We start from the raw sequence: 72,089 nt of genomic DNA, 5'->3' as shown, positions 1-72,089 counted from the left end.
CGACATTGTGCGCCACAGGCAACGAATTGTCCGTGATGCACAAATGACGGAGGCGGGTGGGATCACTCGTGCGATCGCACAATATATGGTAGCGTGTAACGCCGCCTTTACTCTACAGTTAGGGTTAGGGGTAAATAATTGCTTGAGCTCCCACTGCATTTTCTATTGCTAGCTAAAGGTAACCCAAGCAGCTACTGGCTGCTAACCTCCACTGCTTGGTGGAAAATGCAGGAAAGCTTTTTTACGTTTTGTGCCAAAAAACTAAAAACAAAATGACATGGGCTCCATATTTTTGTATGCTAGCCAGGTACAGCAGGCAGGTACGGGCTGCCCCAAACCCCCAGCTGCCTATTTGTACCCGACTGGGAACCAAGAATATAGGGAAGCCTTTTTTTTTAATTATTTCATGAATTTTATGAAATAATTAAAAAAAAACCCGACGTGGACTTCGCCCAAATTTTGTGTCAAGCCAGGTACAACTAGGCAGCTGGGGACTGGAATCCGCAGTACAGGGTGGCCCAAGATTTTTGGGCCCCAGAAAATGGCGCGTTCATAGGAGCGCCATCTTCTGGCGCTATATCCAAGTCTTCCAGCGGCTCTGGTGCCAGGTGTCTCGCTCTGTAATAATAAAGTTAGGGCCAGCTGTGTATTATAAGCTGGCCCTAAGTCCGAATTTCATGGTGTCATGCCAATATTAGACATGGCCACCATGAATTTCTAGTAAAGATAAAAAAAAAACACAACAGAGAGAAAAATATTTTTATTAGAAATAAAACACAGCACAATTAGTGACTCCATCTTTATTGAACTAAAGACCCCCCCCCCCCTTTGCCGTAGTCCTGAGTCAAGGGTCCCTCGATGTCCAATCCAGATCAATATCATACGATCAGGTTCAAGGACCTGAACAAGATGTCACATCAGCTGATTGTTCAAAAGCCGGGTGGTAAAAAGCCAGCTTTTCACCGCTGGACCTAAAAAGCTGATGCATCAGTAGGAAAAAAAACTATACTCACCTCTGTGCAAACTCCCGGGACACACTCAATCAGCTCCAGGACACGCCGGTGAGCAGCTGATGCTGTCACCTGACAGCATCACCTGATCGTTTAAACCAGCTGGGCGGTAAAAAGCTGGCTGGCTTTTATGAATGACTGGTCCCTGTGCTGTCTAATCACTCAATGGGGGAGCAGAGACTGTGGGTTGGTGAGCGGTGATGACACCGCTGCCACCGTTGCCATAGTAACCTAACGAACGGGTTACTATAGCAACAGTGATCTCTGATCACCTGATTCCCGACTCCGTTATTCACCGGCTCCTGCAAGAGCTAGTAATTAGCGGCGCCGGTAAACAGAGAATTAACTCCTGCAGCTCCTGCAGGAGTTGGTGAATAGCAGCTCCGGTAATCAGGGGATCAGAGATCACCGTTGCTATAGTAAACTGCTCATTAGGTTACTATGGCAACAGTGGCAGCGGTGATGTCATCACTTACCAACCTGCAGTCTCTGCACACTCATTAAGTGATTAGACAGCACGGGGATCAGAAGCTTTCTTCCTCCCCCCGTGCTTTCTGACACACTAAATCTGTCCGTAGCTCAGCAGCACCTCTCCCTTCACCAGCTGACTGTGGATCAGAGTGACAAGCACAGCACCATCAGGTCTTATAAAGACCTGATGATGCAATGCGGCCAGCCAATCCCTGAAATGCCACAACCAACATGGCTGTGGCATTACAGGTTGTGGCAGCCAATCCCTGCATGTGGGCTGTCTCTGTAAAAACCACCCACATGCAGGGAGGGGGAGCCGAGCATGTGTCTGAGCATCTCGCCGGTACTCGGCACTCATCGAGTATCTCAAGTACTGAGATGCTTAGGCAAGCACCGAGTACTGGCGAGCATGCTCGCCCATCCCTAATGAGAAAACATTTGGATAGAATCCCAAGAATACGTGCTTCTTCTATTGGTCAAACAGCAAAAAGAGCTTCTTCTGAGCTATATATGTATATCTATTTAATTTTATATTAAGCTAACTTAACACAAAATCACAAAAAGTCCCATGTCTGAGCGCAGATATGAGTGTGGTACACTGTCCAAGTGTTATTTTGAGGCCTGCTATTTTTGGATATCTTCCACCAGGTCAAGTTGCTCTGGTGGTGTAGAAGCTGATGTACTTCTTAATAGACTCCACTGCCTTCAATGTCTCAGAATGCCATCATGAGGGAGGAGATGGATGCATAGAACAGTGTGCCCCTGTGTTGGTCCTCTAAATGCTGCTGTCACAGGAGTACTACTCCATGGGTGACTGATAAAGGGATATCATGGTTGTGACATGCAGCCATTATCTACAGGGTATGGGGCAGGCTCAGCCTCTGAGCCTTCTGCATACACCCACTCCCAACTTGCATGATGCATGTACAGGTAGATGTCAGGAAGCTTACCGCCAGTTACCATCCACTTACTCATTTTGAGGTCTCTTTGACATTACAAAGGTTATGTTTAGGTTAGGATGTTTGAATGGAGTTGGATAAAGTGTAGAAGACCTCAGAGTGTCATACTAGTGCTTTCAGGTTTTGGAATACTTTTGATTTGCAGCAAATCACTCTATTGTGAATTGAGTTTCCTGGCAAAATTGAACTTCTATAGATTTGCTGTAGTAATTCCTCTTCACCTTACTGTGTTGTACATTCAGTGGGTGCTGACAAATAGCAGCCTGGCATTTGTATATAATGAGATGTCAGATAATGCTATTAACTTACATATATATGGTTAATCTGCAGGTTGATAGCATTAGGAAGGTGCCTGGAAGCCTTTGTTAAAATTAAACACCCAGAAGAAAATAAACTTTGTTCTTCTTGGGACTTTCATTCATACTGCACTGAGAACAGTGGCTGCTACAACACAGTGGCAATTTAACTGACAGACGACTCTGCATTGATGCACTTCAGGGACAACTTTCAGTCAAAATGCCGAGGTTTGCTTACAGCTTCTACTCACAGTGCTGTGTGCAGTATCTGTAGCTGCAGTGGCACACTGAAATCCGGCATCTGCTGAGAGAAATAAACTAAATTTTCTCCCAGGGGCCCCACTTTCACTGCAGCAGCTCAGCACCTTTCTATCTCTTATCAGCCTTCAGATTAACCCTATATCTGCAGATTAATAGCATTATCTGTTGTGACAGATTCTCTTTAAACCAAATTTGTAAAGAATAAAAAAAGTGTAATGTAAAAAAAGAAAGCTTCTAAGTGTGAAAAGGACAAAATATTTGGTGGGTCAGCCAAGTGTCAATGTTGAAGGGAAGTATGTAAGATCAAACAGAGATTAAGGTGGAAATATATTTAAATCGTCCAAATGTTACACTAATAGGATTATGAACTAATAGGATTATAAATATTAAATCTTTAGTTTATTAATAGTGCTTGGTAAATCTAACAAGAGTTACAATGACAAAAAGGCAAAGAAAATTAGCTTCTAAACATCTTGAAAAGATTTTATATTTGAGAATATAATGAGCTCCAGCTTTCTGGCTTCTGTAAAACCAATTTATACACTGGACATGCCTAAAATACATATACAAATGACAAAAAATCCATCATCTAGTATCGTGCATATTGGACACATGAACATACAGTATATTATTATTTATTTTATTATTTTTCGACAACTTAATTTGGGTATCTTTCTCTACACAGTCTTAAAAATTATTCCCACGCAAGGAAATAATAAAAAAAAGTACATTTTACTATCCTTCCTACCAGCTGGGACTTGTACAAGCAGTAAGCAGCAAAGAATGTATTTTCAAGGTCAATACTCCAGAAATGTTGATGTTAAAATAAGTGATAATATTAAACAGGATAATTTACATCAGATATTAATTTACAGAATTTTTAGGAATTCTATAAGTAGAATAAAAGTAGAAAAAGTTGTCTATCAAGAATTCTGCATTTAAAAATAGTCACAGTCCCTAATGGCAAAAGCTTTCCAATATTTGACTAAATACATTAAAGTAACATAAGTAAAAGTCACAAATGCTGTGTATGATGCAGCATAAATGTTATTTAGAAATGGGCATTATGACAGGAAAATCAACATTTTGTGTTATGAAAATGTTAAAGAAGCACTGCCATGATTATTTATTTTCATTAAATGTGTGTATATGTGTGTGGTTTGTAATGTGAGTGTATTAATCTACTCACCTACTTCCAGTTTCTCCATGATCCCATACCATTGTGCTCATCTTCTCAATGACGTCACAGCAACTCTGACTATTCGGCTCCCACCACGCTCTATGCATGAGCCGGAAGTCTCTTATACAATGTAAGCCTAAGGAGCCTTATTCTGAAGATCCATACTTAGATTGTAAATACTTCTTCTGGGTCATGCAGAGCGCAGTGGGACCAGGAGAGCCTGTAGAGCAGTAATGTCAATGAAAAGTGAAGCTAAATAGGTAGGGGATAGTGGAGAGCACACCATACACATTTGTACTGTAACACCTGTGCGAATTCATGTCTCATCTGTTTAACCTTTGGCTACTATATAGCAGTGCAGCTTTATTTCTTTTGACGTGCCAGTCCTATTTTCTGCCGTAGGCCAGAATCACACTTGCTAGTGCCTCTCGTGTAACTCGCGCGAGTCTCTCATGGTATAACCCGGCATGGCTGCACACTATGCATACAGGAGCGTCTGAGCTGCATAGAGATATATGCAACCGACCCGCTCCTGTCAGGGGAGTGTGCGGCCAAGCCGGGTTCTACCATGAGAGACTCGCAGGAGTTACACGCGAGGCAGTAGCAAGTGTGATTCTGGCCTTAGACTTTTCATTGCGCCTTTTAAGAGAGTGATGCGGTTAATTGTAATCTAGGTTTTGATCACTCCATTCCAGAGCCTTGGACAAAGCAGTCAGCTATTTAAACCCCTGGGACTCTGACATCTACTGCCAGTCATTAGCATTGCTGTCCTAGTATATAATCTTTGCTCCTGTTTGTTTGTAATGATTATTCCTGTTCTTTAACCTTGGATAGACTTTTGACTACCTCCTAGCTTTATGACTTTGTTACTGATGGGACCCATTGGCTTTGACAATGCTTGGAGACCCTTTGTGCCTTTGGTTCCCTCCTCTATAAGGCAGCCCTTCCATGGAACCAATATAGTGGACCCAGTTGTAAGATCAGTTCCCTGTACAGGGATTAAAGGGTTAAGTCCAGGATTAATCTGAAATTTGTGAGACGGAGTAGCTTGTGCCAAATCTGTCCGATGCAGTCTTCGTGAACCTATGGTCTCAGAAAGTCATAACATACACACATTTAATGAAAAAAAAAAAATATTCTTTGGAGTACTTCTTATAATATGTAATCTACGCATTTCTATTTTTTAAGCCATCAAATCTTACCTGAGCTGAACATTTTCATGAAAAAAATTATTCTTGCTAGTAGATGGAAATTACTCACCTCTAAGCAGAGAACATGATTATTGTCTAGTGACAATTTTCTAGTGTAAAAAACAGAAATGAGTTATCAAAATGTAAATGGTACTATGAACGGTGTTTACATTTACCAACTGTCCCACCAATAAAAATCAATTGATCAATTCAGCATGATTGATGAAGATCAATGTTAAATAATAGTTTTACCGTCGATTGTTAATCAACAGCATTCAAACTAATTCTTTATCAATATGTTTAATTCAAAATTAGCAAGCCATGATATTAATTGGTCTTCTTTAAATATTCATCTGGATTTTACCTATAAAATTACAGGAACTTATAATTTTAAACTAGTTATAGGTATAAAAGAATTTAAGCTTAAGGTAAGTTATCAGAAAATAATCTATTGCTTAAATCTAGTTTGTTCCTTCATATATTAAAAAAAAAAAAGTGGTAATGTTTCATTTTTTCAATCCATGGCTTTTAATTAAGCACAAAATGAGTAATCTTCCAATTTTTACACTGTCCACAAGTAGAGATGACCTGTAAAATCACAGTAAAAAAGGGAAGCAAAAGGGTTAAAGCAGGACATACTTACCGAGTCTCCTTGCGGCTGCAGTGCTATTTGCGGGGCCAATAATTCTATGTACATATTCACTGCTCTCCCACCCACCAGTGTCTCTGATTGGCTGCAGTCAGACCACACCCCTATCCACTCTAACAGCATTATACTGGTGTAAAATAAATTTAAAAAATGCAGCGTAATCCCCCAATATATTGATAGCACAGATAAAGCCCATAGCTACAGGCTGCAGCCCCCAGCCATGCGCTTATCCTGGCTGTGTATCAAAATAAGAGCACCTGCATGTGGCTTTTTTTAAATTATGTAAATAAATAAATAATTTTTAAAAAATGGTGTACGGTCCTCCCCAATTTTGATACTCAGCCAATATAAAGCACAACAGCTGGAGGCTGGTAAGCTCAGGCTTCAGAGGCCGATGGTTATTGCCCACTAGCCAAAAAATAGCAGCCTTCAGCCACCCAGGATTGCCGCATCCATTAGATGCGACAATCCTAGAACTTTACCTGGCTCTTCCCGATTGCCCTGGTGCAGTGGCAATCAGGGAAATCTGTGGTTAATGACAGCTAACAAAGATCACAGCTGCCACTAAGCCCTAGATTAGTAATGGGATGTGTCTTTGAGACCCCTCCATTACTAATCTGTAAGTAAAAAGAAATAAACACAAACACCCAAAAAATCCTTTATTTGAAATAAAATACAAAAAAACACCCTCTTTCACCCATTTGTTAACCCCCAAAACACCCAGGTCTGATGCAATCCACACAAGGTTCCACGATGATTTCAGCTCTGCTACATCTGAACTAACAGCGTGAGGCTATAGAACATGACCACCCGCTATGAGCTTCAGGCAGAGAATGAGTGGTAGCAATGAGCTGTAAAGCTGTGAGATACAGGCAGAGAATGAGCCATAGCGAAGAGTGATGAGGTCATTTGGGTTAGTTTCCGTCACATCTGGAGGTTCCCAAGGCCCTGCATCTGTAACCACAGGTAACCGGACCTCAGGGGACCTTCTGAGGTGAGGCCACTGAGTTCATTTAGGTCCCCTGAGGTCAGGTTGCCTGTGGCCACAGGTGGAGGGCAGTGGGAACCTCCAGATGTGACCGCAACTAACCCAAGTGACGTCACCGCTGATCGCTATGGCTCATTCTCTGCCTGAAGCTCAAAGCTGTCAGTTCAGATGTAGCAGCACTGGAATAGTCATGGGACCTCATGTGGATTATGTCAGATCTGGGTGTTTTGTGGGTTAATAAAGGGATGAAAAAGGGTGTTTTTTTGTTTAATTTCATTTCAAATAAAGGATTTTACGGTGTTTGTGTTTATTTCTTTTCACTTACAGATTAGTAATGTGGGAATCGCATAGATGCCTCTGATTACTAATCTAGGGCTTAGTGGCAGCTGGGAGTGGTCATTAAACCCTTATTACCCAGATTGCCACAGCACCAGGGCAATCGGGAGAAGCTGGGGAAAGTTCCAAGACTGTCACATGTAATGGATGTGGCAATCCTGGGTGCCTGCAGGCTTCTATTTTTAGGCTGGAGAGCCAAAAATCATGGACCTCCCCAACCTGAGAATATCATCCTGAGCTGTTGGGCTTTATCTTGGCTGGATATCAAAATTGGGGGGGCCCAAAACCGTATTTTTTATTATTTATTTAAATAATTTAAAGAAAAATCTGCATGCAATTCCTTTTATGTTGATCCACAGCCAAGATAAACACATGGCTGGTGGCTGCAGACTGTAGTCATGGGCTTTATTTGTGCTGGTATTAATATATAGGGGAAACAAACTGCATTTTTTTAATTATTTATTTATTTTACAGTATAACGCTGTCAGAGAGGGTGGGGACATGTTCTGATTGTAGCCAATCAGAGATGCTGGTGAGTGGGGAAAGCAGTGACTATGTATGAGCAAAATTAGCAGCCTCGGAAGTAGCGCTACAGCCGCAGGGAGACTCATTACTAATCCTGCAGGTGAAAAGAATTAGAGCACAAACACCGAAAAAATCCTATATTTGAAATAACATACACATACTCTCTTTCACCCTTTAATAACCCCCAAAATACTCTTGCAGATCTGATGTAATCCTTTCAAAGTCCTATCACACTACTAGCTCTGCTATATGGTGGCACATTAGAGAACATGACCATAGCTGTGAGCTGTGACTGAGCCGCAGCTGGGATAAGTGACGTTACTGAGTTTGCCTGCGGTTATAGTTGGAGGTTACCATGGTCCCCCACCTGTGACTGTGGGTAAACTCACCTCAGGTGAACTTATTCAGTTCAATGAGACATGCATCTCCTTGTAGAAAATCGTGTTTTTGTTAGCTGGGTAGCGGGGTGCAATGGTAGTCGTGACAAATACTGTCGGTTTGCTGCAGCAAAGCCCTGGGACAGTTCTCTGCACAGATTCCACCCCTCTAGTACAGAGGAAGGGTTGCTGGGACTTGTGGTGTGAGGCACTTACTTACAGGTAGAGATGAGCGATGTTCAAGGCTCGAGGTTCACCAATTTCATGTTCGAGTGATTTTGGGGGGTGTTCGAGATGTTCGACGAACTCGAGCTTTTTGCTAAAAGTTCGGCAGTTCGAGAATAGTTCGATCACCAAAAACATGGCTTTTCACAGTAAGGCTATGTGCACACATTGCTACCTGCATGCGTCCTGCGTCCCCAGCACAATCTTTTTCCCTTCCCTACTCACCGATCACGGGCGCCTCGCTACACAGCTTTAAAAAATCTGCGGCGTCTTTTCCTCTTTTGAAAATGGCTGCCGCTTCATTATTCAATCAGTTATTCGGTGCTTTCCCCGCCCACCGGCGCCCCCACGAGGAGTGACAGCTGTCTCACTGCAACCAATCACAGCCACCGGCGGGGGGCTCTATATCGTGCAGTAAAATAAATAAATAAATAATAAGAAAAAAAAATGCGGTTCCCTCCATATTTGATACCAGCCAGGATAAAGCCACAAGGCTGGAGGCTGTTATTGTCAGGATGGGGAGCGCCAAATTATGGGGAGCCCACAACCCTAACAATATCACCCAGCAGCCGCCCGGAATTTCCGCATCCATTAGATGTGACAGTCCCGGGACTCCACCCAGCTCATCCCGAATTGCCCTAGTGCGGTGGCAATCGGGGTAATAATGAGTTAATCATGGCAGGCGTCTCCTCGAGATACCTTCCATGATTAAACTGTAAGTGAAAGTAAAGAAACACATACAGCGAAAAATCCTTTATTTGGAATAAAAGACAAAAAAAATCCTCTTTCACCATTTTATTAAAATCCCCAAATACCCCTCCAGGTCCGAAGTAATCCACACGACACTATCAGCTCTGCTACAGACCACAAGTGCGCTGTATATGCTCCACATAGCACATGAAGAGAATCGCGTTATCACCTCAGACTTCAGTCTGCTTTGCAGACGTCAAGACTTCGAAATCTGCCTATGTTCCTCATTGGAGCCAGTGGCTGAATGGATAGAGCCCTCGCCTACGAAGCATCACTTCACGAGTTCAAGTTGTGGCTGTGTCGGTAAAGAATTTGTTATTTTCAATTTTAAATTAATTAATTATTATTCTTTTTTATAATTATATTTTAATTATGCACAGAGGGGAGTAGCCGGACATCAGCTGTGAGCCGCTTCACGGAATGAGGCTGCATTCATTCATTCATTCTCTCTCTCTCTCTTTCTTTCTGTCTTTCTTTCTTTCTCTTTCGTTCTTTCTTTCTTTTTCTTTCTTTCTTTCTCTTTCGTTCTTTCTTTCTTTTTCTTTCTTTCTTTCTTTCTTTCTTTCTTTCTTTCTGTCTTTCTTTCTATCTTTCTTTCTGTCTTTCTTTCTTTCTGTTTTACTTTCTTTCTGTCTTTCTTTCTTTGTTTCTTTCTATCTGTCTTTCTTTCTGTCTGTCTTTCTTTCTGTCGTTCTTTCTTTCTTTCTGTCTTTCTGTCTCCTTTCTTACTTTCTTTCTTTTTTTAATTGCACTGATGCATCAGCTGATTGTATAAAAGCCATTTATACAATCAGCTGCTGTGTAGTGTGATTCAGGCCCTTGAACCTGACACATCATCTGATCGCATTTCCTTCCAGCAAACCGATCAGATATTGGATCTGGATTGGACGGCGCGGGACCCTTGACCCAGGATTACTGCGGAGGGGGTTCTCTATTTCAATAAAGATAGAGTCACTAATTGTGTTGTGTTTTATTTCTAATAAAAATATTTTTCTGTGTGTTGTGTTTTTTTTTATCTGTACTAGAAATTCATGGTGGCCATGTCTAATATTGGCGTGACACCATGAATTTCGGGCTTAGGGCCAGTTGATAATATACAGCTAACCCTAACCCCATTATTACCCAGTGAGCCACCCGTCCATCCAGGACTGTATGCAGGACTTTTTTGCCCCCCCAAAAAGTTATGTGGTCTTCACCATATTTTTGTATGCTAGCCAGGTACAGCATGCAGGTACGGCTGCCCCCAACCCCCAGCTGCCTATTTGTACCCGGCTGGGAACAAAAAAAATAGGGAAGCCCTTTTTTAATTATTTCATGAATTTCATGAAATAATTAAAAAAAAAATCGACATGACCTTCGCCACATTTTTGTGTACAGCCAGGTACAACTTGGCAGCTGGGGATTGGAATCCGCAGCACAGGTTGGCCTGAGCTTTTTGGGCTCCTCTGCTGCGAATTGCAGTCCGCAGCCGCCCCAGATAATACCCCTTACATAGAAGCGCCATCATTTGGCGCTGTATCCAACTGATATCCAGCATCCAGCATCCAGTATCCAGCAGCCTTAGGTAATCATGAGTTAATACTAGCTTTGTTTTACTAGCTAGTATTAAGCCAGAGATTCTTAATGTCAGGCAAGTTTGACCCAGCCATTAAGAATCTCCAATAAAGGGTTAAAAAAAAGACACCACACAGAGAAAAAATACTTTAATAGAAATAAATACACAGACACACTTACAGACTCCATGTTTAGTACTCCCTGTCAGCCCTCCATGATCCATGGTCTTCTGTCTTCTTTCTCCTTCAACCCATGCAGCTCTGCTACATCACACAGTGCTGCATGGGAGGAAGACGCTGCTGCTTCCCATGCAGTCTATTCACTCAGTGAGTGAGCGAGCAGAGGCTGCAGGCTGTAAGTTGTGATGTCACCGCTGACAGTCAGGTTGCTATAGCAACGGTGATCTCCATTATTGACCGACTATGGCAGCCGGTGAATAACGGAACGGGGAAGCAGAACGGGGAAGCTGACCATGTGCCAGAACATTTCGCCGGTATACGGAGATGCTGGAACGATCACCGCGTCCCGGAGAGATACAATGACAGGATCTAGCAAGACGTCATAGCCATGTGACCAGTCTGTAGCCAATGAGATAATAGACACGTGACTGGTCACATGCTTTTTTTGACGTCACGGAAGGTCTTATCATCAGTGCTGGTTACCAGGAGGACCCAGTGATTATCGGAAAGAAAAACGGCAGGAGACAGAGTGCAGGACGCGTCGCGGAGACCTGTAAGTGTAATGGCAATGTTTATTAACTGTATGTGCACATTTATAATGTGTTTTGATGTGTTTGTGTTTGCTTGTCATTGGTTTCAATGGGGTTCGAGAGGTTCATAGAACGGTTTGTCGAACGTTCGTCGAACGGTTTGTCGAACCGAACCAAACTCGAGCCTTCAGAGGGTTGCTCATCTCTACTTACAGGCTGGAGGCCAGGGTTTGTTCCATCTTCAGGACCGCTTTCCAGCTGCTGGTACAGCAATTCCCAGTGCCCTCAAACACCACACACTGACACAGACTTTTCTGAACAAAAACATCTGTTTACTTGTAATATCTCGCCAGCGGCAGTCACATCGCTTTCTAGTTACAGGGGACATCATCCTTAATAAATACCATCTTTTAGACATATGTTGCGGGCGGGGACAGATCACAACCGGGGGGCTGCTCGAGGCACTCGGATCCGGGCGGTGGCTGTGGCTCGAGTGGCAGCCAGATCCGGGGCTCGCACAGCCGTCCGTCGCCCACGAGTGAAAAGGGGTTTATTTACAAGGGAAATTGTGACGCCACCCGTGGGTTGCGGTGATGAGATGGTGGCACCGCCGCTTCCTCTGAAGACAGTGCCCGGGACCGATGGTGTGGGGAAGCAAGATGGTATCCCCTCCACGGGTAGGGGAGGTGTAGTCCCGGGGCCCAGTTGGGAGTTGTGGTGGTGGCAGGGATAGCACAGTGGAATTGGACCGGAGGGGACTGGTGTACTCACTCAGAGGATGACGCAGTAACTTCACACAAGTCCATGAAGTAAACCAGAAATTGCCTTTGTCCGTGGGCCCTTGGGCGGGTGGTGCTCGGATCCCACACATGGTACAATGGAGCAGAGCCCTCTCTCCTGCACACAGTTGAAAGTCACTTTAACTCCTCTGCTTGGAACGGGGGAATTCTATTTCCCTGCACTAGTCCGGATTCCCGCTCACAATACCGGTGGGCCACTACCCTGCCCCGGTCCACTGCGGGTTCCTTCCTACAGCAACTTGTTCCAGCGGTCCCGGAGCTCACTTTCACTTCAGTTCCCTGAGCTTACTCCTCACTTCAGCTCTCAGAACTTGGCTCACACTGCACGCTTCCACAGCAGCCCAGGAGCTCCAATTCCTGTCTGTTCTGCTCTGCTCTCCCCTTCCTACTGCTTGTTTTCTCACCAGACACTTCATATCCCCTAAGTGTGCGTCTCTACTGTTCTAGGGAGGAAGGGGGGGTGCCTGTTGGATTGTACCAGTGTTGGATCAGGTGATAACAAGGAAGATTAACTCTTTTGTGACTGCCTGGTTTTGCCAGGACATCACACATACACTCTGGCTTTCCTCTTCGGTCGTTGCCATTAACAACTGGACCCACTCTTAATTTGTACATTTTTCCGGTCAACCGCTTCCCTGGTACTTGGGCACCCGTTGGGGTCCCTAAACTCCTTTTCCTCCCCTTCAGCTTCACTATCCATTGGCAGTGTTTTATTTTTCTTCAATTTTTCAGTGAACAAAATATCTTAGAACCCAGAATGTAAGTCAAATTTGAGCCGATCACACACTTCCTGCAGCACACACAATGCTGTGCATCACTCACGAACAAAGTGCGATACTCACCATGGGGATTTTCACGTCATTTTCCAAGCCCAAACCCTGTGCCTGGAGAATGAAGGTTTGCTCACCTCTAGTTATGATGTGTCGTTATTATGATCATCATGGAGTGGGGACGCCATATCACATTTTTAGGGTGCCAACGCCCGCTGTTAGGCAGTGCACAGATAGGAGCAGCTATTGAGGGCTAGCAATCTAACCTGTGCACTTTTAGTAATCACGGTGTGGTTTTAAGTGATTTAATAAAGTATTTAAGTTTTATAGGGACAGTCTATGTGCATGTATTTTGGTATTCCCTAGGTGTTATCACATATATGAGTCTTGTAGACTGAGAGATACCAAACTATTTACTCAGGAATTTGCTATGTGTGGGTGCTCTGAAAAAACTTCTCAGCCTTCCCCCTCTGAGCACACTGCCTTTTTCTGCCTGAATGGCCCCTTCCCAGGTTACCTCAGTGATTTCATCGTCCACCACCTCATCTACAACTTCCGCATTCTAGTCCCTTTACTGACTTGTTGACTTAATGTTTAATTCCTCCCTGTGACTATTACACTGTAACAAATATGCAATTACAGAGGTTCTCCAGTGAAAACAGGTAATCGCCTACTCTAAAGCCACGTGCCCATGTTGAGTATTTGGTCAGTATTTTACTTCAGTATTTGTAGCCAAAACCAGGAGTGGTAAAATCAGAGGAAAAGTATAATAGAAACACATGTATTTTTCACCCATTCCTAGTTTTGGCTCACAAATACTGATGTAACAAACTGACCAAATACTGAACATATGAACGTGGCCTAAGGATAAGTGATAACTTAAACATCATTTGGAGTCCGATTGCTTGGACCCGCACTGATTGGCAAAATGAGTAACTTTAGCCCCATAAGTGCTCAGTTCCACTTGTGTCAGTGCAATCTGATAAAACATTGGATTGCTCTCACTCTAGTACCAAATTATGGGCCAGTGTCCATCTGCGATTGATTTCTCATACCATATCGGCATGAGTAATGAATCGCAGCATGCTGTGTTTGGCAGAGAGTCTCCGCTCACATGCACCCATACAAGTTTATGGATGCATGTGTAACATTGCACTGCACTCGCATGTCATCTGAGTGCAGTGTGCTATTTTGGCCCCCAGGGTTATGGAGTACTCGGTCCCAGGCGGTGCATAACTAGGGAATGTCACTTGGTGGCAATTGCCCGGTTCCGTGCCCTGTATGCTTTTTAAAAGGGGTATATTTACAGGGAAATTAAATGAAAGTTTATCACGTGACACCACCTGTGGTGTGCAGCCAGGTAGGGGGCCGCTGGTGCAGGGTTCTTCTCACCAGGGGGGGTCGATGTTAATTGCAGCCAAGATGGAGTCACTCCCCACAGGTGGAGTGGTTGCCCCGGGAGGGTAGCCAGCTGGCTGATGGGTATGGGCGCCAGAGCGCAGGACGGTGTCGCCGTTAAATAATGGAAATGAGGCAAGAGCTCGGGTTCAGGTATTTTTACTCACTGGTTAGGAGATTGCCTGAGAGTGTCTTGGTTCCCTGCTAGTAAGTCTCTGGTTATCCGGTGCAAGTTCCAAGTGGTTACCAGTGTTATTGTATATGTCCTGTTTGTCCAGCGACTGGCAGAAGGAACCTCCTCCGAGCTCCAGCTCACAAGCACCAGGCTCCACAGCAGAAAGGTGAGCCTTGCCTCGTCCCCCCAGCACTGGTGCTCTCCTGCACCCAGTCTGGTCTCATGGGACGTCCCTCTAGAAAGCTCACTATGCGTCATGGCTACCTCCTCTTATAACCCATGTGGCACCCGCCCCCCCCCGTGGTTGTCCTGGTGACCGGGAAGTCCCATACTACTGGATGGCTGACTCTCTCTGCACACCCCAGTCCACTTGCCCCTGTGTGGGAAGGCACATAACTGCATGTGAAATGTGTATCTGGTGTGAGAAACGTCAAACCACCTGTCACTTACCCCAGATAGATACTGCTCTTTAACTCAGTTGCAGTACCCTGTAGCGACCAGAGCTTCAGGTGCACTACATTTTATTCAGAGACAGTCCAGTGAGGAGAAGGAGAAAGTGCTGCCCCCCTCTTCTCCGCAGCTGTGATCCGATCACAAGATTGGACCCCAGTCACATAACTCTCGGCTGACGCTCAAAGCAGAGGGTCATTACATTATTGCTTCCGATGCTCTTGCATTGGAAGCTATGCGCAAGTGGAACCGAGGCCTAAATGTGGAGCTCACGTCTGCTTCGACCACTGATCCATTTATTACCTCAGTGGTTGCCGAGTGCTACACTTGTTTTTATCTTCCCACCCTAGAGGGGATGAAAGGAGCTACAGTCAGACATCCAACCTGTCGCTGCATTTTCTAATGGGGATAAACGTGTCCTGTCAGGTATAAAAGTTCCACATTCTTCTGATCTGTGCGGCTTCCACTGGTCGGATTCCACTGATCAATAAGTTATCACTTACCTAACCTGTGGATAGACAATAATATTTTTTTTCACCAAAGAACCCCTTTACTGCAAACTACTGTAATTGTACATCCCAGTTATGGTGTGTGAATAGGAGAGGTGCAGGAGCCGCCTGTATTTTATAGTCGATGCTCCACTATAACAGGCATAACAGCTAATGGGCATTTGCATACAGCTGAGGGGCCCCTGGTGTCAAGTCCCCTGTGGGCCCCAGACACCCCAATCGGACACTGCTCGTTACTCAAATCTAGCCTGTCCAAGCGTCTGACCAGCTTGATTTGCATACCTAGCAGTTAAGCATTTTAATGCTCACTCATCACTAATAGTGACCTTTGCACATGCTTAGTATATGCGTCATTAAAATAAAAAAGGTCTGAGTCAGTTTACTGTCTAAAATACATTTGTTGTTTCCTGAAACAAAAAGAAGAAAGTAAAAAACCCAAGTAGTCAGTGACTACTGTACAGATTGTGACACAGAAAAGAACCAATTTCCTCTTTCCTCCAAGTATATATATATATGTATATATAATCTACAGTGTATATATATGTAGATACATATATATTATATACTAGAAGGTGGCCTGATTCTACGCATTGGGTATTCTAGAATTTACGTATTGTGTAGTTCATGTATGATTTTTGTTATATATATATATATATATATATATATATGTTGTTGTGTGTAGTTACCAAGTGTTTGTGTAGGGCGCTGTATATGTTCTGTGTGTTGTCTGGGTGTGATGGGGGGTGAGAGCGGTGTTGTATGTGTGTTGCGTGTGTTGCGTTGTTTGTGGAGCGCTGTGCGTCTGTAGCGTTGTGTGTGTGTGTGTTGCGCGGTTTGTGTGTGTGTGGTGTGTTTTGGGGGGAGGTATGTTTTGTGCAATGTGTGTGTTGTGCGGTATGTGCGTATATTTGTGTGTGCCGCGGTGTTTGTGTGTTGGGTGTTGTGTGTGTGCAGCGTTGTCTGTGTGTGTGGGTGTCTGTGTAGGGCAGTTGTTTGTGGTTCCCAGTGTGTGTGTGTGGTGTGTTGTGCAGTGCGCGCGCGTGTGTGTGTTGGGGGGAGGTGTGCACTTCCCATCGTGCTCCATCCCCCATGCAGCGCACTCCCCATCGTGCTCCATCCCCCATGCAGCGCACTCCCCATCGTGCTCCATCCCCTATGCTGCGCACCCCCTATCGTGCTCCATCTCCCATGCTGCGCACTCCCAAACATGCTCCATCCGCCATGCTGCGCACTGCCAAACGTGCTCCATCCACCATGCTGTGCACTCCCAAACGTGCTCCATCCGCCATGCTGCGCACTCCCAAACGTGCTCCATACGCCATACTCCGCACTCCCCATCGTGCTCCATCCCCTATGCTGCGCACCCCCCATCGTGCTCCATCTCCCATGCTGCGCACTCCCAAACGTGCTCCATCCGCCATGCTGCGCACTCCCAAACGTGGTCCATCCACAATGCTGCGCACTCCCAAACGTGCTCCATCCGCCATACTCCGCACTCCCCATCGTGCTGCATCCCCCATCGTGCTGCATCCCCCATGCTGCGCACTCCCAAACGTGCTCCATCCACCATGCTGCGCACTCCCAAACGTGCTCCATCCGCCATGCTGCGCACTCCCAAACGTGCTCTATCCGCCATACTGCGCACTCCCAAACGTGCTCCATCTGCCATGCTGCGCACTCCCAAGCGTGCTCCATCCGCCATGCTGCGCACTCCCAAACGTGGTCCATCCGCCATGCTGCGCACTCCCAAACGTGCTCTATCCGCCATACTGCGCACTCCCAAACGTGCTCCATCTGCCATGCTGCGCACTCCCAAGCGTACTCCATCCGCCATGCTGCGCACTCCCAAATGTGGTCCATCTGCCATGCTGCGCACTCCCAAACGTGCTCCATCCGCCATGCTGCGCACTCCCAAACGTGGTCCATCCGCCATGCTGCGCACTCCCAAACGTGCTCCATCCGCCATGCTGCGCACTCCCAAACGTGCTCCATCCCCCATGCTGCGCACCCCCCATCGTGCTCCATCCCCCATGCTGCACCAGCATCAGCCTCTCTACCCGCAGCATCAGCCTCTCTGCCCGCAGCATCAGCCTCTCTCCTCCCAGCATCAGCCTCTCTACCCGCAGCATCAGCCTCTCTCCTCCCAGCATCAGCCTCTCTGTCCCCAGCATCAGCCTCTCTGTCCCCAGCATCAGCCTCTCTCATCCCAGCATCAGCCTCTCTCCTACCAGCATCAGCCTTTTCTGTCCCCAGCATCAGCCTCTCTCCTCCCAGCATCAGCCTCTCTCCTCCCAGCATCAGCCTCTCTCCTCCCAGCCTACCCCAGCCTCAGCCTCCCCCAGCATCTGCCTCTCTCCTCCCAGCATCAGCCTCTCTCCTCCCAGCATCAGCCTCTCTTCTCCCAGCATCAGCCTTTTCTGTCCCCAGCATCAACCTCTCTCCTCCCAGCCTACCCCAGCCTCAGCCTCCCCCAGCCTCAGCCTCCCCCAGCATCAGCCTCTCTCCTCCCAGCATCAGCCTCTCTCCTCCCAGCATCATCCTCTCTCCTCCCAGCCTACCCCAGCCTCAGCCTCCCCAAGCATCAGCCTCTCTCCTCCCAGCATCAGCCTCTCTCCTCCCAGCATCAGTCTTTTCTGTCCCCAGCATCAGCCTCTCTCCTCCCAGCCTACCCCAGCCTTAGCCTCCCCCCGCATCAGCCTCCCCCAGCATCAGCCTCTCTCCTCCCAGCATCAGCCTTTTTGGTCCCCAACATCAGCCTCTCTCCTCCCAGCCTACCCCAGCCTCAGCCTCCCCCAGCATCAGCCTCTCTTCTCTCAGCCTCCGCCTCCCAGCCTTCCCCAGGATCAGCCTCTCTCCTCCCAGCCTCCTCCAGCACGCCGTGCTCCTCTGCCGACACTCACAGATCCGATCGCATACACTCACACACACACCCACACACGATCGCATACACTCACACACACCCGATCGCATACACTCACACACACACGATCGCATACACTCACGCACACACACATTGACGATATTGCACATACGCGCTCACACTCACAACATCCGGAGATACCACATGCTTCTGGCCATGTGATCCTCCGGCAGGTCCTGGAAGCTCACAGCACAGTATCGCCGCCGAGAAGCAAGCGATATCCCAGGATGTTGTGAGTGTGTGGATGCGATGTGATGTGTGAGAGTGAGTGTGATCTGATGTGTGTGTGTGTATGTGTGTGTGCGTGCTGTTATGTGTGTGCGTGTGTGTATGTTCCGCCGCTGCAGGACCTTGATGCGCTGGTAACTATGCTACCATGGTTACCAGCGTATCTCGTCCCCCGCTCGTACGGGAGCCCACACCAGCATACGCCGGCCAGCCCCAACAATGCGAGGGTATGTGTCGGCTGGTTTGGCGGCGTACGCTGATGTGGGCTCCCGGGGGTACAGTACTCACCTGGGAGTCGTGGTTCCGTGACCGTGTCGATTGGGGAATGCGTGGGGGGCGGGGCCAGAGCTAGCGTGCATTGCGTGAGGGGGGCGGGGCGTGGCCGAGTTGCCAATGCCTGCAGGGTGCCGGGGCGAGAGGCCAATCTGTGGGGGGCGGAGCCTGGGCGAGCGGCCGGCCAATCCGTGTGGGGCGCAGCCTGGGCGAGCGGCCAATCCGTGCGGGGGGCGGGGCCATGGCGAGCCCAGCGGCCAATCAGCTTTGTGTCACCGTAAGGACACAATTTTGGAGCAAGACAGACAGACAGACAGACAGATAGACAGACAGACAGACAGACAGACAGAATAAGGCAATTATATATATAGATATACATATATATATATATTCAGTATGGACCAAAAGTTTGGACACACCTTCTCATTCAAAGAGTTTTCTTTATTTTCATGCCGCTAAAAATTGTAGATTCGCAATGAAGGTATCAAAACTATGAATTAAAACATATGGAATGAAGTACTTAAAAAAGTGTGAAACAACTGAAAATATGTCTTATATTCTAGGATCTTCAAAGTAGCCACCTTTTGCTTTCATTACTACTTTGCACACTCTTGGCATTCTCTTATTCTCTTGATGAGCTTCAAGAGGTAGTAACCGGAAATGGTCTTCCAACAGTCTTGAAGGAGTTCCCAGAGATGCTTAGCACTTGTTGGCCCTTTTGCCTTCACTCTGCGGTCCAGCTCACCCCAAACCATCTCGATTGGGTTCAGGTCTGGTGACTGTGGAGACCAGGTCATCTGGCGTAGCACCCCATCACTCTCATTCTTAGTCAAATAGCCCTTACACAGCCTGGAGATGTGTTTGGGGTCATTGTCCTGTTAAAAAATAAATGATGGTCCAACTAAACGCAAACTGGATGGAATAGCACGCTGCTGCAAGATACTGTGGTAGGCATGCTGGTTCTGTATGCCTTCAATTTTGAATAAATCCCCAACAGTGTCACCAGCAAAGCACCCCCACACCATCATACCTCCTCCTCCATGCTTCATGGTGGGAATCAGGCATATAGAGTCGATCCGTTCACCTTTTCTACAAAGACACGGTGGTTGGATCCAAAGACCTTAAATTTGGACTCATCAGACCAAAGCACAGATTTCCACTGGTCTGATGTCCATTCCTTGTGATCTTTAGCCCAAACAAGTCTCTTCTGCTTGTTGCCTGTCCTTAGCAGTGGTTTCCTAGCAGCTATTTTACCATGAAGGCCTGCTGCACAAAGTCTCCTCTTTATAGTTGTTCTAGAGATGAGAAGGTGTGTCCAAACTTTTGGTCTGTTCTGTGTGTGTGTATATATATATATATATATATATATATCATCCCAAGATACTCGTGTACTCGGCCCGAGCACCGAGCCCAATGTTATCCTATGGGAGACCCGAGTATTTTTGTGAAATGACCCCCGGCAGCATGTAGAAACCCTAAAAATGTCACAAAAGTCTCAGAAGAGTGCTCAAATGACATGGCAACAGCATGGGGAAGACCCCTTGAAGCATTTATCACTCAAAAGTCACAGCTGTGAACAATTTTGTCCGCGTTTTATGCCATTTTTACGGACTCACCAGAAAACCTTCCAAAATGACACCAAAATGAATTTTCATGGCGGAAATGTTAAGGGCACATACCCAATAGTGAGATAGAGCTAATGTATGTTACTTTTTGAGATCAATACATGAAAGATTTTACGTAAAACCTTGTGTGGCACTCCGATGTCCCTGAGAAGAGACGTACATAAAGGCCTCTGAGTCTAATGTGGCCATTTTGAGGAAGTGAGTCTTTGTAGTATTTTCCTTTGCCAGGGCAGTCCAAAATTTTGAGGTTCACCAATGCCCCTGCATACAGACGTGCATGATGGCCTGTAAACCTGAAGTGCCCATTGTAAGGAAGTGGGTCTATTGTAGTATAGCCCTTTGGCAGGGCAGCCAAAAATTGGGAGGCTCCACGTTGTCCCTGGATAGAGACGTGCATGATGGCCTGTAAACCTGAAGTGCCCATTGTCAGGAAGTGGGTCTATTGTAGTATAGCCCTTAGGCAGGGCAGCCAAAAATTGGGAGGCTCCACGTTGTCCCTGGATAGAGAAGTGCATGAGGGCCTCAAAACATTAAGTGTCCATTGTCAGGAAGTGGGTGTATTATAGTATAGCCCTTTGGCAGGGCAGCCAAAAATTGGGAGGCTCCACGTTGTCCCTGGATAGAGACGTGCATGAGGGCCTCAAAACATTAAGTGTCCATTGTCAGGAAGTGGGTGTATTATAGTATAGCCCTTTGGCAGGGCAGCCAAAAATTGGGAGGCTCCACGTTGTCCCTGGATAGAGACGTGCATGAGGGCCTCAAAACATTAAGTGTCCATTGTCAGGAAGTGGGTGTATTATAGTATAGCCCTTTGGCAGGGCAGCCAAAAATTGGGAGGCTCCACGTTGTCCCTGGATAGAGACGTGCATGAGGGCCTCAAAACATTGTTCCCATTGCAAAGGAGCGGGTCTCCTGTCGTTGTAATGTCCATTCTGCAAAGAATGGGCGAAAAAATGTACCACTGGGGGTATACCTGAAACAAAGGCCTAACTATTGTAACGGTCATCATGGTGGCGCTTGAGGAGAAGGAGGAGCAGTCCAGCGATTATCCAAAGTCCAGAAGTGTGTACCCATGGGTGACTGGAGGTACATGGCAAATTCCCGTTACAAACTTTAAATTCCGCTCTCATTTGCTGGTGGTGTGGTGAAGTCTGGCCCAATCCAACCCTTGTTCATCTTGATCAGAGTCAGCCTGTCAGCATTTTCAGTTGACAGGCGGGTGCGTTTATCTGTAATGATTCCACCTGCGGCACTAAAAACACGCTCTGACAAAACGCTAGCGGCAGGGCAGGCCAGGACTTCCAAGGCGTAGAGAGCCAATTCATGCCACGTGTCCACCTTGGATACCCAATAATTGTAAGGCACAGAGGAATGTCGGAGTACAGTTGTTCGATCTGCAAGGTACTCCTTGAGCATCTGGGCAAACTTAGGATTTCTTGTGGCACTACCCCGCACCTCAGGGGCTGTGGTACGTGAGGGGCTGAGAAAACTGTCCCACATCTTAAAGACTGTTCCCCTACCTCTGGCAGATTGGACTTGTGCCTCTCTCGGCTGTACGCCTTGGTTGTCCACTGATTCCTGACCTATGCCGCTAGCGTTTTGTGAGAGGAATGCTTTGCCTACTTCCGTGACTATGGCCTTCCGGAACTGCTGCATTTTGGTTGACCTCTCCGCCTCGGGAATAAGAGACATAAAGTTCTCCTTGTAGCGTGGGTCTAACAGTGTTACCAACCAGTAATGATTGTCGGCCAAGATGTTCTTAACGCGAGGGTCACGAGACAGGCAGCTTACCATGAAGTCAGCCATGTGCGCCAGACTCTTAACAGCCAGGACTTCAGTAGCCTGACCAACACGATTACTGAACATGCTGTCCTCCTCCTCCTCCTCCTCCTCATCTACCCTGTCCTCTGGCCAGCCACGCTGAACCAAGGATATGACTGGTGTGCATGTCATATCCTCAATTTGGCCGGAGAGTTGCTCCATGTCTTCATCCTCCTCCTCGTCATAGTCCTCCACTGCACGTAGTGATGAGACGAGGCTGGGCTGTGTGTTATCACCCACACCCACTACTGTTTCTTGCTGCAACTCATCGCGCTCCGCCTGCAATGCATCATGTTTGTTTTTGAGCAGAGACCATTTTAGAAGGCAGAGTAGCGGTATGGTGACGCTAATAATGGCGTCATCACCACTCACCATCTTGGTGGAGTCCTCAAAGTTTTGGAGGATGGTACATAGGTCGGACATCCATCTCCACTCCTCAGGTGTTATGTGTGGAGTTTGACCCATTTCCCGACGGCTTAGGTGATGCAGGTACTCAACAACTGCCCTCTTCTGCTCACATATCCTGACCAACATGTGCAGAGTTGAATTCCAACGCGTGGGGACATCACACACCAGTCTGTGAGCCGGAAGATGCAAACGGCGCTGAAAGCCGGCAAGGCCGGCTGAAGCAGTAGGTGACTTTCAAAAATGTGCAGACAGGCGGCGAACTTTTACCAGCAGATCAGACAGCTCTGGGTATGACTTTAGAAACCGCTGAACCACGAGGTTGAGCACATGGGCCACGCATGGAACATGTGTCAGCTGGCCTCGCCTCAAAGCCGCCACCAGGTTCCGGCCATTGTCACACACGACCTTTCCTGGCTTTAGGTTCAGAGGTGTGAGCCAGTGATCTGCCTGCTGTTTCAGAGCTGTCCACACCTCTTCTGCATTGTGGGGTTTGTCACCTATGCAGATTAGCTTCAGCACAGCCTGTTGCCGCTTCGCCGAGGCAGTGCTGCAGTGCTTCCAGCTTGGGACTGGTGTGGAGGGTACAGTGGATGAGGATGCGCAGGAGGAGGAGGAGGCTGAAGAGCATGACATTCCGGAGCTGTAGAGTGTGGGTGAAACACTGACTGAGGTAGGGCCTGCAAACCTTGGTGTGGGAAGGACGTGTTCCGTCCCTCGCTCAGACTGGGTCCCAGCTTCCACAATATTAACCCAGTGTGCCGTCAACGAGATGTAGCGGCCTTGCCCACAAGCACTTGTCCACGTGTCTGTGGTTAGGTGGACTTTGGGTGAAACAGCGTTGTTCAGGGCACGTGTGATGTTTTGTGACACGTGGTTATGCAACGCGGGGACAGCACACAGGGAGAAATAGTGGCGGCTGGGGACCGAGTAACGTGGGACAGCTGCCGCCATCAGGTCGCGGAATGCTTCTGTCTCCACCAGCCTAAAAGGCAACATTTCCAGCGCAATATAAAAATAAGAGAGCTGGAGTCAAAAAGTGCCAATAAAGTGAATGTAATTTTATTAGTTACAATAATAACTTGTGCAAACAGCAAGGAAGAGGATAAAATCACAAAGGGGTGTGAAAATGCATAATCAGGATCAATAAACTAATCAATAATCAGGAATGACTGGTTGGGAAAAACATAAATAAAGCAGAGGGGAGATATCAGAGCAAGCATAATAGAAAATTGTACATATAAAGTGCATGTGCATAGATGCATATAATAGCCTGCTCAGACGCCCCCAAATGCATTATTATAGCATGATTCAATCCAATGAATATTACAATAGATACAAAAAAAGTGGCCAATGCATGTTAAAGTGGCTAGTGCATGATCCCGAAAACGCAGAGAAAAGGCTCCCCCATACCCCACCAACGTACGTTTCGCCTATATGAGCACCGTGCTCAGATTCGGCTTCCTCAGGGAGGGAGAAGGCAGCGCAAGCAGTCGCGAAATGTTAGCATTTAGAACTGTGGCATGTGGGGTGTTGGCAGTGTATTTGCGCCTGCGTTCAAAGGTTTGCTGAATGGATAACTGAACGCTGCGCTGGGACAAGGACGTGCTTGATGATGGTGTTATTTCTGCGTAGGCAACTGCAGGTGCAGGACCGGAGGAGGCTTGTTCGCAGGCAGCATGGACAGGGGATTGGCTCGCATGCACAACCAGCGAAGACGTAGCAGTGACATCAGCAAGCACTGCTCCTCGACTCTGTTGTACTTCCCACAAAGTCGGGTGCTTGGCTGACATGTGCCTGATCATGCTGGTGGTGGTCAGGCTGCTAGTTTTGGTACCCCTGCTGATGCTGGCACGGCAGGTGTTGCAAATGGCCTTTTTAGAATCATCTGGAGCCAACTTAAAAAACTGCCAGACTCTTGAAGACCTAACATTTGTACAGGCACCTTGTGTCATGTTGTTGTTCCGGGGAACGGTTGCCTGACTTCTGCCTGGAGCCACCACCCTGCTTCTTACTGCCTGTTGGGATGCTACGCCTCCCTCCCCCTGTGCACTGCTGTCCTCGCTCTGCATATCCTCCTGCCAGGTTGGGTCAGTTACTGGATCATCCACCACGTCGTCTTCCTCTTCCGCACCCTGCTCCTCCTCCTGACTTCCTGACAATTGTGTCTCATCATCGTCCACCCCTTGTTGAGACACGTTGCCAACTTCGTGAGAACATGGCTGCTCAAATATTTGGCCATCTGTACATACGATCTCCTCATGACCCACTTCAACATGAGCTGGCGAGAGGCCAGAATGTGCGAATGGAAACGTGAACAGCTCTTCCGAATGTCCAAGTGTGGGATCATTAATGTCCGAGGACGTGTACTCAGCCTTGTGGTAGGAAGGAGGATCAGGTTCTGAAATGTGCGGTGCAGTATCACGGCTACTGACACTTGACCGTGTGGAAGACAGAGTGTTTGTGGTGGTGCCAATCTGACTGGAAGCATTATCCGCTATCCAACTAACAACCTGTTGACACTGGTCTTGGTTCAAGAGCGGTGTACTGCTGCGGTCCCCAAGAATTTGGGACAGGACGTGCGAGCGACTAGATGTGGCCCTTTGTTGTGGCGAAATTAGAGCTTGCCCACGACCTCGGCCTCTGCCTGCACCACCATCACGTCCACTTCCTTGTTCCTTGCCAACACCCTTGCGCATTTTGCAATGCTGTGCTGACGTGTATTCACTAGACTTGGGCGTTATATCCAAGTTTGTGCAAATCGTGCACCTGTACGCTGCCACCGACAGGCACACACGTGCAGTTTTTAAATGCAAGCACGGACGCACTAAGAACCTAACAGGTTTTAGGAGCAAAAATTAATGAGAACTCTGACACTATCAGCCACTGCTGACTGATGTGTATTATACACTACACTTGTGCGTTATATAATAGTTTGGTAAAAACGCACACAAGTGCACCTGTACGCTGCCACCGACAGGCACACACGTGCGGTTTTTAAATGCAAGCACGGACGCACTAAGAACCTAACAGGTTTTAGGAGCAAAAATTAATGAGAACTCTGACACTATCAGCCACTGCTGACTGACGTGTATTATACACTACACTTGTGCGTTATATAATAGTTTGGTAAAAACGCACACAAGTGCACCTGTACGCTGCCACCGACAGGCACACACGTGCGGTTTTTAAATGCAAGCACGGACGCACTAAGAACCTAACAGGTTTTAGGAGCGACAATTAATGAGAAGTCTGACACTATCTGGACTGTTTTAGACTGTGTACACCAGCCCCAGATATGACGAAGGCTGGTATACGGTCACCACTAGGAATGGCTATATACCCTGCCTGCCTGCCTGCCTGCCTGCCTGCCTGTATACTGCTACAATAGTCCTGACAAGGACTCTTCTGGTCACTAGCCTGTATTCCGACCTGGCTATACCCTGCCTGTATACAGCAACAATAGTCCTGAGAAGGACTCTGCTACTGTACTCCGACCTGGCTATACCCTGCCTGCCTGTATACAACTAGAATAGTCCTGAGAAGGACTTTTGGTCACACTGTTTGCAGCCCTGCTACGGAAATAGCTATAAAGGGCCGCAAACCTTTCCCTGAAGCAGCGACACTCTCCCTGCACTGACTGTCTGGATGGCTGTGAGGAGAGCACAGTGCGCCGGCCGGTATAAAGGCTCGGTCACGCTGTGCGGGCCGGCCAATCACTGCAATTCCACAACTAACAGGGCTGTGGCATTGCAATGGTCTGCCAGCCAATCCCTGCATGAGGGCTGGCTCTCAAAAGAGCGCCAACATGCAGGGATGAAGACCACGAGTACAGCACGAGTATCGCGAGATTACTCGGTCCCCGCCGAGTAGCCCGAGTACAGTGATACTCGTGCGAGTACCGAGTAGTAACAAGCATGCTCGCTCATCACTAGTAATAATACAAAAATATGATTTAAACAATGTAATTTTCTGATGATAAAACCTTCATTTCAATGTGTTACATGTATTTAAAAAGTTCAGATGAAAATAAAATTGCAATCATATTTCCCTTGAGTTAATCATGATATATAATTTCTATTTGGTTGTGCTACAGTATTTATAGACTGCCTACATAGAGTAAATCTTAAAGTTTCTTTAGGCACAGTGTCGATACAATTGATTTTGTTTGCTCCCTTGAGAGATCAAGAGTTCAATAACACCTGCTAGGGCAGCATATCTAGAGCCTCAATAAATCTCCCTTAACATCCTTTGAAAAAGTTGCGGTCCACATGAAGACATCAAACATGAATTTACTTGTCGGATTTTTTTTGTATTTCTCCTGCTCGGTTCTTTTAAAATTGCACATGTACTAAAATAGCCAGAACCTTGAAAATGTTGACCATATTATGATTATATTCCTTTTCCTGGAATTTTTAAAAAAATGTTCATAAAATGTGTTTAGGTTCAGCAATCAGGTTTATTTATTACAGCTACTTTTTTAGTTCATTATCTTTGTTCTCTGGAAACTTTCTTAGGTTATGTGCGCATGCTGAATATTTGGTGCAGAATTTTCTGCAACAAATCTGCATTTTCTGGTAGAGAAACGCACGAAAACGAGGTGTGTTTTTCCTGTGTTTTGCAGTGTTTTGTTGCATTTTTTACTATGTGTTTTTCATAATGAAATCAATGGGCGGAAGGGTTGAAAAATGAAGGGTAAAACATACCAAGAATTGACATACTGCAGAATATTTTCTGTACCAAATATGCAGAGAAAAACTAAGCAACATGTGCAAAACACAAGAATTTTCATTGATTTTGCTGGCATAAGGATAGACATACCATTTTGTGACAAAACTGAACCAAAAAAACACAATCAAAAACACAAAAAAACCCGCAATGTATGTACGTGGCCTAAATCGGACGATGAAAGCTGAAAAATGAGTGTTTAGCCTCATATAAAATCAATATGTATTCTAACTTGTCTTGCCATTTAAGCAAAAGTATCTCCAGTTATCAAACGGGGTGGTTGGTCAAGTGTTTTCAATAGGTTCATTAAGTTAGTCCACAGGGCTACTTGATGCAACATAATGACTGCATATTTCTCCTTAGTGCAATGCACTGCCTTGCTGTATACTATTTGCACATTACTCCCATTCTCCTCACTTTAAATCATAGAATGGTAAACTTGGAAGGGACCTCAAGGAGCCATCGGGTCCAACCCCCTGCAAGTGCAGGTTTTCCTAAATCATCCCAACTATATGTGTATCCAGTTTCCGCTTGAAGATTTCCATTAATGTAGAGCTCACTACCTCCCGCTGTAGGATATTCCACTCTCTCACTGCCCTCACTTTCAGAAAGTTTTTCCTAATGTCTAGTCTGAATCTCCTTCCTTTTAGTTTCATCCCATTGCTTCTTGTTCTTCCTTGTGCTAATGAGAATAGGGTAGTTCCTTCTCCTCTATGAGTACCACTATTAAGTCTCCTCTCAGCCTTCTCTTTTGCAAACTAAACATCCCTAGTTCTTTTAGCCAGTGTTCATATGACATGGTTTGCAGACCTTCTACCATCTTGGTTGCTCTTGTTTGGACTTGCTCGAATATATTGATGTCTTTCTTGAATTGGCGTGCCCAGAACTGCGCACAGTATTCCAGATGGGGTCTGACCAGGGCAGGGTATAGGGGAATAATTACCTATCTTGAGCTACATTCAATGCTTGTCTTGATACATGCCAAAACTTTGTTGGCCTTTTTAGCTGCAGCACCACACTGTTGTTTTACTAAAATAGCATTGATGCACTACCTGTATACCATGGATTGGTACTCAACTTGGTATCTGCTACAGTATATCAGTATTTTTTAGTAAATGGTGGTATCTAAAATAGTTTTCTATAACATGGAGATGTGGAGTTTGCATAGCAGTTACGTTTCAGATATCCATTCATCCATCTTTGAAAAATACCAGGTTTTATCATGTAAAAAAATAATATCAAGTAGAAATATTATTATTTTTTTCATATTTAATGTCACACAATGTCTAAAAATTAATTGAGAAACAAACTAAAACTATTTTAAGTGGTGGAAAAAATTAAAAACTAAAATACTATGTAGTTGCATAAGTATGAACAAACTTACAAATAAGGATGTGGTTGTGTTCAGAATTAGCCAATCACATTTGAGCTCATGTTAAATTGTTGCCAGCACACAGATGCCATCATTTAAAGTAATTCTGACTAACTCCATATAAAGTTTAACTATTATAGAAGGATTTTCCTGACATTTTCTTAGTTTATGTTACAGGAAAAGCCATAGTCTGTAAATGGCTTTCTGTAATCCAATTGGAGCAGAGTGCAGCTATATATTTATTAGTGTAAAAGACTTACAACACAGCAAAGGGATCTGTTGAAAGTTGTGAGTCAGGAGAAAGGTATGAAAAAATTCCATTAGATATATCATGCAACACTGTGAAGGGAGGCATCAAGAATTTGCTTAAATTTGCTTAAATTTGGTGCATTCATCCAATTGAATATATATGTGTGTTGACCTGAAGAAAGCACTGTACACAGATATGCCTTTGAACTTTTACAGATTTGGAATGCTTCTGCATGGAAGAGTGGGCAACGATTGCACCGTAGATCCTAGGCTGAAGTCTTCTAGAATAAATGAATAAATCTTGAAACAGTTTTGTGATCCCCCAGTAGGAACCGTAGATCCTAGGCTGAAGTGCTGTAAAATGAATGACTCTGGTGACAGAAGCAAGACCCTTTTTTAACTCTTTATTTCTCATGTCAGAGTATTGTGTCTTACAGGATTAGTGGAAGATGACTGTTCTCTCATTGGTCACTTGCTAAATCTAACTGCATAATTTTCCTGTGATTCATGTAGTCAAAGGGGCTGAGGCAATACTTATTTAACAGGCAATCCACATTTACCAGACAATAGGACTCCGCTGAGTCTGACATGACACAAATGATAATTTTTCTTGATTTACCAAATAAAGGAGCAATACGTCTGACCTAATTAAGAACAGTTCATCCCCCAGATAAGTAGCCAGATGCTGAGTCGTCAAATTTTTGTCGTCACCACTTTTGAGCTGTGAGCTATTTATATGGGTAGAAAAGAAGTGGAATCCAGCATCACATCCAGGTGGATTAAAAACCATTTAATTTAGAAAAAAATGTAAAAGTCCATTTAAGAAAAAAAAAACCTTGGTGACATTATTTGTACGGGTATACAGGTTATCGACTGCTGAAAAAAGTCATACCTGAACGTCTCATATTGTTGTGGATAAATCAGCTTTTACAACTTCATGAAAATTATTTCTTCTAAGCTATAGGGAGGGTGCTACCCTAAAAATAACTCTGCCTCTTTGCTTCTATATCCTATATATCATCTCTCACAGCATCACTGTGTCCCTGTCTTGTTGGGTTTTTGTCTTTTAATCTTGCACCTGCACATTACCAGTACCATCATTTCCCTTTAGTGTCCCACCCCTCTTTGGGCAACGGCTTTATGTTGCTTTTGCACAGGCTAGTCACTGGAACTTCTGCTCTCAGTGTTCTCTGGTGCTCAGAAAAGGAGCACTCCCAACTTCTTCCTTCCCATCGTGCAGAGTATGTCATTTCACCTGCATGCACCTTCTCTGCACACCATGGAACACTGGGAGCGGAAGTTCCAGTGACTCACCGGTGCTTGCGCAAAAACCAAGAAGCCAATACCCAGAGAAGGGAAAGCACTGAAGATGAATGACAGCACTGGCAATGCGCAAGTGTGAGATTACAAGATGAAAACTCAAGAACACAGGACAGTGACGCTGTGGGAGGATTATGAAGGGCGAAAACAGTTATCTTCCACGCTATCTTCCTCCCCATAGCCTGGAAAAACTACGGTAATTTACATAAATGGATTAAAACAAGATTTATCTACAACAAGGCATCTGATATGAAGCATACAGGTAAGTCTTTTTCAGCAGTGTATGTCCATATTAATAAGTTACATAACTGCAAAGTGCTGACAGATTCCCTTTAATGCAAGCACCAGTAATAGCAAAGCACTTATTCTAAATTAGCTTTTTTATTCAGAAGAACTCTGAAGAAACTGCACAAAAAAATTGTACTGTGCATTTTCTCCTTTTATTCTTGTGAAAATGAAAGATTTGGTGGTGAAAGCAACATTTTTGCAATAAAAAATATTTATTTATTTTCATGGCTCAACGTTATAAAATTATGTGAAGCAGCTGGGGAGGTCAAGGTTTTCACCAAACAGCTAGATAACTTTCTTGAGGGGCTAAATTCCAAAATAGGGTCACTTCTGAGGAGTTTCAACTGTTTAGGCACATCAGGGGCTCTCCAAATGCAGCATGGTGTCCGCTAATGATTTCAGACAATTTTGCGTACAATAAGTCATATGGAGCTGTTTCCTTCTAGAGCCCTGCCATTCGCCAAAACAGTAAATTTCCAAAACACATGGGCCATCTTTGTACTCAGGAGAAATTGCACATCAAATTGAATTGTGCATTTTCTCTAATTAGCCTTGAGAAAATGCATAATTTTGGGCTAAAGTAACATTTTAGTGAGAAAAAGTAAAATTTTCATTTTTTTCTTCCACATTGCTTTACTTCCTGTGAAGCACCTAAAGGGTTAATGAACTTTTTGGATGTGGTTTTAAGCAGTTCGAGGGATGGAGTTTTTAGAATGATGTCACTTTGGGGTATTTTCTGACACCTAGGTTCCTAAAAGTGACTTCAAATGTGACACGGTCCTTAAAAAAATGGTTTAGTAAATTTTGTTGGAAAAATGAGAAATTGCTGATAAACTTTGAACACTTAATTTCCTAACAAAAAAAATATGTATCAAAATGTGTGCTGATGTAGACATGTGGGAAATGTTATTTATTAATCGTATCCATGTTTTAAAGGCATAAAAAGTAAAATATGAAAATTGCAAAATTTTCAAAATTTTTGGTTATTTTTACAAATAAACGTAAAAAATATTATCCTAGATTTACCCCTATCATTATGTACAATATGTCTTGAAAAACAGTCTCAGAGTCACTGGGAACCATTGAAGCTTTCCAGAGTTATTACTGCATAAAATCACACTGGTCAAAATTGAAAACATTGGCCAGATCACGAGGGTGAAAACAGGCTCGGGTGAGAAGGGGTTAGGAGTAGGAGGCCCACTTAATGAATACAGCGCATGTTATCAGTGACGTGTGCTTCAGTACGCCTCGACAGGAATGTTACTCCAGTTCGTAGCTATATCCCTTTTGCTCTCCTGCTTTAAATAAAAAATAAAATGAAGGAATAACATAATATGTAATAATTGCAAATAATATTTCACAACGAATGCAAGAAACATAAAGCAACGTTTTCCACAAAATAGAAAAACCATGATAACAGTTTGGGGTAGACCAGATGTCCATCTACGTCATGGTTTTTCTATGTTTTTAATTTATGCCAATAAAGTCATGTTTTAACTTTAGGAAGTGGATGCTGGATCTACCTTTTTGATTTGATTCACGTGGATCTGTAGTACCCTGCTGCAGCCACAAGACAGTTGATTTAGCCTTGGACTTTTGCTCCATATTTGATCACATAATGCACCAGGCAGGAGTGCTGGGTACTGCATCCTCACTGATTTAATGTTAATGACCTATCCTAAGGATGGACCAACAATATAATGTAAAACACAACCCCTTAGCATGGGCAGACATATCTTTGATGCAGCTGCACAGGGTCCCAAGAGTTAATACAGTCCATTTACATTTCCAAAAACAGGTAAACTTATGAATGATGATGCGCTACTGGACTGCAAAGGGCCCCTATACTGTTTTTTCCCCGGGGTTCTTTTCTTTCTGTGTTGGCAATTGCCCCTGTAGATAACATAAAGGGCTAATCCAAAACAGTGGAGAATCTTAAGGCTTAAAAAAATCAAAAAAAAAAAAACTAGTGGTCAAACTTATTCTAAAATGTGATTTGAAAATACCATTTTAATCCTATTTTGTAAATAGTCACGAGTACAGCAAGGGTTTAAAACTATCTGACTCGGGCTGAAAATTATACATTTGCCACATGAAATATGTCTACCATAAGTGACTAGTACTTCTTTAAAGACATTGATCTATATCTTTAACATTAGAAAATATATTTATCGTGGTATTCTTGCTTGTCTGATATACAAAACTAGAATTGATAAGTTGCTTTTGCAGAATTGTGCTGACAGTCAGCTGTCATTCATTGTCCTTTATTCTGACAGCCTAAGGCATTCAGGCATACTGTATTCATACTGATTCATGAGTTGTTTTCTAATGTGAAGGACTGAGGAGGGAGAGGAGTATATTTTACTATCCGATGCTGAACAGACTTTTGTTTTACCCTGTCTATAGCTATCTGATTGTGTCAAAGATGACATATCCCTCATGCAGCTTCTCTCTTTAGCGAGCTATTGCTTGGTTGACTAGCCAGTGTTCAGGCAAACAAGGTTAAAACAGTCCCTTATGACTTGCTGAGCCTTCAAATAAGTAATTACACTGAGCGCTCACAAATCGGCCAAAAGTGGGCAACCCGCTGACTAATGTTTAAAATAAATATTTGATTTCAGAGTCTTCATGTTTCAATCTATATGTACACGTACTGTATATTGATTTAGGCTCCTCAAATTGATAGAGCAGTTGTTACCTAAATATATAGGGTACAGCTAATTATTAAAGAATCATTAGTAAAAAAAGATACAGACATAAAAATGGTAGAGTCTTGTTCGTAACACCGAAAATACCCACTTATGACAAAAAACAAAAGAACAGTTTGCAAGCAAAAAAATACTCGTCATAGTCCCTTGACTTTGGAAAAGCTTTTCCCATGAGCTAGAGGCGAGACCTTATTGAACACATATCATGTGTTATAGCTACAGGCATAATACAATGCAATTTAGAAGTACTACCGTGTATCATTGGACATTTTTTAAGAAATCAACAGTTCTAGAATCCAGTCCCCTAAAATCTACACCTCATTGGTATTGCCACATCCAGAAGAACCAGATTTAAAAATGAATGCAATATTTATTAGGTAAAAGAAGGTCAGTTAAAGATGGCAAGATTGCAGTTTTTTCATCACCTTGCCCCCCAAAAGAATAAAAAGGAAAAAAGAAGTTTCTTTCCATCGGAGTTTTCTGAGACCTGCAACTTTTTCTATTTTACTGTCCAAAGAGCTATATAAAGACTTGATTTTTGAGAGGTAAGGAGATGTTTTCATTGATACCATTTTCAGGTATATAATGTTTTGACTGGTTTTAATTTTAATTTTGTGAGAACAACAAAAAAACACAACTCTGGAGTTTTGGAGGGTTTTTTCGATTTTTTTTAACATACAATTTAAATAAATTTACATTTTAAAATATCGGACTTGTTTGGACACAAAAATGGCAAACATGTTTATTTTTTAAAATTTCTTTATTCTTAACCCTCCACCCCTGAGACTGTTTTCACTTACCTGACGCTGACCAGGCCAATTATTTTCAATTCTGATCAGAGTCAGTTTGATAGTCTCTATGAGATAATAACTGTGAAATGCTTCAACGGATCTCTGTGATTCTGAGGACGTTTTTTCATGACATATTGTACTTAATCTAAGAAAAAACAGATGGCACATACTACCTTTCTAATTTGAACAAGTGCAAATTGAACATGAAACAAAGTAACAAAAAAGAGACAGTTGCTCTCTGTAGTGCTAAGATATGTGTAACAATCAATATGGGAATATTCACATGCATTACTGCTATGAAAAACATGTAAAAATTGAGATACTTAGCACACAAAAAGGCTATTTTTATGTTAGCCCAATAGCCAATGGCTCTCTTTGTTGGGTCACTATCAAACTAATACCCAAAGAGAGACATGTCTATATTCCTATAATTCCTAATAAAAGGCATTAGTTTGATAGGGACCACACAAACAGAGGTCGCCTTGCCACTGGCTGTTTGGCTCACATAAAACTGGACATTTTCGTTGCTATGTATCTCAATTTTTACATGTTTTTCTAGCTGTAATGCATCTTTATATTCTCAAATTCATTGTTACACATATCTTAGCACTACAGAGTGCAACTGTCTCCTATTTGTTACTTTGTTTCATGTTCAGGTTGAACCTATCCACAATAGAAAGGTAGGATGTGCCATGTAAGGGCTAATAAGATAAAATAATAGAGAACTACTTTTGAGGCACAGTGAAAGCTGAGAATGGAAGGATCGCCATTTTGGACTTCAGAATTGCAGAAATGGGTTGTGGGCACATTGTCACATTGGCAGAGCCCCTGAGGTGCCAGAACAGCAGAAATCCCACACAAGTTACCCCATTTGATAAACTGCACCCCTCAATGAATTTATCTGTTGCAGCCAGTAAACTCTGACTTCTGGCCAGTCAGAAATTACAGGCACAAGATGGCACAAAGGAACCACAGCAATGATGAAAAAAATGAAGACAGCAGCAGAGGAGTATAATACGAGGGGCAGGGGACTTACATTTGAAACACCAGTCCACCCCGATAAGAGCTCAGATGAAACACCTACTGGGAATTGAGTTAATAGAGGCAGAAAGGGAAAGAAAAACTCGTCTTGATGGGGGAACAGTTTCTAGGCTTTCATTATAGCCCTCACAAAAGATCAAAAATAGTCAGCCCATTTCGACACAAGGAATGGTATTGCACTATATAGTGAAATTGTAGCTGTCCAATGAAATTCAATTTCTGTGTAGGACCAAAATTACAGTGACAGGGGCCTTCAGCAGGCATCGAGCTACTCCCAGCTACTCCCAGCCCCTAGCTACCATACAATTGTCATTGGCATTACCATTACTACCACCAATCATATCAAAACAAGTAAACACCTGCAAAGTATTTAATTTATAAATGCTAATAATAATTTTAGGGCCACATATTTTGGCAAACACATCTAGAAAAATACTTTAAGTTAGAGGTTGGTATCTAAACATATTAAAGAAATGAATTGTAAACTTTAAAAATATTAATCCCTCATTACCATAGAAGAGTATGATCCTTAAAGTAGCACTCCCATCAAAGTTTTTATCATCTTAATGTATTGGAATTATCATACTATATTGCACTGTGTATTTACAATTACTTATTTTGACCTTCTACTCAGTTAATTCTTCTCTTTTCCATTAGGTATATGACATCACGTGATTAAAAACAGACCAGCTGAATCCTTCTAAGCTCTATGCAGAAAAATTAAATTTCTTTTCCTTGCATGAGACGTCCCATATTTCCACTCCTTATGCAGCTTCTCCACTTTGACCATTGCCAGGGATTTTGCAGTGATGACTCATGCAGGGAAAAAAAACATCCTGCTTTTACACAGCGCTTAGAACATTTCTGCTTGTCTCTTTTTAATTATGTGATACCATAGGCCTAAAGGAAAAGAGAAGAATTAACTGGGTAGAAGCGTAGAATGAGAAATTATAAGTACACAATGCTATATAATATGATGATTGCAATATATTAAGATATAAGTGATAGTACAGCATTTAATAGAAGTTCTATTTAAGGAGATTGACTGAAAATTAAAGTATTCCTATAAACCTCAATGAGAACTCTCAACTAGGAAATACTATACAGAACAAAAAAACTGTCAGCAGAATAGTGGCTCAGTGGTTAGTGCTGTTGATTGGGTTTTGGGCTCAAATAATTTCAATCAATATCTGCATTGAGTTTGCAAGGGTTTCCTACAAAACTCCAAATACCTACTAATTGAGAATTTTGATTATTATCCCCAGAGGGTAATGTATGTTAAGCTCTGCATAGTAAAAACAGTACAGACCAAATGTTTGGACACACCTTTTCATTCACAGAGTTTTCTTTATTTTCATGACTCCAAAAATTGTAGATTCACATTGAAGGCATCAACACTATAAATTAACACATGTGGAATGAAATACTTAGCAAAAAAGTGTGAAACAACTGAAAATATGTCTTATATTCTAGGTTCTTTAAAGTAGCCACCTTTTGCTTTGATTACTGCTTTGCACAATCTTGGCATTCTCTTGATGAGCTTCAAGAGGTAGTCACCGGAAATGGTTTTCACTTCACAGGTGTGTCCTGTCAGGTTTAATAAGTGGGATTTCTTGCCTTATAAATGGGGTTGGGACCATCAGTTGTGTTGTGCAGAAGTCTGGTGGATACACAGCTGATAGTCCTACTGAATAGACTGTTAGCTGCTTTTTTCTTGCCATAATACAAATTCTAAGCAAAGAAAAATGAGTGGCCATCATTACTTTAAGAAATGAGGGTCAGTCAGTCTGAAAAATTGGGAAAACTTTGAAAATGCCCCCAAGTGCATTGGCAAAAACCATCAAACGCTACAAAGAACCCGGCTCACATGAGGTGTGCCCCAGGAAAGGAAGACCAAGAGTCACCTCTGCTGCGAAGGATACGTTTATCCGAGTCACCAGCCTCAGAAATTGTAGGTTAACAGCAGCTCAGATTAGAAACCAGGTCATTGCCACATATCGTTTTAGCAGCGGACACATCTCTAGAACAACTGTTAAGAGGAGACTTTGTGCAGCAGGCCTTCATGGTAAAATAGCTGCTAGGAAACCACTGCTAATGACAGGCAACAAGCAGAAGAGACTTGTTTGGGCTAAAGAATACATGGAGTGGACATTAGACCAGTGGAAATCTGTGCTTTGGTCTGATGAGTCCAAATTGAGATCTTTGGATCCAACCACCCTGTCTTTGTGCGACGCAGAAAAGGTGAACGGATAGACTGTACATGCCTGGTTTCCACCGTGAAGCATGAAGGAGGTGTGATGGTGTGGGGGTGCTTTGCTGGTGACACTGTTGGGGATTTATTCAAAATTGAAGGCATACTGAACTAGCATGGCTACCACAGCATCTTGCAGCAACATGCTATTCCATCTGGTTTGCATTTAGTTGGACCATCATTTATTTTTCAACAGGACAATGACCCCAAACACACCTCCAGGCTGTTTAAGGGCAATTTCACTAAGAAGGAGAGTGATGGGGTGCTACGCCAGATGACCTGGCCTCCAGAGTCACCAGACCTGAACCCAATCGAGATGGTTTGGGGTGAGCTGGATCACAGAGTGAAGGCAAAAGGGCCAACAAGTGCTAAGCATCTCTGGGAACTCCTTCAAGACTTTTAGAAGACCTTTTCAGGTAACTACCTCTTGAAGCCAATCAAGACAATGCCAAGAGTGTGCAAAGCTGTAATCAAAGCAAAAGGTGGTTACTTTGAAGAACCAAGAATATAAGACATATTGTCAGTGTTTCACACTTTTTTGTTAAGTATTTCATTCCATATGTGTTAATTCATAGTTTTGATGCCTTCAATGTGAATCTACAATTTTCAGTCATGAAAATAAAAAAAACTCTTTGAATGAGAAGGTGTGTCCAAACTTTTGGTCTGTACTGGAAGTTCTGAATAAGTGAGCATTTTAAGTAGATATATGGGTAAAGATTCAGAGTTACTTGAATTTTATTTTTATTGAAATCCTGGCCCATTCAACGTTTTGGTACCCTGCCAGAAATACAATTTAGTACTAAACAGAGTTCCTGATATCAGCGTGTCAATCACTAATTAAGAGAACCTCCAAGTTCTAAAGTCTAGAATTAGCAAGGATTTTAAAAATACAATCTGTTCAGTATAAAATAAATGTTTCAGGTATCAAAGTATAATAAATTAAACAATTTTATAAATTAGTTTTGGTTAAAGATATCTAACAATTTTATGAATACATATCCTTTGCTGACTTATTTTTCTCTATATATAGAGACTACAAAAACTTATGTGCAGTCTGAAACTGTTGCAAGGCTACATACTGTATAATATACATTGCTCAAAAAGGTAGAGGTGGCTTTCCGGTGACATTTAAATAAAACGTAAAATGATCATGCTATATTGATATTTTATCATGAAAGTATGGCATTTAAGTAGAAACATGCAATGGTGATTTTCTCATCTTAAAACAATTTAATGAAACAAAAGCCAATAACAGTTTTGGGTATACCCCCAAAAAAGTCAATGTCTCAATAACTTGTTATGTGGCATTTAGCATCAACTAAAGATTGACAATGATGTTTCATGCTGTTTACAAATAGAGTTATTGACTGCTGAGGCAGACATCATACCCTTCTTGAAGGTTGGCCCTCAGGTTATTGAGGTTCTGAGGTACTGTCACGCTCCTCGGCTCCCGTGTCATGCTCCCCGGCTCCCGTGCCACACTCCCCGGCTCCCGTGCCACACTCCCCGACTCCCGTGCCGTGCTCCCCGGCTCCCGTGCCACGCTCCCCGGTTCCCGTGCCATGCTCCCCGGTCCTCCGCTCCACAGCCTCCTTGCTCCCTCTCCCTCACCTGCGTCCTCCAGGCGTCCTGGTCCCCGCTCCCGGCACCCTTCCGCGACACTGAGCCTTCTGCCGGGCACTCCTGCCTCTTGTGCACCACTTCCTGCCCTGGCTTCTGGCACCCGGGCCTCGCACATGCGCGTTAGGGCGCGCGCGTGGTCATTGACCCTCTCTTAAAGGGCCAGCGTCCACTGACAGGATATTGAACACACAGGTACAGTGTATAAAGGGGTTTCTTTTCCAAGTGGGCGGGGCCTGTTCTTCGTGTTTAGTAAGCTTGGAGTCAAGTCCCCCTGTGCCTTGTCCAGTACTGACTTATCTGTCTCGTAGAGCCTCTCCTGCCTTGCCAACCGGTCCTGACGGTTCCAGAACTCCGGACGGCGACTGTCCGAAATCTCTTCAGTCCCTACCGTCTCCGATCCCTGGATCCGTGTGGTGACCGACCCCTCGCTCAGCTGGTTCCGGTTTCTGCCTGACATCATCCCGGCCTCCGAACCTGAGCCTCGCCACCCGGACTACCTTCAGAGACTCTGTGGTCCCAGGGACTTCTTCACTCCAGTACTCTGAACGGACTGTCCTGCTACCCGTAATGCTCCAGATACCGGGTACCCTGCCCTCGGTGGGGTGCTCAGTCCAGTGGATCCACCTCCTGGGCCTACCCATCCTCCTGGTCCTTACAGGTACTGAGTTACGAGCCACCACATAACTACTCAGCTAATTTTATATATTTTCTATGGGATTCAGTACTGGAGAAAGTACAGTGACTGGAGTTTTGTGGCGTCATCATCCAGTGTGGCCAAAGATCCAATTTTGTGCTTTTCTTTGGCTCTTCTAGTCTCTCTGTATCTCTGCTGCAAATTGCTGATGTCGCTCTGTGATACATTAAGCTCAGTGGCCACTTTTATCTGAGGACATCCTGCTTGAAGGTTCTCGATGGCGAGGTACTGCTAATCAATTGTTAGCTGTCATTTTGATCTTATGATGTCAAATTCTGAACAGCATAATGAGTAGGACTGTTTAAATACCAATTCGAAGTGAACTCCAAAATTTATTAAGTAATTAATGGATCAATCCCCTATTGATAGTTTTGGCATAAAGCTCCTTGTTGGAAAACAGCAAGTTGGGAAAAAGTAGTGAAACATTAAACAGTTAGACATATGCATTCAAAAGTTTAGAGAAGATCATATTCAGTTCACCTAAAAAGGTTAGAGGGCATTTTAGGATTATCTGATATTTCACCTGAAAGCCAAATACCCTTACATTTTTGTGAGCAGCATAAGTGCAACAAATGCAAATGCATAAATACCCTGAAGGCTATAGGGCACATGACTACCTTAAAAGGAATCTGGCAGTGGGAGCAACCCTCATTAGCTGTTTATATGGGAATGTAGGTCATAGGAAGCTGAATAAAATGATACTTTGATATCTGCAATCTGATGTCTTATTGCAGAGAAATGCACATCTTTCTCGAAATGCAAATGAGCTGTGAAGATCTATGGGTCAGTCTCTAATCTCCCTGAGTTTCTGCCTCCAGATCTTATATTGAATGAAATGGGTCATTACCAGTGGGAAAATACAGGAGGGAAGACTGTCAGTCATTACATGTCTCACACTGGTAATGCTCTCTTTCATTTAAAATAAGCCCTGGAGGCAGATTCTTGGGGAGATCTGTGTGCAGCCACATAGATCTTAACAGGTCATTTACATATAAAGAAAACTGTGGATTTCTCTTGAATAGGACATCATATTGCAGATATCAAAATATCATTTTATTCCAGATTCTATGACCTACATGTCCACATCAGACATCTTTGATTTTACTGACAGATGCCCGGATAAGAACATGTCTATGTCATATGAAAGTTGGCTATGCAAAATCTATCAATGACTCATGATAAGAGATTTTTTAAAAGTCCATAAATTAGATTTTCTATCTTGTAACTTGCTGTCCCCAAATTAGCAGTAATCAAGAGCCCCATATACTGTTCTTGCTCAAGTCAGTGATAATATGTGTGTATATTTGAAACTTTATAATATCTATAAAGCTATAATATTTATTACATTTATTTTATTTTTTAAATTTTTAGGGTTCAGTGCATCTTTTTCATCTTACAGTAGTCTCACATTCCTTATTCTCTGCCTACCAATACCTGTGTTTTCCACTATGCACTGGAAGCTCAGTATACATTAACAAAAATGCTGTTCACCTACGAAGTATGTAGTCCTCCAGAGAGGCTCATTGAATAGTACAAACTTCAGATGATTGCAATGGAGAAATCCCCAGCTGGCAAATGTGTGCAGCATACTAAATTCAAGCAGTGAACAAAGCGCTAGCACTTATCTTCAGTTTAAAGAAAAAAAAAAAGAAAAACTTTCCAATTATTTACTGTATCATTTTAAAATCCAACACAGTTGGTAATAATTACAAGATCCACATTTTAAAAAATATAGCCATACTTTGTAACGTGTTTCAAACTTATTAACAAAAAGAGAGCTAGGTCGTGGCATGAAGCCCGGAGGCTAGGGTACCAAATTGTGAAAGGTGGCAATTAGTACAAAAAAAAAAAATCTGTTTCTAAACCTTATTCCCTCAAATTTCTGTTTAGAATCAATGTTGTTTTGGAGCCTGTGGGCAGCAGGATAACTGTGTGCAGCAGTTTGTGCCAGAGGCCCTATTGTTCCTTTTAATGCAAGGAGCAGCAACTAGGTGCCATAGTAGATCTCTGCTCCACCAATCAGCTTCTCTATGAGAGGAAGTAGCATTGCTTGTCTCCTTTGCTTTTCCTGACTGTTGGCATCCTACACATAACTCTACTATTGCACCATGCCTGATGAAGAGACCTGAGTAGTCTCGAAAGCTTGCTATTATTACCATCTTTTCACATAGCCATTAAAAGGTATCAACCACTGCGGACTTCAGTTCTTTTAAACAATTTTTTATCTCTACTGGCTAACACGGTACAAAGATATATATTTTACCTGTATCTACTATTGCAGATATTTTCCATGGGTTGATCTGTTTCTGCTCAGTATCCCAGAACATCTTCCTTTCCTTAGAACTCCAAAGGGTGCTTTACACACTGCGATATCGCTAAGGAGATATTGTCGGGGTCACGGTGGTTGTGACGCCTCGTTGGATATCGCAGCGCGTGACTCCTCTGAGCGACCGTAAACGATCGCAAAAGAGGGAAAAATCGGTGGTCATGGAGAGGTCGTTCTAAAACAAAATATCATTTTCTGCTCAGTAGCCATGTGGTTCGTCGCTTCTGCGGCACCACACATCGCTGTGTGTGACACCGCAGGAGCGACAACCATCACCTTACCTGCGTCCACCGGAAAAGGAGGAAGGAAGGAGGTGGGCGGCATGTTCCGGCCGCTCATCTCCTCCCCTCCTTTTCTATTGGGCGGCGGTTCAGTGACGCTGCTGTGACGTCGCTGTGACGTTGAACGAACTGCCCCCTTAGAATGGAGGCGGTTCGCCGGTCACAGCGACATCGCAGAGCAGGTATGTGCGTGTGACGCTGCCATAGCGATAATGTTCGCTACGGCAGTGAACACCACATATCGGCCGTACAACGGGGGTGGGTGCTATCGCGCTCAACATCGCTAGCAAATGCTAGTGATGTTGCAGCGTGTAAAGTACCCCTTTAAACTCAATAGGGAAAGTTACAGCAGGAGATATTTCTTGCTGTTCTAACTTAGTATAGACATTGCTTTAGTATCAGGATGGACTGGAGAGGGAAAATGAGGGAGGAAAGAGTATGCCCACACAGATCGCAAAATAAAAACATACCAGGCAGACATGTCTTGGGCTTTTTTTTTCTAATTTGGCAGTTGATAATGGTTCTTTCACTGCTGTCCAGTGAGAAGACAAGGGGTTAATGCACCTTACTAGTGTATGACAAAGGTTCAGAACTCAGCTATCAGTAAAAAAGGAAGTAAGCATCTGTGTATGGCTCGAGGCTCGGTGTTCAGGCTCGGAAATTGATGTGGAAAACACCAAGGTGAGTTTAGCACTGTTACTGTATCTGAGTGATGCCCAGCATTGTACGAGTTGTGGGATGTGATTGATCAACTCAATTTTTGCTTAAATTCAACAATTAATAAATGTATTGTTTACAGATAAAACAGAAAAAAACACTGCCCACCTACATCTAGAAATTTTTTGTTTATGGGCCAATAGAAAAACACTTCCGGAGGTGGGTAGGTGTTGTTTTTTGTTTTTTTTTTATTTTCATGAACAATACATCTGTAAACACTAAATTTAAGCCAATCAAACACTTCCTGCAGCGCACACAATACTGGTCATCAGTCAGATACAAGGACAGTGCTAAACCCACCTTGGTGATTTTCACGTCATTTTCCAAGTCCGAATACCAAGCCTCGAACCTGAGGTTTGCTCAACTCTATTTACAACATTAATAAAGTGCGGAAGTTTTGGCATTCATAGGAGTACGAAACTGCATTAGATAAGTCCAGGAGCTTTGGATTTGAATGGGATGTGTGTTTACATGGGTGAAGGTGGGAATTCATTCTACAGTTGTTCAATGCTTGTGGTACATTTTTCACAACATGATGGAAACACTAAAAGTGAGTAAGTCAGCATGACATTAAATAGTGGCTCTGTAGGAATCTTCACCAGCCGATGCCATTATTAAAAAAGAAACCTTCAGTAAGGGAAGAACAGAAATTATGAGATCCCATAGCAGAAGTCTTAATTCCCACTTTACTCCCTCCCCAAAAAAAAAATTGGCTGAGCAGGGTCATGGCACATAGGCATAGTTACAGAGGGGAGTAGCTCCCCTACTGAAGTGCCACAGTGTTGTCACTACAAAGCATGATGTCAGCAAGTCAAGAAAAATGTCCCCAAGCTCCATCGATACAGAAAGTTTGATTGACCCCACAGTCCTCGACAGACACAATGTTTTCCCTACACAGTATAATGGCCTGCACACAACATAATGGCCTCCCACAGCCCTCAGCACAGTATAATGGCCCCAACACAGCCCTCTGTTCAGTATAATAGCCCCTACACAGTATTATGGCTCCCCAAAGCCTTTCATACATTATAAAAAGCCCCACACAGTATAATAGCCTTGACATAGTGTAGTGGCCCCAACAGTCCTCCGCAGCGTATTATAGCCCCACAGTATGCTTAGGTCCTACACAGTATAATGGTCATCCACAAAGAATAATGCCCCCCACAGTATAATGGCCCTCAACATAGTATAGTGGCCCCTAAACAGTTTAATGCCTCCTAAAAGCCTCCACACAATATTGTGGCCCTCACACAGCCTTCCACATAGTATAATATGCCCCCAAGTATAACGACCCAACAGCCCTCCCTACAGATAGCTGGCTACCTCATAGCCCCCCACACAGTTTTATCACCTCCACATACAGTTGAGGGCCTCCCATCCTATTTCACACAGTATTATGGCCCCATTCACATTGATAAAATTAATTAATTAAAAAAAACAACTCACCTTTCCCAGTTTTCCTGCTCCTCCAGTCTCAGTGTGTTCTGACGCTCCATACAGAAAGTTCAAGGTAGTGACGTTTTCGCACCAACTGTGTTGAGATGTTATTGCTCAGAGCCACAGGGAAAATGGTAGAAGAGGGAGCTGCCATCTCACTGTATACCACTGCTTTCAACTGTAATTGCATTTAGGATGAAAGTGAGAAGACAGGCAGAGGTGGGGAGTCCTGGTGTCAGCCCAATAGTGGCCGTGTAGTCTGCAGAATTTAGCGCCGGCCATTAGTAACACATAGAAGATAAGAAGTAACAGCGGGAACGGGTGATGCTGCAGTTTGTATTGTGTAGGGAATAGAATTGGAGTATCTCAGCCCTGCAGCATTACACAAGGAAGAGCCCATTTGCGCAGCAGACAATAGAGAGAGAATGTACATTTACTCAGGGGAGGGGAAATCTCAATATATGCAAGACATTTCTGAATGCAACAATATACATCTGCAGCAGGTAGAAAGAGTTGCTGGAAGCTGTTCATATGTGTGTCATGGATAAAAATATTAATATTTTATATCTCACTCTACTTCCATAGTTAGCGCATAATAAAAACAAGAATCGCTGCGCCAGATACTGTTTGTTTTATGAAACTAATAATGTAAATCTCACATGTATTAACCCAAAAGCTGTAGTTGGAAGCATTTTCTAGATCAAACATTGCTTTTGATCTTAAGGCCACTTTATTTTGTATTTGTTTTCTTGTGACTAATTGTCTTGTGTAACGCTAACAAACTTCAGGCTCAGATCATTTATATTATCCACTTAAAAGTTTGAAGCCCTCCAGTGACAAGAATATTAATGCTGCTACACTGTCATATCTATTTCAGCTCATGCATATGCAACATCTCCACTTTCAAAGATTTATGTCAGACTTTGCTGAACAGAGGTATCCTACCATTTTAGATAATAGCATGCCAAATCGATGTTATCAGACATGGGTAAGGATAACAGGAAGCAATGTTCTGTTCACTGCTCCAACATCTTCAATTGTTATTTACCCCACTGGACAAAATTAATCCTATGAGGATACAACATTTACAAAAAAAAAAAAGATTATGGTCATCCAGTGGATTATCACTTAATTAAGAATGGATGATTTGTGCCCATTCTTCTGTAGAAAACATCTTGCTGCTAATGAAGTTTAAACAGACTTACTTTATTTAATTACAGCTAATCACCAGGGTAAAATCTGGAATTGTCTTTGATCCACATGTACAGTGGTAATCCTTATGGCAGACAGCAATTCTTATTCCCGCAATCTCTTTTCAGATTCTCCAGGAGGTCCAATCTTTACTAAGGGTTAATTGAACTAGGCTGACTACTATGACTGATGTGTTTTGCCAAGAGCATCTAAGACAACCACCCTGACATACCAAGTTATCCATCCACTAACTTACACCTAACGCTGGCTGAAGCGTGACAAGTGGTAGCTGTGAGGTCCTGCTAGAAGTTGGGAACTGACAAAGGAGGAGCAGAGGTTAAGAAAAAATTGAGAGAACATTTTTTATTCTTATATAGAACCATCATATTCCACAGAGAATTAAAGACATTACACAGGTCTGCAAGGGTAATTTTTTTTTAAAAGTAAGAGGTGATTTTTAAATTGTCTCTCCAAGAAAGGAGACAAACTCTAGCACCACCTATTGGAAGTAGCAATCCTAAAACTCAAAATTGGCCTTTTAATAAGCCTTTTCATATGACCTAGGATATATGCCATATCAGACTCCCAATTTGCAGACACAGTGTTTCGGGGTGATTGCCCCTCGACAGTGCAAAGTGTGGGTATCTGATCTGGCTTATGAGAAGCTATGTGGGGACCATGGGGGAAGGCTATTCTCCTTATGGAGACCTGACAAACCAATCTGGCTGTCAGTGGTAAGGGGACTTATAGCTGCAATGCCCCTCTGGGAATTATTCAAATTGTCTCTCCAGGAAAGGAGACAAATTCTAGCGCCATCTATTGGAAGTAGCAATCCTAAAAGTCAAAATTGGCCTTTTAGCAAGCCTTTTCATATGACCTAGGATATATGCCAGATCAGAATCCCAATTTGCAGACACAGTGATTTTTTAAACGTTTGATAGATGAACTAAAAAAAAATTCACCACATACAGTTTTTTTTCCCAAATACTGACTCTATTGGCTTTTTCATGCATCATACTTTGACCTCTTTGCATGACCTTTGGTGAATTTGTGCCGCCCCCGGTAGACCTTTGATGTCACGGTGGTGGGTCCAAGTGGTGATGAAGCCATACTGGACACGAGTGACAGGCTTTTGTAATGGAGGTTAAAAATAATATTTAAAAAAGGGGAGAGAAAAATAAAATAAATAAGTAAAAAGTTTGGAATGCCAGTTAGGATGTTTGGCTTTTGTATGACTGGACACTGCTGAAGGTCCCCAGGAGTTAGGTGGTGATGCACAGTGCCTGAGGGTTATCACCTCATCCCCCCAACCAGGGCTGGCTCCTTTGGATGTTGAGGTAGGGACAGCACAGCAGAGAATAAATCAGCCAGAGACAGGACAGGGAGCTTTTAAGTTTTAATGGAGCTCTTCAGAACCTTCCAGAATGTTTTTCACGACACTAACAACGATGGTGGTTCTTCCTACCCTAATGAGAGTAGGCTTTTCTACTGTATAGTGGTAGTATATTCTTCCTGCTGCTAATTCCCTACCTGGGAATAGGCATCTTGGTATCTTGGGATTTCCAAGATAAGAGAACTCTGGATTTTTAGTCCCTTCTAGCGAGCAGGTGACTTGAATCCTGAAGGAAAACTCTCTATTTCTTCTAGAAGTTTCCAGACTCAAAGTGTCTCTGTGCTCCCAGGCAATTCACTGCTCCTCATTAAAAGGCTAATAGCAGACTCTCAGTTTGCTACTGACCTTGAAAGTCCTGGTGGCCTAGGGACTGATACCCTGCCAATGTGTAGTTGGCCCCTCCAGAGGTTTTAACAGTCACTTAAGGACAGGACGATCTCCATCTAACACTCCTCTCACATTTTCACCCTGGCTGAGACTCCAACTCTGACTAAATTTACCTCACACTTAAGCTCCTCACTTTTCTCCTTCTAGGGCTCACACTTAAGCATTTGTTTCATCTCAAGTGAACAGGCCCAGTAAGGGAGCATGGGCAATTGTGTGTTTGTAGTGAACAGCAGAAAAAACTGTATTTCATTAAAGCTAACAATAAATGTTATACAGATTGAAATACACATGTAGTTATTATTTGTTGGGACTAGGCACAGGGCACCACAAATTATTTTGGTGCAATTAAAAATAAGAAGAAAATTATATACCCGGACTTCCTGTCAGCATTTGGCCCTGTGCCTCATGGTCCAGGAATATCTGTCCCTTCACCATTGGAGAATCCGTTAGATACACCTGATTCAGAAGACTCGGAACATGAAAAGCAGGATTCTGTCGAAAACTAATCCCAATGAGTCACAGTTTTTTCACAGCTCAAATTAAATGATTTAGTCAGTGACTCGCACCTTCCTAAGCATTCTACAGACGTTTTTGGCTCTAGACTAAAGAAATAGAACCTACTGGCTCCTGTTACCTGATTTTCATGGCACAGAAGCAGATAAAAGTAATTCCATCCACACTTTTTTCAAGACGGTGCTGTAGTGTATTACAGTGATGTTCCTGGGCTAATGGAAAAATTGAACATTGACTACAATGTGAGTGAGTGGAGACTCTTTATTGAGTCATCCTCCAAAAAGCTGAAAGCTGTGGCTACTGCACAATGGCAGCAAAAATGCTTCAGTGACTGGAGAGCATTCTATGCTCATGAAGAAAGATATGAGAATATACAGTTTATTCTCAAGTAACTTAACTAAGAGGATTGAGGATGGTCAATATGTGGTGATCTGAAAGCTCTTTCTTTGCTCCTTGGGTAGCAATTAGGATACACAAAGTACACATGCTTTTGGTGTGAATGGGACAGCCGGGGTAAAACTCAACCAAAAAAGTTGTCTAATAAGAACATCTTTGCAACCTGTACTCAAGAACATAGTTGCGGAAAGTTTGTTTGATCCCACTAAAGTTCTCTGCCACCACTCCACAATAAGCTCGGACTGATGCAGCAGTTTGTGAAAGCTTTACCAAAAGAAGGCAGAACCTTTAAGTTTCTGTGTAGCAAGTTTCAGGAGCTGTCCAAAGCAAAATAGAAGGAAGCAATTTTTGTGTGTCTGAATATTGTGAAACTCATGAAGTATGACATGTTCGAAACAGCAATGAAAGCTGATGAGAAAAAGGCTTGGGATTCAGTGAAGAAATTTCTAGGTACCAACAAAGATCCAAAATGTAACTCCATCGTGGAGAACATACTGAAACCTTTCAAGGCCTTGGGTTCTCTTATGAATATGAAGTTAGATTTTTTACATATATTCATATTTTGACAACTTTGCTGAATAACTTAGTACTGTTAGTGAAGAGAAAGGAGAAAGTTTTTTTCTGGTTATCAAGATGGAATGACGATACCAAGTAGATGGAACATGAACATGGCAGAGGACAACTGCTGGATGCTTCACAAAGAACATCCGCATGCCTTTTATAAGAGAAAAGGTATCAGTAATTAATTTCCAATAAAGTGGCAGAAAGAATGTTCAATAAATGTATGTATATACAACATTGTGTTCATTTTTGGTTACAATAAAGATTTTTTCTATTTATCTTGTTTATACATAATTCCACCTGCGTTTTTTTGCAAAAATCACTTTAAATCATTTCAGAAGAAACCTTAAGATTCAGTCATTGAATTTGAAACAGTTTTCATAAACCCAAATTATGCATACTTGTGTTATTGCAGCTTACAATCTAAAGTCACTATTAGTATTTCTTTGTTGTGTAGGAGGGAACCCATACAAATGCTATATATACATTTCTTGCAGACTATGGTGGGCATTGAACACAGGACCCACCACTCCAAAGAAAAAGTGCTAATCATTGAGCCACAGTGCTTACACTTACTGTCACAGCATATGTAACCTGCTCCATGAGGAGAGTTACTTATTTGCAGTTACCAACATTGCACCACTGGGGCCAGTGATTGGCTGCAGTGGTCCCATTTCTGTCAGGACAAATAAGGAAGCGCAGCGTTAGTCTTTATTTGTCCTGTTACATCCAAACATACAGTGGGTACGAAAAGAATTCAGACCCTTTTATATTTTGAACTCTTTGTTTCATTGCAGCCTTTTGGTAAATTTAAAAAAGTTCATTTTTTTCTCATTAATGTAATGATTGTATGGAGGCCACTATGCTCTTAGGAACCTTGAGTACTGCAGAAATTCTTTTGTAACCTTGGCCAGATCTGTGCCTTGCCACAATTCTGTCTCTGAGCTCTTTGGGAAGTTCATTTGACCTCATGGTTCTCATTGGGTCTGACATGCACTGTGAGCTGTGAGGTCTTATATAGACAGGTGTGTACCTTTCAAATCAAGTCATATCAGTTAAATTAAAGGCAGCTGGACTCTAATGAAGAAGTAGAACCATCTCAAGGAGGATCACAAGGAAATGGACAGTATGTGACTTAAATATAAGTGTCTGAGCAAAGGGTCTGAATACTTATTACCATGTGATATTTAAGTTATTCTTGTTTAATACATTTGCAAAAAATTCTAGATTTCCGTTTTATTCTGTCAAGATGGGGTGCGGAGTGTATATTAATAAGAAATAAAATTTACTTTTTTGAATTTACCAAATGTCTGAATTGAAACAAAGAGTGAAAGATTTAAAGGGGTCTGAATACTTTCCGTACCCACTGTACATGTGACTGCTACAGCCAATCACTGGCCACAGCAGTCACAAGCATATGCTGTCAGAACAGTATGTAGGGAGACTGTCATGGGACCTGTGAAGAATTGGAATGGAAGAAATTATTTTATCATATTCCAGCATTTTGTGTGTTTGTATTATTTAAAATCAGAGCTATAAATTTCCTTTAAATTATTTCATTGGACTAGAGTTTATAGGTCTAAGGCCTCATTCAGACATCCATTTTATGCATAAGGGATACAAAATGAACATTCATCATGAGTGTGCTGGATTCAATTGTCATCCCTTTTTGGTTTGTTTGTCTACTTTTACCATCAGTAGGGCATCCATTGGTCTTACATGCAAAGATAAACTTCTCCTTTCCATTAAAAAATTAAAAATGGACAGCACTTGGATACAGTAAGTATATCACGAAAGTGAATACACCCCTCACATTTTTGTAAGCATTTTATTATATCTTTTCATGGGACAACACTGAATATATGGCACTTTGATGTAATGTAAAGTAGCCAGTGTTAACCCCATTACGACCATAGACGTACTGGTACGTCCTATATCTCAGGTGCTTTCCAACCTTTGATGTACCGGTATGTTGTACCAATTGCAGAGGCACAGGGTGCTGTGACCCCAAGATTGCCGCTGGGGACACGACTTTACTGATAGCCAAGCCCCGACCCTCACAGCCAGGAATGGTGCAATATCGATTGCAGCACTTACATGATTGGGAGAGGGATCGCGCTCCCTCTCCCCTAAAATTGGGATCTTAGGGATGTAAATATCAACATTGTGACAGGCAGCATGATAATTCACTGACAGGTACAGTATACTGCAGTGATCGAACATTGCCGTATATTGCAGCTGCGATCAGACAAGTGAAAGTTAGTGTCCCATATAGGGATTATGTAAAAAAGTTAAAAAAAAAGTAAAACAATTAACATATAAAAAATAAACCACAAAATAATGAACAAAAAATATTCCAATAAATAGTTATATTTCTGTAAAAATAAAATAAAAACAAAAATACACATATTCAGTATTGCTGAGTCTGTAACATCCCAATCTATAAAACTATAACACAGGTTCACCCTTTTAGTGAATACTGTAAAACAATAAGTAAAAAAGCAGCAAAACTTACTTTTTATTAAACAGCTGACAAAAAAAGAGGAATAAAAAGTGACCAAAAAGTAATATACAGATAAAAACAGAACCCCTGAAAACATCATCTTGTCCCACAAAAAAAACCTAGCATACAGCTCCATCGCCAGCAAAATAAAAAAACTTATAGCTCTCAGAATATAGAAATGCAAAATCTTTTTTTCTATAAAATAGTTTTTATGGTGTAAAAGAGACAAAACAGAAAAAAAAATATATAAATATAGTATCACTGTAATTTTAATGACCCAAAGAATAAATCTCTAGTAGATGTAGAAACTGTGTACATATGTATAGTGGTAAAAAAATAAATAAATACAAAAATACAGTATTATAATACCCAGCACTGATAAAACATACGGCTACAGGCTGCAGCCCCCAGCCATGTGCTTATCTTGGCTGTGTATCAAAATAAGAGAAACCCCATGCGGCTTTTTGATCAATTATTTAAATAAATAGTTTTAAATAACGGTGTCTGGTCCCCCCCCAATTTTGGTGGGGATTTTTTTTGTATTTTATTTCAAATAAAGGATTTTTCGGTGTTTGTGTTTGTTTCTTTTCACTTACAGATTAGTAATGGGGGGTCTCATAGACACGACCCATTACTATCTAAGGCTTAGTGGCAGCTTTCAGCTGTCATTAACCCATTAGATTCCCTGATTGCCACCGCACCAGGACAATCGGGATGAGTCTGGTAAAGTGTTGGGATTGTCGCATATAATAGATGCGACAGTTCTGGGTGGCTCCAGGTTGCAATTTTTAGGGTGTGTGGGTCCAATAACCATGGGTCTCCGAGCCTGAGAATAACAGACTTCAGCTGACAGCTTTATCATGGCAGGATAACAAAATTGAAGGTACACTGCACGCCGTTTTTTAAAATTATTAATTTAAATAATTTTAAAAAAGTCACATGGGGTCCCTCTTATTTTGATACACAGCCAAGATAAGCACATGGCAGTGGGCTGCAGCCAGAAGCCATATGCTTTTTCTGTGCTGGGTCACATAATATGGAGGAACCCTACAACAATTTTTTGATTTAATTATACCCCATCATATATAAGCACACAGCATGTGTGATTCCAAGCAGCTATCACACAGGGTGTGGCGCGATCTGACTGTAACCAATCACAGAGGCTGGGGCTGCCGGTGGGTTGGGAAACAGTGAATATGTATGAGAGCAACAAGAGGCACTGGAAGTAGTGTTACAGCCTTGTGGGAGACTCGGTAAGTATAATGCACCTGCTTTCATCCCCATAGCCCTTTCTACCAACATTTTAAAGTACAGGAGTCAGGTCCCCATAGACTTACATGGGGTTCAGCATCCAAGCAGATATCCGGGATTATCTCTGATCCCAAACCATTTTTTTTTTAATCCAGTTGGACTTGCTGATCTCAGATATCTGCGGGTTTGCCAATCAAGGTTGCAAGGTCTCAGGTGTAAATGGGGAACAGTTGTGATAAAGTTGGTATTATTGCTCATACACTCGCATACTGGTCACTGGGAGTTCAACATGGCACTTAATGGCAAAGAATACTCTGAGAATCTGAAAAAAAGAATTGTTAATCTACATAAAGATGGCCTAAGCTGTGAGAGGATTGCCAACATGCTCAAACTGAACTGCAGCATGGTAGACAAGACCCTACAGTGGTTTAACAAGACAGGTTCTACTCAGAACAGGCCTCGCCATGGTCGACCAAAGAGATTGACTGCACATGCACAGTGTCCAGACTCCAGAGGTTGTCTTTTCAAAATAGATGTATGAATGCCAACATGTACTTTGACATACTGAAGCAGATCATGATCTCCTGCCTTCAAATTTCAACATGATAACAACCTTGCAAACAAAGCTGAGGATAAAGGTACTAGACTGGACCAAACATGTTTCTAGGCCTAAACCCTAATGAGCATTTGTGGGGCATCCTCATGCAGAATGTAGAGGAGTGCAACGTCTCCAACATTCACCAACTCCGTGGTGTCGTCATCGAACAGTGAAATAGGATTCTAGAGGCTCATGTGAAGCTCAAGTGACTTTCATGACAAAAAGATTGAAGGCAGTGCTTGAAAATAATGGTGGCCATATAAAATGTTGACACATCAGGCACAATTTGACCATTTTCACTTAGGGGTGTAATCACTTTTGTTTCAACTGGTTTTGACATTATTGTCTGATGTTGATTTATTTATAGGGCACACCAAATTTACACTGTTATACAAGCTGTACACTGACTACTTTACAATGAATCAAAGATTTATATCTTCAGTGTTGTCCCATGAAAAGATATAAGATATTTACAAAAATTTGAGGGGTGCATTCACTTTTCTGAGATATTGTAGATGACATCTGAATGCTATCCATTTTTTTTCACAGACCCAATCACTTGAATAATTTGATCACACCAGGAAACAGAAATGTCTTTATTTTTTCATTTGCAGACAATTAGTACACAAAATAGTGGACAAGTGACGAGCCCCTTGGACTAAAAAGGGATACATGTGTGAAGTTTCAACATCTATTCGAAGTCTAGGTAAAGGTAAGTTAAGGAAAAGATAATCTGACATTTATCGCAAATGTTCTTTAAAGGTCTGGAACTGATTCCAAGTGTGGCATTTGATTTGCAAGGTGTTGCTGTGAAATAGCAACATGCAGTAAAAGCAGCTCTCAGTGGAAGAGAAACAAACCATCATTAGCCTGAAAAAAAAGAAGAAATTCATCAGAAAAATAGAAATGTTAAAGCGACTCTGTCAGGATGTTTTTGCTATGTAATCTGAAGTCAGCATGCTGTAAGAGTTAACATGCAGTTTACAGCCAGCTGTCTCTTATTTCAGTCTGATTTTGTTTACCTTCACTGTTAGTTTAAGACTCTTAGTTTTATCATTAGTGTGTCTAAAGCTACTTTCACACATCCGGCTTGAGCTCTGCGGCTCAATCCGGCTGTGAAGCCTATGCAACGGATGCGGTGAAAACACCGCATCCTTTGCATAAGTTTTTTACATGCGGCCGGTCCGGTTTTTGCCGCTTGCGGCATGCTACTGAGCATGCGCAGTGGCAAAAACCGCATGCGGCGGCCGGATGCGGTTTTTGCCGCATCGCGCCGCATCCGGCATCCATAGGGATGCATTGGGAAAAGCGCCGCATTGGCCGGATGCGGCGCGATGCGGTTTTTTTTGCCAGAGCAAACAACGTGCCAGGGAACGTTCCATCCGGCCGCCGCATCGGCTAAATCTGCCGCATGCGGCAAAAGCCGGACCGAACGCAAGCCCATGCGGCACAATGCAGCACTAATTAAAGTCTATGCAGAAAAAACGCAACCGGCAGCAAAAAAAAACGGTTGCGGTTTTCCTGCAAAGTGCCGGATTGTGCCGCATTGCAAAAGCCGGATGTGTGAAAGTAGCATAAGAAGCACATGAGCAGTAGTCTAACTCTGTCCCCCTCTGTGATTAGCAGCGTCTATGGAAATCTACACTTAAAGGCAGCTCCGAGAGCCTTGCTACATGTTAAAAGTAATTTCTTTTACTGTGTCAAAATGGCTGCATCCAGTAATCGAAGTGATACATTGTTATATTCAGAATCTCATTGCCTACATCATACTGCTCTCAGATGAGGTATCAAAAACCTGCTGCCAGGTTTCCATTAAGAGTGGCCAAATCTTCAGCTTGGTACATTCTGCAAAAAAAAGAGTGCACTGGTGAGTTTGGTAATGCAAAAAGTCCTAGATGGGAACAGAAAAAAACAGTGGGGAATGATCCCAAAATCCTTTCCATGGTGAAGAAAAACCGTTTCACAACATCCACCCAAGTAAAGAACACTTTCCAGGCAATAGGTGCTTAAGTATCTAAGCCTATCAAAAAGAGAAGATGCCATGAGAGCAAGTACAGAGGGTTCACAAGAAGATTCAAACCATTAATAAGCTTTTAAAATAAAAAGGCCATTTGAGACTTTGACAAACATCTAAAGAATCCAGCCAAGTCCTGAAAAAGCATTCTTTGGAAAAATGAAACTAAAATCAACCTTTTCCAGAATGATGGGAAGAAGAAAGTATGGAGAAAGCTTCAAGGTATCAACCAATAAGGACTCTCTGTTCTTTTAAACAAAATTTTTTTTATCTCTACTGGCTAACACAGTACAAAGATATATTTTACTTGGAGAAAGCTTGGAACAGCTCATGATCCAAAGCACACCTCATACTTTGTAAAACATGGTGGAGGCAGGCTTATGGCCAGGCATACATGGCTTCCAATGGCATTGGGTCACTAGTGTTTATTAATGATGCGACCAAAACATATTGTGAAAGCAATACAAGAGTTGGGTTTTTTTAGGCAAATAAGTGGAATATTCTTCAAAATTGAGTCAATCACCAGATCTCAATCCCATCGAGCATTTCACATGCTTAATAGAGATGAGCGAACCTCTAGAGTAGAGTTGAGCGCGGTTCTAGGTTCGAGGTTCTCCAGTTCTAGGCTCGAGTGATTTTTGGGCCTGTTCTAGATCGAACTAGAACTCGAGCTTTTTGCAAAATCTCGATAGTTCTAGAAACGTTCGATAATGGTTCTAGCAGCAAAAACACAGCTAATTCCTAGCTGGCTTTCCGCTGTAATAGTGTAAGTCACTCTGTGACTCACACTATTATGAAATTTCAGTGTATAGTGTGCGTGAACAGTGCCTTCAGATCACTGCTGTTTGTATAATGGCGATCGCCATTTTTTTTTTTTTTTTTCTTCCCTAAGCGCGCGCGTCTTGTGGGACGGGCCAGCATGTCAGCCAATCATAGACACACACACAGCTAAGTGGACTTTTAGCCAGAGAAGCAACGGCATGTGTGATAGGATGTCCATGTCACATGTCCCTGCATTATAAAACCGGACATTTTCTTTCAGCATGCCATTATCTCTTCTGCGTCCTTGGTGTCAGACATCACTGGCGCAGCTCCGTCCTGAGTCCTATTGCCGATACTGCTGTATGCGCTCCATACACAGCGCTGGACAGCATAGGGATAGCACTTTCTATCAGTCCTTTTAAGGGCTCAAACCGGCAGGGTCAGAGCCATAGGTGACAGGTCCTGAAAACAGAGACAGCGTCTGTGTAGCTAAGGTCAAGGATTTTGTCGCTGCATTTCCCCATTAGGAGGGAATAGAAAGGCAGGCTTCCATTCCTCTACCCAGAGCCCCACAATCCTGGCACTGTACCCTCCTGTCCTCTGCACACTCCAACTCATTATAACTAAGCCATTATACTAGCAAACACTCAGTGTACCTAGTGGCATCCGAAACGTGGCTATTGGACTTTTGTCTAGTCACACTAGTGCAAAGACATTTGCAGCACCTCTACCTGCATTGCACACTCCAACTCATTATAACTAAGCCATTATACTAGCAAACACTCAGTGTACCTAGTGGCATCCTAAACGTGGCTATTGGACTTTTGTCTAGTCACACTAGTGCAAAGACATTTGCAGCACCTCTACCTGCATTGCACACTCCAACTCATTATAACTAAGCCATTATACTACCAAACACTCAGTGTACCTAGTGGCATCCTAAACGTGGCTATTGGACTTTTGTCTAGTCCCACTAGTGCAAAGACATTTGCAGCACCTCTACCTGCATTGCACACTCCAACTCATTATAACTAAGCCATTATGCTAGCAAACACTCAGTGTACCTAGTGGCATCCTAAACATGGCTATTGGACTTTTGTCTAGTCACACTAGTGCAAAGACATTTGCAGCACCTCTACCTGCATTGCACACTCCAACTCATTATAACTAAGCCATTATACTAGCAAACACTCAGTGTACCTAGTGGCATCCTAAACGTGGTTATTGGACTTTTGTCTAGTCACACTAGTGCAAAGACATTTGCAGCACCTCTACCTGCATTGCACACTCCAACTCATTATAACTAAGCCATTATACTAGCAAACACTCAGTGTACCTAGTGGCATCCTAAACGTGGCTATTGGACTTTTGTCTAGTCACACTAGTGCAAAGACAGAAGATATCTCTTCTGCGTCCTTGGTGTCAGACATCACTGGCGCAGCTCCGTCCTGAGTCCTATTGCCGATACTGCTGTATGCGCTCCATACACAGCGCTGGACAGCATAGGGATAGCACTTTCTAACAGTCCTTTTAAGGGCTCGTACCGGCAGGGTCAGAGCCATAGGTGACAGGTCCTGAAAACAGAGACAGCGTCTGTGTAGCTAAGGTCAAGGATTTTGTCGCTGCATTTCCCCATTAGGAGGGAATAGAAAGGCAGGCTTCCATTCCTCTACCCAGAGCCCCACAATCCTGGCACTGTACCCTCCTGTCCTCTGCACACTCCAACTCATTATAACTAAGCCATTATACTAGCAAACACTCAGTGTACCTAGTGGCATCCTAAACGTGGCTATTAGACTTTTGTCTAGTCACACTAGTGTAAAGACATTTGCAGCACCTCTACCTGCATTGCACACTCCAACTCATTATAACTAAGCCATTATACTAGCAAACACTCAGTGTACCTAGTGGCATCCTAAACGTGGCTATTGGACTTTTGTCTAGTCACACTAGTGCAAAGACATTTGCAGCACCTCTACCTGCATTGCACACTCCAACTCATTATAACTAAGCCATTATAATAGCAAACACTCAGTGTACCTAGTGGCATCCTAAACGTGGCTATTGGACTTTTGTCTAGTCACACTAGTGCAAAGACATTTGCAGCACCTCTACCTGCATTGCACACTCCAACTCATTATAACTAAGCCATTATACTAGCAAACACTCAGTGTACCTAGTGGCATCCTAAACGTGGCTATTGGACTTTTGTCTAGTCACACTAGTGCAAAGACATTTGCAGCACCTCTACCTGCATTGCACACTCCAACTCATTATAACTAAGCAATTATACTAGCAAACACTCAGTGTACCTAGTGGCATCCTAAACGTGGTTATTGGACTTTTGTCTAGTCACACTAGTGCAAAGACATTTGCAGCACCTCTACCTGCATTGCACACTCCAACTCATTATAACTAAGCCATTATACTAGCAAACACTCAGTGTACCTAGTGGCATCCTAAACGTGGCTATTGGACTTTTGTCTAGTCACACTAGTGCAAAGACATTTGCAGCACCTCTACCTGCATTGCACACTCCAACTCATTATAACTAAGCCATTATACTAGCAAACACTCAGTGTACCTAGTGGCATCCTAAACGTGGCTATTGGACTTTTGTCTAGTCACACTAGTGCAAAGACATTTGCAGCACCTCTACCTGCATTGCACACTCCAACTCATTATAACTAAGCCATTATACTAGCAAACACTCAGTGTACCTAGTGGCATCCTAAACGTGGCTATTGGACTTTTGTCTAGTCACACTAGTGCAAAGACATTTGCAGCACCTCTACCTGCATTGCACACTCCAACTCATTATAACTAAGCCATTATACTAGCAAACACTCAGTGTACCTAGTGGCATCCTAAACGTGGCTATTGGACATTTGTCTAGTCCCACTAGTGCAAAGACATTTGCAGCACCTCTACCTGCATTGCACACTCCAACTCATTATAACTAAGCCATTATACTAGCAAACACTCAGTGTACCTAGTGGCATCCTAAACGTGGCTATTGGACTTTTGTCTAGTCACACTATTGCAAAGACATTTGCAGCACCTCTACCTGCATTGCACACTCCAACTCATTATAACTAAGCCATTATACTAGCAAACACTCAGTGTACCTAGTGGCATCCTAAACGTGTCTTTTGGACTTTTGTCTAGTCACACTAGTGCAAAGACATTTGCAGCACTTCTACCTGCATTGCACACTCCAACTCATTATAACTAAGCCATTATACTAGCAAACACTCAGTGTACCTAGTGGCATCCTAAACGTGGCTATTGGACTTTTGTCTAGTCACACTAGTGCAAAGACATTTGCAGCACCTCTACCTGCATTGCACACTCCAACTCATTATAACTAAGCCATTATAATAGCAAACACTCAGTGTACCTAGTGGCATCCTAAACGTGGCTATTGGACTTTTGTCTAGTCACACTAGTGCAAAGACATTTGCAGCACCTCTACCTGCATTGCAGACTCCAACTCATTATAACTAAGCCATTATACTAGCAAACACTCAGTGTACCTAGTGGCATCCTAAACGTGGCTATTGGACTTTTGTCTAGTCACACTAGTGCAAAGACATTTGCAGCACCTCTACCTGCATTGCACACTCCAACTCATTATAACTAAGCAATTATACTAGCAAACACTCAGTGTACCTAGTGGCATCCTAAACGTGGTTATTGGACTTTTGTCTAGTCACACTAGTGCAAAGACATTTGCAGCACCTCTACCTGCATTGCACACTCCAACTCATTATAACTAAGCCATTATACTAGCAAACACTCAGTGTACCTAGTGGCATCCTAAACGTGGCTATTGGACTTTTGTCTAGTCACACTAGTGCAAAGACTTTTGCAGCACCTCTACCTGCATTGCACACTCCAACTCATTATAACTAAGCCATTATACTAGCAAACACTCAGTGTACCTAGTGGCATCCTAAACGTGGCTATTGGACTTTTGTCTAGTCACACTAGTGCAAAGACATTTGCAGCACCTCTACCTGCATTGCACACTCCAACTCATTATAACTAAGCCATTATACTAGCAAACACTCAGTGTACCTAGTGGCATCCTAAACGTGGCTATTGGACTTTTGTCTAGTCACACTAGTGCAAAGACATTTGCAGCACCTCTACCTGCATTGCACACTCCAACTCATTATAACTAAGCCATTATACTAGCAAACACTCAGTGTACCTAGTGGCATCCTAAACGTGGCTATTGGACATTTGTCTAGTCCCACTAGTGCAAAGACATTTGCAGCACCTCTACCTGCATTGCACACTCCAACTCATTATAACTAAGCCATTATACTAGCAAACACTCAGTGTACCTAGTGGCATCCTAAACGTGGCTATTGGACTTTTGTCTAGTCACACTATTGCAAAGACATTTGCAGCACCTCTACCTGCATTGCACACTCCAACTCATTATAACTAAGCCATTATACTAGCAAACACTCAGTGTACCTAGTGGCATCCTAAACGTGTCTTTTGGACTTTTGTCTAGTCACACTAGTGCAAAGACATTTGCAGCACTTCTACCTGCATTGCACACTCCAACTCATTATAACTAAGCCATTATACTAGCAAACACTCAGTGTACCTAGTGGCATCCTAAACGTGGCTATTGGACTTTTGTCTAGTCACACTAGTGTAAAGACATTTGCAGCACCTCTACCTGCATTGCACACTCCAACTCATTATAACTAAGCCATTATACTAGCAAACACTCAGTGTACCTAGTGGCATCCTAAACGTGGCTATTGGACTTTTGTCTAGTCCCACTAGTGCAAAGACATTTGCAGCACCTCTACCTGCATTGCACACTCCAACTCATTATAACTAAGCCATTATACTAGCAAACACTCAGTGTACCTAGTGCCATCCTAAACGTGGCTATTGGACTTTTGTCTAGTCACACTAGTGCAAAGACATTTGCAGCACCTCTACCTGCATTGCACACTCCAACTCATTATAACTAAGCCATTATACTAGCAAACACTCAGTGTACCTAGTGGCATCCTAAACGTGGCTATTGGACTTTTGTCTAGTCACACTAGTGCAAAGACATTTGCAGCACCTCTACCTGCATTGCACACTCCAACTCATTATAACTAAGCCATTATACTAGCAAACACTCAGTGTACCTAGTGGCATCCTAAACGTGGCTATTGGACTTTTGTCTAGTCACACTAGTGTAAAGACATTTGCAGCACCTCTACCTGCATTGCACACTCCAACTCATTATAACTAAGCCATTATACTAGCAAACACTCAGTGTACCTAGTGGCATCCTAAACGTGGCTATTGGACTTTTGTCTAGTCACACTAGTGCAAAGACATTTGCAGCACCTCTACCTGCATTGCACACTCCAACTCATTATAACTAAGCCATTATACTAGCAAACACTGAGTGTACCTAGTGGCATCCTAAACGTGGCTATTGGACTTTTGTCTAGTCACACTAGTGCAAAGACATTTGCAGCACCTCTACCTGCATTGCACACTCCAACTCATTATAACTAAGCCATTATACTAGCAAACACTCAGTGTACCTAGTGGCATCCTAAACGTGGCTATTGGACTTTTGTCTAGTCCCACTAGTGCAAAGACATTTGCAGCACCTCTACCTGCATTGCACACTCCAACTCATTATAACTAAGCCATTATACTAGCAAACACTCAGTGTACCTAGTGGCATCCTAAACATGGCTATTGGACTTTTGTCTAGTCACACTAGTGCAAAGACATTTGCAGCACCTCTACCTGCATTGCACACTCCAACTCATTATAACTAAGCCATTATACTAGCAAACACTCAGTGTACCTAGTGGCATCCTAAACGTGGCTATTGGACTTTTGTCTAGTCACACTAGTGCAAAGATATTTGCAGCACGTCTGCCTGCATTGCACACTCAAACTCTTTTTAACTAGAGATGAGCGAGTATGCTTGTTACTACTCGGTACTCACACGAGTATCACTGTACTCGGGCTACTCGGCGGGGACCGAGTAATCTCGCGATACTTGTGCTGTACTCGTGGTCTTCATGTTGGCGCTCTTTTTAGAGCCAGCCCTTATGCAGGGATTTGCTGGCAGACCAATGCAATGCCACAGCCCTGTTGTGGAATTGCAGTGATTGGCCGGCCCTCACAGAATGACAGTGCCTTTAGCCCGACACTTCCCCGCTCGGCTACGGCCCCTCCCGCACTCCACTCCGCGTGTATATTTATATGCACGCTTACACACACACGTACGTTTTTTTATTTAATTTACAGTTTTATGGTTTCTACATGCTGCCGGTGGTCATTTCACAAAAATACTTGGGTCTCCCATAGGATAACATTGGGCTCGGTGCTCGGGCCGAGTACACGAGTATCTTGGGAGGCTCGGCCCGAGCCTCGAGCACCCGAGCTTTTTAGTACTCGCTCATCACTATTTTTAACTAAGCCATTATACTAGCAAACAGTCAGTGTACCTAGTGGCATCCTAAACGTGGCTATTGGACTTTTGTCTAGTCACACTAGTGCAAAGACATTTGCAGCACCTCTACCTGCATTGCACACTCCAACTCATTATAACTAAGCCATTATACTAGCAAACAGTCAGTGTACCTAGTGGCATCCTAAACGTGGCTATTGGACTTTTGTCTAGTCACACTAGTGCAAAGACATTTGCAGCACCTCTACCTGCATTGCACACTCCAACTCATTATAACTAAGCCATTATACTAGCAAACACTCAGTGTACCTAGTGGCATCCTAAACGTGGCTATTGGACTTTTGTCTAGTCACACTAGTGCAAAGACATTTGCAGCACCTCTACCTGCATTGCACACTCCAACTCATTATAACTAAGCCATTATACTAGCAAACACTGAGTGTACCTAGTGGCATCCTAAACGTGGCTATTGGACTTTTGTCTAGTCACACTAGTGCAAAGACATTTGCAGCACCTCTACCTGCATTGCACACTCCAACTCATTATAACTAAGCCATTATACTAGCAAACACTCAGTGTACCTAGTGGCATCCTAAACGTGGCTATTGGACTTTTGTCTAGTCCCACTAGTGCAAAGACATTTGCAGCACTTCTACCTGCATTGCACACTCCAACTCATTATAACTAAGCCATTATGCTAGCAAACACTCAGTGTACCTAGTGGCATCCTAAACATGGCTATTGGACTTTTGTCTAGTCACACTAGTGCAAAGACATTTGCAGCACCTCTACCTGCATTGCACACTCCAACTCATTATAACTAAGCCATTATACTAGCAAACACTCAGTGTACCTAGTGGCATCCTAAACGTGGCTATTGGACTTTTGTCTAGTCACACTAGTGCAAAGACATTTGCAGCACCTCTACCTGCATTGCACACTCCAACTCATTATAACTAAGCCATTATACTAGCAAACACTCAGTGTACCTAGTGGCATCCTAAACGTGGCTATTGGACATTTGTCTAGTCCCACTAGTGCAAAGACATTTGCAGCACCTCTACCTGCATTGCACACTCCAACTCATTATAACTAAGCCATTATACTAGCAAACACTCAGTGTACCTAGTGGCATCCTAAACGTGGCTATTGGACTTTTGTCTAGTCACACTAGTGCAAAGACATTTGCAGCACCTCTACCTGCATTGCACACTCCAACTCATTATAACTAAGCCATTATACTAGCAAACACTCAGTGTACCTAGTGGCATCCTAAACGTGTCTTTTGGACTTTTGTCTAGTCACACTAGTGCAAAGACATTTGCAGCACTTCTACCTGCATTGCACACTCCAACTCATTATAACTAAGCCATTATACTAGCAAACACTCAGTGTACCTAGTGGCATCCTAAACATGGCTATTGGACTTTTGTCTAGTCACACTAGTGTAAAGACATTTGCAGCACCTCTACCTGCATTGCACACTCCAACTCATTATAACTAAGCCATTATACTAGCAAACACTCAGTGTACCTAGTGGCATCCTAAACGTGGCTATTGGACTTTTGTCTAGTCCCACTAGTGCAAAGACATTTGCAGCACCTCTACCTGCATTGCACACTCCAACTCATTATAACTAAGCCATTATACTAGCAAACACTCAGTGTACCTAGTGCCATCCTAAACGTGGCTATTGGACTTTTGTCTAGTCACACTAGTGCAAAGACATTTGCAGCACCTCTACCTGCATTGCACACTCCAACTCATTATAACTAAGCCATTATACTAGCAAACACTCAGTGTACCTAGTGGCATCCTAAACGTGGCTATTGGACTTTTGTCTAGTCACACTAGTGCAAAGACATTTGCAGCACCTCTACCTGCATTACACACTCCAACTCATTATAACTAAGCCATTATACTAGCAAACACTCAGTGTACCTAGTGGCATCCTAAACGTGGCTATTGGACTTTTGTCTAGTCACACTAGTGCAAAGACATTTGCAGCACCTCTACCTTCATTGCACACTCCAACTCATTATAACTAAGCCATTATACTAGCAAACACTGAGTGTACCTAGTGGCATCCTAAACGTGGCTATTGGACTTTTGTCTAGTCACACTAGTGCAAAGACATTTGCAGCACCTCTACCTGCATTGCACACTCCAACTCATTATAACTAAGCCATTATACTAGCAAACACTCAGTGTACCTAGTGGCATCCTAAACGTGGCTATTGGACTTTTGTCTAGTCCCACTAGTGCAAAGACATTTGCAGCACCGCTACCTGCATTGCACACTCCAACTCATTATAACTAAGCCATTATACTAGCAAACACTCAGTGTACCTAGTGGCATCCTAAACATGGCTATTGGACTTTTGTCTAGTCACACTAGTGCAAAGACATTTGCAGCACCTCTACCTGCATTGCACACTCCAACTCATTATAACTAAGCCATTATACTAGCAAACACTCAGTGTACCTAGTGGCATCCTAAACGTGGCTATTGGACTTTTGTCTAGTCACACTAGTGCAAAGATATTTGCAGCACGTCTGCCTGCATTGCACACTCAAACTCTTTTTAACTAGAGATGAGCGAGTATGCTTGTTACTGCTCGGTACTCACACGAGTATCACTGTACTCGGGCTACTCGGCGGGGACCGAGTAATCTCGCGATACTTGTGCTGTACTCGTGGTCTTCATGTTGGCGCTCTTTTTAGAGCCAGCCCTTATGCAGGGATTGGCTGGCAGACCAATGCAATGCCACAGCCCTGTTGTGGAATTGCAGTGATTGGCCGGCCCTCACAGAATGACAGTGCCTTTAGCCCGACACTTCCCCGCTCGGCTACGGCCCCTCCCGCACTCCACTCCGCGTGTATATTTATATGCACGCTTACACACACACGTACGTTTTTTTATTTAATTTACAGTTTTATGGTTTCTACATGCTGCCGGTGGTCATTTCACAAAAATACTTGGGTCTCCCATAGGATAACATTGGGCTCGGTGCTCGGGCCGAGTACACGAGTATCTTGGGAGGCTCGGCCCGAGCCTCGAGCACCCGAGCTTTTTAGTACTCGCTCATCACTATTTTTAACTAAGCCATTATACTAGCAAACAGTCAGTGTACCTAGTGGCATCCTAAACGTGGCTATTGGACTTTTGTCTAGTCACACTAGTGCAAAGACATTTGCAGCACCTCTACCTGCATTGCACACTCCAACTCATTATAACTAAGCCATTATACTAGCAAACAGTCAGTGTACCTAGTGGCATCCTAAACGTGGCTATTGGACTTTTGTCTAGTCACACTAGTGCAAAGACATTTGCAGCACCTCTACCTGCATTGCACACTCCAACTCATTATAACTAAGCCATTATACTAGCAAACACTCAGTGTACCTAGTGGCATCCTAAACGTGGCTATTGGACTTTTGTCTAGTCACACTAGTGCAAAGACATTTGCAGCACCTCTACCTGCATTGCACACTCCAACTCATTATAACTAAGCCATTATACTAGCAAACACTGAGTGTACCTAGTGGCATCCTAAACGTGGCTATTGGACTTTTGTCTAGTCACACTAGTGCAAAGACAATTGCAGCACCTCTACCTGCATTGCACACTCCAACTCATTATAACTAAGCCATTATACTAGCAAACACTCAGTGTACCTAGTGGCATCCTAAACGTGGCTATTGGACTTTTGTCTAGTCCCACTGGTGCAAAGACATTTGCAGCACTTCTACCTGCATTGCACACTCCAACTCATTATAACTAAGCCATTATGCTAGCAAACACTCAGTGTACCTAGTGGCATCCTAAACATGGCTATTGGACTTTTGTCTAGTCACACTAGTGCAAAGACATTTGCAGCACCTCTACCTGCATTGCACACTCCAACTCATTATAACTAAGCCATTATTCTAGCAAACACTCAGTGTACCTAGTGGCATCCTAAACGTGGCTATTGGACTTTTGTCTAGTCACACTAGTGCAAAGACATTTGCAGCACCTCTACCTGCATTGCACACTCCAACTCATTATAACTAAGCCATTATACTAGCAAACACTCAGTGTACCTAGTGGCATCCTAAACGTGGCTATTGGACTTTTGTCTAGTCACACTAGTGCAAAGACATTTGCAGCACCTCTACCTGCATTGCACACTCCAACTCATTATAACTAAGCCATTATACTAGCAAACACTCAGTGTACCTAGTGGCATCCTAAACGTGGCTATTGGACTTTTGTCTAGTCACACTAGTGCAAAGACATTTGCAGCACCTCTACCTGCATTGCACACTCCAACTCATTATAACTAAGCCATTATACTAGCAAACACTCAGTGTACCTAGTGGCATCCCAAACGTGGCTATTGGACTTTTGTCTAGTCACACTAGTGCAAAGACATTTGCAGCACCTCTACCTGCATTGCACACTCCAACTCATTATAACTAAGCCATTATACTAGCAAACACTCAGTGTACCTAGTGGCATCCTAAACGTGGCTATTGGACTTTTGTCTAGTCACACTAGTGCAAAGACATTTGCAGCACCTCTACCTGCATTGCACACTCCAACTCATTATAACTAAGCCATTATACTAGCAAACACTGAGTATACCTAGTGGCATCCTAAACGTGGCTATTGGACTTTTGTCTAGTCACACTAGTGCAAAGACATTTGCAGCACCTCTTCCTGCATTGCACACTCCAACTCATTATAACTAAGCCATTATACTAGCAAACACTCAGTGTACCTAGTGGCATCCTAAACGTGGCTATTGGACTTTTGTCTAGTCCCACTAGTGCAAAGACATTTGCAGCACCTCTACCTGCATTGCACACTCCAACTCATGATAACTAAGCCATTATACTAGCAAACACTCAGTGTACCTAGTGGCATCCTAAACATGGCTATTGGACTTTTGTCTAGTCCCAATAGTGCAAAGACATTTGCAGCACCTCTACCTGCATTGCACACTCCAACTCATTATAACTAAGCCATTATACTAGCAAACACTCAGTGTACCTAGTGGCATCCTAAACGTGGCTATTGGACTTTTGTCTAGTCACACTAGTGCAAAGACATTTGCAGCACCTCTACCTGCATTGCACACTCCAACTCACTATAACTAAGCCATTATACTAGCAAACACTCAGTGTACCTAGTGGCATCCTAAACGTGGCTATTGGACTTTTGTCTAGTCACACTAGTGCAAAGACATTTGCAGCACCTCTACCTGCATTGCACACTCCAACTCATTATAACTAAGCCATTATACTAGCAAACACTCAGTGTACCTAGTGGCATCCTAAACGTGGCTATTGGACTTTTGTCTAGTCACACTAGTGCAAAGACATTTGCAGCACCTCTACCTGCATTGCACACTCCAACTCATTATAACTAAGCCATTATACAAGAAAACACTCAGTGTACCTAGTGGCATCCTAAACGTGGCTATTGGACTTTTGTCTAGTCACACTAGTGCAAAGACATTTGCAGCACCTCTACCTGCATTGCACACTCCAACTCATTATAACTAAGCCATTATACTAGCAAACACTCAGTGTACCTAGTGGCATCCTAAACGTGGCTATTGGACTTTTGTCTAGTCACACTAGTGCAAAGACATTTGCAGCACCTCTACCTGCATTGCACACTCCAACTCATTATAACTAAGCCATTATACTAGCAAACACTCAGTGTACCTAGTGGCATCCTAAACGTGGCTATTGGACTTTTGTCTAGTCACACTAGTGCAAAGACATTTGCAGCACCTCTACCTGCATTGCACACTCCAACTCATTATAACTAAGCCATTATACTAGCAAACACTCAGTGTACCTAGTGGCATCCTAAACGTGGCTATTGGACTTTTGTCTAGTCACACTAATGCAAAGACATTTGCAGCACCTCTACCTGCATTGCACACTCCAACTCATTATAACTAAGCCATTATACTTGCAAACACTCAGTGTACCTAGTGGCATCCTAAACGTGGCTATTGGACTTTTGTCTAGTCACACTAGTGCAAAGACATTTGCAGCACCTCTACCTGCATTGCACACTCCAACTCATTATAACTAAGCCATTATACTAGCAAACACTCAGTGTACCTAGTGGCATCCTAAACGTGGCTATTGGACTTTTGTCTAGTCACACTAGTGCAAAGACATTTGCAGCACCTCTACATGCATTGCACACTCCAACTCATTATAACTAAGCCATTATACTAGCAAACACTCAGTGTATCTAGTGGCATCCTAAACGTGGTTTTTGGACTTTTGTCTAGTCCCACTAGTGGAAAAACATTTGCAGCACCTCTACCTGCATTGCACACTCCAACTCATTATAACTAAGCCATTATACTAGCAAACACTCAGTGTACCTAGTGGCATCCTAAACGTGGTTTTTAGACTTTTGTCTAGTCCCACTAGTGGAAAGACATTTGCAGCACCTCTGCCTGCATTGCACACTCCAACTCATTATAACTAAGCCATTATACTAGCAAACACTCAGTGTACCTAGTGGCATCCTAAACGTGGCTATTGGACTTTTGTCTATTCCCACTAGTGCAAAGACATTTGCAGCACCTCTACCTGCATTGCACACTCCAACTCATTATAACTAAGCCATTATACTAGCAAACACTCAGTGTACCTAGTGGCATCCTAAACGTGGCTATTGGACTTTTGTCTAGTCACACTAGTGCAAAGACATTTGCAGCACCTCTACCTGCATTGCACACTCCAACTCATTATAACTAAGCCATTATACTAGCAAACACTGAGTATATCTAGTGGCATCCTAAACATGGCTATTGGACTTTTGTCTAGTCCCACTAGTGCCAAGACATTTGCAGCACCTCTACCTGCATTGCACACTCCAACTCATTATAACTAAGCCATTATACTAGCAAACACTCAGTGTACCTAGTGGCATCCTAAACGTGGCTATTGGACTTTTGTCTAGTCACACTAGTGCAAAGACATTTGCAGCACCTCTACCTACCTTGCACACTCCAACTCATTATAACTAAGCCATTATACTAGCAAACACTCAGTGTACCTAGTGGCATCCTAAACGTGGCTATTGGACTTTTGTCTAGTCACACTAGTGCAAAGACATTTGCAGCACCTCTACCTGCATTGCACACTCCAACTCATTATAACTAAGCCATTATACTAGCAAACACTGAGTGTACCTAGTGGCATCCTAAACGTGGCTATTGGACTTTTGTCTAGTCACACTAGTGCAAAGACATTTGCAGCACCTCTACCTGCATTGCACACTCCAACTCATTATAACTAAGCCATTATACTAGCAAACACTCAGTGTACCTAGTGGCATCCTAAACGTGGCTATTGGACTTTTGTCTAGTCACACTAGTGCAAAGACATTTGCAGCACCTCTACCTGCATTGCACACTCCAACTCATTATAACTAAGCCATTATACTAGCAAACACTCAGTGTACCTAGTGGCATCCTAAACGTGGCTATTGGACTTTTGTCTAGTCACACTAATGCAAAGACATTTGCAGCACCTCTACCTGCATTGCACACTCCAACTCATTATAACTAAGCCATTATACTTGCAAACACTCAGTGTACCTAGTGGCATCCTAAACGTGGCTATTGGACTTTTGTCTAGTCACACTAGTGCAAAGACATTTGCAGCACCTCTACCTGCATTGCACACTCCAACTCATTATAACTAAGCCATTATACTAGCAAACACTCAGTGTACCTAGTGGCATCCTAAACGTGGCTATTGGACTTTTGTCTAGTCACACTAGTGCAAAGACATTTGCAGCACCTCTACATGCATTGCACACTCCAACTCATTATAACTAAGCCATTATACTAGCAAACACTCAGTGTATCTAGTGGCATCCTAAACGTGGTTTTTGGACTTTTGTCTAGTCCCACTAGTGGAAAAACATTTGCAGCACCTCTACCTGCATTGCACACTCCAACTCATTATAACTAAGCCATTATACTAGCAAACACTCAGTGTACCTAGTGGCATCCTAAACGTGGTTTTTAGACTTTTGTCTAGTCCCACTAGTGGAAAGACATTTGCAGCACCTCTGCCTGCATTGCACACTCCAACTCATTATAACTAAGCCATTATACTAGCAAACACTCAGTGTACCTAGTGGCATCCTAAACGTGGCTATTGGACTTTTGTCTATTCCCACTAGTGCAAAGACATTTGCAGCACCTCTACCTGCATTGCACACTCCAACTCATTATAACTAAGCCATTATACTAGCAAACACTCAGTGTACCTAGTGGCATCCTAAACGTGGCTATTGGACTTTTGTCTAGTCACACTAGTGCAAAGACATTTGCAGCACCTCTACCTGCATTGCACACTCCAACTCATTATAACTAAGCCATTATACTAGCAAACACTGAGTATATCTAGTGGCATCCTAAACATGGCTATTGGACTTTTGTCTAGTCCCACTAGTGCCAAGACATTTGCAGCACCTCTACCTGCATTGCACACTCCAACTCATTATAACTAAGCCATTATACTAGCAAACACTCAGTGTACCTAGTGGCATCCTAAACGTGGCTATTGGACTTTTGTCTAGTCACACTAGTGCAAAGACATTTGCAGCACCTCTACCTACCTTGCACACTCCAACTCATTATAACTAAGCCATTATACTAGCAAACACTCAGTGTACCTAGTGGCATCCTAAACGTGGCTATTGGACTTTTGTCTAGTCACACTAGTGCAAAGACATTTGCAGCACCTCTACCTGCATTGCACACTCCAACTCATTATAACTAAGCCATTATACTAGCAAACACTGAGTGTACCTAGTGGCATCCTAAACGTGGCTATTGGACTTTTGTCTAGTCACACTAGTGCAAAGACATTTGCAGCACCTCTACCTGCATTGCACACTCCAACTCATTATAACTAAGCCATTATACTAGCAAACACTCAGTGTACCTAGTGGCATCCTAAACGTGGCTATTGGACTTTTGTCTAGTCCCACTAGTGCAAAGACATTTGCAGCACCTCTACCTGCATTGCACACTCCAACTCATTATAACTAAGCCATTATACTAGCAAACACTCAGTGTACCTAGTGGCATCCTAAACATGGCTATTGGACTTTTGTCTAGTCACACTAGTGCAAAGACATTTGCAGCACCTCTACCTGCATTGCACACTCCAACTCATTATAACTAAGCCATTATACTAGCAAACACTCAGTGTACCTAGTGGCATCCTAAACGTGGCTATTGGACTTTTGTCTAGTCACACTAGTGCAAAGATATTTGCAGCACGTCTGCCTGCATTGCACACTCAAACTCTTTTTAACTAGAGATGAGCGAGTATGCTTG

The sequence above is a fragment of the Anomaloglossus baeobatrachus genome, chromosome 1 (genome assembly GCF_048569485.1).
Source record: "Anomaloglossus baeobatrachus isolate aAnoBae1 chromosome 1, aAnoBae1.hap1, whole genome shotgun sequence".
Classification (NCBI taxonomy): Eukaryota; Metazoa; Chordata; class Amphibia; order Anura; family Aromobatidae; genus Anomaloglossus; species Anomaloglossus baeobatrachus.
This window is presented reverse-complemented; position numbering follows the sequence as displayed.